At 47.8% G+C, this 55,731-nt stretch overlaps 3 protein-coding genes across 8 annotated transcripts; 2 read left to right on the top strand and 1 right to left on the bottom strand.

The window, feature by feature from the left end:
• Positions 1–861: 861 nt before the first annotated feature.
• LOC128405135 (ER membrane protein complex subunit 3-like) lies at positions 862–21,870 on the bottom strand. Of its 4 annotated transcripts, none has more exons than XM_053371388.1 (8): positions 21,602–21,869; positions 7,246–7,303; positions 6,180–6,273; positions 4,864–4,968; positions 3,099–3,180; positions 2,874–2,953; positions 2,310–2,395; positions 862–1,388 (listed from the first exon to the last, which is right to left on the bottom strand). In XM_053371388.1, the coding sequence occupies exons 1-8, from the start codon at positions 21,757–21,759 to the stop codon at positions 1,278–1,280; spliced, it is 774 nt and encodes a 257-aa protein (XP_053227363.1). In that variant the 5' UTR covers positions 21,760–21,869; the 3' UTR covers positions 862–1,277. The 4 variants fall into 4 exon arrangements, with proteins under 4 accessions (XP_053227363.1, XP_053227364.1, XP_053227366.1 ...); XM_053371389.1 differs by lacking the exon at positions 21,602–21,869 and adding an exon at positions 21,253–21,367 and having other exon boundaries at positions 7,246–7,299; XM_053371391.1 differs by lacking the exon at positions 21,602–21,869 and adding an exon at positions 21,253–21,364.
• A 490-nt stretch (positions 21,871–22,360) lies between these two features.
• On the top strand, positions 22,361–30,463 carry UXT (ubiquitously expressed prefoldin like chaperone). Of its 2 annotated transcripts, none has more exons than XM_053370835.1 (6): positions 22,361–22,381; positions 22,414–22,510; positions 22,631–22,712; positions 22,885–22,952; positions 28,764–28,871; positions 30,090–30,463. In XM_053370835.1, exons 2-6 carry the CDS (start codon positions 22,431–22,433, stop codon positions 30,190–30,192), a joined length of 441 nt encoding a protein of 146 aa, XP_053226810.1. In that variant the 5' UTR covers positions 22,361–22,381; positions 22,414–22,430; the 3' UTR covers positions 30,193–30,463. The 2 variants fall into 2 exon arrangements, with proteins under 2 accessions (XP_053226810.1, XP_053226809.1); XM_053370834.1 differs by lacking the exon at positions 22,361–22,381 and adding an exon at positions 29,446–29,509.
• Positions 30,464–33,378: 2,915 nt separating this feature from the next.
• ELK1 (ETS transcription factor ELK1) lies at positions 33,379–54,034 on the top strand. 2 transcript variants are annotated; one of them, XM_053370773.1, is made up of 6 exons: positions 33,379–33,505; positions 40,322–40,530; positions 42,197–42,622; positions 47,361–47,771; positions 49,008–49,109; positions 52,148–54,034. In XM_053370773.1, the coding sequence occupies exons 1-6, from the start codon at positions 33,460–33,462 to the stop codon at positions 52,244–52,246; spliced, it is 1,293 nt and encodes a 430-aa protein (XP_053226748.1). In that variant the 5' UTR covers positions 33,379–33,459; the 3' UTR covers positions 52,247–54,034. The 2 variants fall into 2 exon arrangements, with proteins under 2 accessions (XP_053226748.1, XP_053226749.1); XM_053370774.1 differs by lacking the exon at positions 33,379–33,505 and having other exon boundaries at positions 40,423–40,689.
• The last annotated feature ends 1,697 nt before the right edge of the window (positions 54,035–55,731 follow it).

The following is a 55,731-nucleotide window of genomic DNA, read 5'->3' as shown; positions in this document are numbered from 1 at the left end:
TATGCCCACGTGTGGGAACAGAGAGAATTCATGGTGCCACTCGTGGGGACTTCTCTTGCAAACGTTCCTGGCCATTGTAGCAAGCCATAAGAGAGCGGTAGACTTGCACTTCCTTCTGCTGCTTTTGCCATCTGCTCTGCAGAGGGATGGGTAAGGAAAACCAATGTCTGGTAGCGAGATGCCACACCAATGAATTCAAATCTGGTCAGCAGCAGCAGCAGGGAGGTGCACGCTTCCCTGGTAGCCTTCAAGCTGTTCCATGCTCTTTGGTGCTGGATAGCTTAGAAGTGGACTGACCTCTGGGAAGGAAGACAGTTGGCAAGCTTCAATGATACATTTACCCCTAAGTAGAGGAGGATCGTGTTCTCCAAACCATCGGTTTCTGCCAGCCTGGACAGAGGCAACCACAACATGACTCTTCCAACTTCTGGACAGCAACCTCCAATGTGGTGGCCAGCTTGCGCTGTGGAGGCCATGATTCTCTCTCGGAAGGAGAAAAGAACTCGACTGGATGGGCAGAGTACCATTGCAGGGTGGGATTCAACTTGGGTGCTTGGAGAGGCTGGAGGTGGAGGCCTTTGACAGTGCTAAGTAGCCTGTTCAACGTGGCAGAAGCATTACTGGAGTTCTCAGTTAATACATTGTGTGCCCCCCTGCTCAAAACTGGTGCCTTATATTTCAAGTTACACTGGCCCTGAGCTTCCACTCAGTCCTCCCTTTCCCTGCAAAGTTTAAGGAGGTGCTGCTTTTCTCGAAAACTCTTTCAAGGTGCAGCGTGGAAGAACCTAGGCAGTGTTTATGCACCAGCCACCAAGGGGCAGGCCAGGCATGGAGACTGCAAATAAGGAGAGTAAAGCAGGGTTTGTTGCAGCTACCTTGCTTTTAATAGCCAAACTTGTTGTACACACACTTGGGACTGGCATCCCATAAAGCTGTCTGCCACACTGGGCTTCTCTCTCTGCAAGCAGAACAAGAAAAGGAGCTTTTTGACATTAACCTGCTGGCTCCAGCTACGCCTGCAAGACTTCAGGCACCCAGAGCCAGTTCCACAGAGGCTATTTGCCCACTGCTCTGACTGACTGATGGGGGGGGCGGGTCATGCTACAGACTTCAAGCTCTCTTCTGCAACCTTCCTGCCTCTAAGATGAAAAGCCGTTCCACACTGATTATGCAGGGAGGGTCAGCCTCTTCCACCTCCCAAGGAGGTGAAAGGGTCTCTTGCACACACACATTTGTCCCATAGGACAGAAGTAGCCTGCAGCAGTCACAGGATGGGATCAATCAGGCCCAGGCAGCCCTGCCAGCTTGAGGTCCTGTGACATCAACTGCTCTTCCACATCCTGCAGAGCCCAGTGATGAGAAACCAACTCCAAAGCTTCCCACTCGGCCTGGATGGAGAAAAAGAGTCTGTCAGCCTTGAGCAGCGTATCGCTGCAGAAACTCACACATACAAGCTCTGCATCAAGCTGCAATCAAAGGGTGGGATCCAGCAGCACCAAGACCATCGTTCCGTCAGCGTAAGGACTTCTGGTTGTGCAACGGAATGTTCTCCCATGTGCCCCTTAAATCTGGTCCATATGGTTCCCCCAGCCCTCTGGGATACTTTGGGGGGGGGGGGAGAAGGAAGTCCCATTGCACAAACAGAAATTATTGTGCTGAACAGGATGTGTGTGGCTGTGTGTGCAAACACCAGTGCCATCAGAGATGTTTGCTAGGTGACAGCCCTGGCAAGCACAAAGCTCTAAGCTTCAAAATGAGCAGCGCTGACTGTTCCCGAGGTGTTTGTATGGCCCTTAACTTCCAAAGTGTTCCCATGCTCACTCACAGTACAGTTTTACAGTGATCCCGTAGGAAAGGTCAGCACTGTCTCCTTGTTGGGGGTGGGGGGAGGATAGCCGAGAGGGTTCTCCTAAGACCACCCAAGGAGGCCATGGCAATGATTTAAGGTAGGAGGGGAAACTGGCTCATCATCTCTGACCAACTGCCCTGCTGTCTGGGGCCCGATGGGAGTTGCGAGTTCAACCATATGTTGAGCCCCCCTCCTGTCATTTCTTTAAAAAGATATTGTCTAGCGCACATATTGGGCCACAGCACCAGCTCTTGGGATCTGCGGGGCTGCCTACACCCACAAGTCTCACTGTGGCACAGCAGAGACCCTGCACATGCACAGCAGCTGGAGTGGCACAGCTGTCGCCCTGCAGATAAGATGCCATCCAGCCAATTAGTCTTGCATCAAATGGACTGCATCTAATCTTACCAGCTACGTGCTCTCACCTAAGTGAAACCATTGAAACAAACTAGGGCAGTACCTTGAAAGCCTTGTTGGGATCAGGTGGGGTGGGGACAGCTGGGCTGAGGAACTGGTCCTGCAGGAGCAGCTGGTTCTGCTCTGCAGCTGTGGAGAGAACATCAGGGAAGCTTGTGAGGGAGGCATGTAAACATTGCAAGTTGACAACAAGGCAAGAGATAACTGTCAGCTATTAACAGTCTGGCTGCCTTTGATTAGGTGTAAACTCAGCAGAAATGGTTTTTTTTTTTACACTTGTTCCTCTGCATTGACCTATAGAGCAATAGTGGAGTTGCAAAGAGTAGTCCAAGTGCAGGAGTGAGTGGCTGTACAGAGCAAGTTCCAACATGTGACCGCTACAACCCTGAGAGGTTGGGCGCTGCCCCCCATGCTTTCAAACTGGTTCCCCAAAGTATCAGCACCACTTCATGCAGCCGTCAAAGTAGTCTCTAGTTCATGAAAGCACGTGCCGCAATAAGCCCTCAAACGTCCACCCTCCACGTTGCAATCTGAAGAGGTACATCCCACGTAAGACACCAACCCCACCTTTAAGCCCAACACTCCCTGTCCCCAAGCTGCCTCTCACCAGTCTCCTCTCCCAGGATGAGGCTGTACACTCGGCGGAGGCCAAAAACGTTGAGGAAGTACCAGGAGGCCGAACTCACCCTGGGAAGTGAAAACATCTGTCAGTGACTATCTCAGGGAGCCTTCCTGGCCCCCAGTCCCCCAGGGTGGGAACCCAGGCCAGAAGCCATCCCCACCCCAAACCCATGGAAGGGCTGGCTGGGCCTGGGGGCAGGCAGGTGCTTACCAAGAGGGGTCCAAGGAAGGAAGGCTAATTCCACGCTGCAGCATGGGCTTGAACCGCAGGGTCAGGGGGAAGGGAACCTTGGCTGGGAGGGAGGGAGTTTGGGAGGGAGAGGTGTTAGAGCTGGACCCGCCTACCCCAAGCTCTAGGGCTGCTGCCCCGCCACCCTCCTCCTCAGTGATTTACAGCTCCCAGCTGTCTTGTGCATAGTGCCACCCTCCGGATCAGCTCAGATCCCAAGCTAAAGCCCCCCCTTGCAAGCAAAGGAGCAACTTAAGGGGCCTACAATCCCTTCTTACCAAATCTTCTCATTCAGGTCACAGAATCCCAGTAAATTACTGGGCTGGGTGGGTGGCAGGCAGGCAGGGAGGGAAAGAGGTTGAGAAGGGTGATCCTAAGAGTTCAGGGCAGAGGGCAGATTTGGATGGGGGCCTTCCTGATTCATAACTACACCTAATTTAGCTAGAGGCAACCTGCCCTCAGCCCAAGTTCTCTGGTCTGGAATAAAAGGACGACTAGGGGGGGTGGTCTGCTTTACAGGCAAGCTGAGCCAAAGGCTATGAAACACACCGGATGCTAGAAGAGTGCATCTTGGCGGCATAGGCAAACTCCGGCCCTCCAGATGTTTGGGACTACAGTTCCCATCATCCATGACCACTGGTCCTGTTAGCTAGGGATGGTGGGAATTGTAGTTCCAAACATCTGGAGGGCTGGAGGTTGCCAATGCCTGCCTTAAATGATCTCTTTAAATATTGTTATTTTAAAATATTTCTATACTGCTCTTCCTGGCAAAACAAAAACAAAACAGCAGCAGATTTAGAAACAAAATACAGTGGTACCTAGGTTTACAAACTTAATCCATTCCGGAAGTCCGTTTTTAAACTGAAACTGTTCTTAAAACAAGGTGCACTTTCCCTAATGAGGCCTCCCTCCGCCGGTGCCCTTCCACCGTTCAGATTCCATTCTTACACCAAGGTAAAGTTCTCAAACCAAGACACTATTTCCGGTTTTGCGGAGTTTGTAAACCAAATCATTGTTAAATCGGACTGTTCTTAAACTGAGGTACCACTGTAATCAAATAGTACATACAGCAATACTTAAATTGTCCACCAGGGGGAGGGGCCCCCTGTTGCCCTGCAGGGGCTATTGGGCTCCCTGTTAGAATTCCTGCTCCAAGACTGCAGTCATGGGATTTTTGTCTATCACATGACGGTGTATGTTTTGACTGCACAGAGTGGGAAGTGACGGAGACAGGATGTTTGTGTTACTGTGTTCCGTGAAGTGGGACTATTGTCCTTTGTTCTTTTTCTCTTTGCTGTCTGATGCTAGAGAGAGAGGGAGCCATGTTGTAGTGCTCTGTGTGTGTTTATATGTAAATAAAGTAGATTAGCCAAAGTGCTGAGTTGCAAGCTGTGAAGACTCTGCAGATCCCTAAGTGTGCTGATGTCTGTTGGCATCAGTCGCTGTGATGTTCGGGCTGAAGAAAGCTTTTGAAGCTCCCAAACGATTGACCAGGAGGGAGGGAACATGCCAGTTGGGCATGTGTCTCTGCTAGGGTCCTACTCGAGTGTAGGACAAGCTCCTGACACTCCCAACTCCCATCAATCCTAGCCACTGTGGCCAACTGTGAGGGATGATGGGAACTGTAGTCCAGCAACCAGCTAGAGGGCCACCATTTCACTTCATCCTCTGCTGCACAAGGAATGGGTCTCCACGAGGGCACCGCCCTGCAGCTTCCAGGCCTGTGTTAAATCCCCGCATCACTCACTGGCCACAAAGCCAGAGAAGGCCCAATTGATCCAGCCTCCAACTAGGATCATGGGCAGGACATGGACCAAGTTGCCCTTCATCATCTCCATAACCAGGCTGGGATCTGCAAGAGAGAGAGAGGGAGAGAGAGAGGTGGGTGTCAAACAGGGTACTGTGCAGCCTGGGATTCCACAAGGACACATGGAAACCACAGAAGGAAGTGCCAGGAACAAAATTTGGTTTTATGTGAATATCAGCATCTTACAAAAACAAAAACAAAAGCAAGTTCTAGCTCCTTGGGGTTTGTGGGCGTGTGGGGACGTATGATAGCTGCAGAAATCTCAAACACAAGCAGAGGTCTACTCGAACAAAATGTCCAAAATAAGGGAAGGGTGCTTAAATAGCATAATTTATATACAGACCACAGAATCCAACCGCTCGTTTTCTTGCAGATTTTGCACCACGTTGGTCCAGAATAAACTTGAGCACAGAGCGCTCACAGCCCTGCCTTAAAAAACTGTTTTGTTTGTTAGATTGATATCCCGAGGCAGCCAATGTCTGTTAAATTGAGCTGGTGACTCTGGAGGGCAAATCAGGTTCTGTCCACAGGCACCAGCCCCAGGACACACAGAACCAGGCCCCCTCATGGTTGGCAGCTCATCTCCCCCCCCCCCTTATTCCACTGCTGCCGCCAAAGCCTCACCTGCCAATTGTAGGGTCCAAGGTGGTTTATACTGGAGAACAAAGTGCTTGGTCCCCGAGCCATTTAGGGTTTTTTACGCTAGTACTAACACCTTGAATTGGGCCCAGTGCAGGAGCACCTTCAGAACCAGTGCCACATGGTGCCCCCATTACCAGCCTAGCAGCCGCATTCTGCACTAGCTGCAGCCTCTGGGCCACCTTTGAGGGCTGTCTCACACATAGGCTGTGATGGTAGTCCAGATGGGCAGTCAGCTGAGGTGAGGCTATCATGGCCCAGGAGAGGCTGTAGCTGGCAGGTTGCCCAAAGCTGGGCTGAAGGCACATAGTCACAGAAGCCACCCGAGACTCCTGTGGCAAGTTGGAATCCCAGAGTATTCCCACAGTACAAAGCTGCTCCTTCAAGCGGAGTCCCACCACTCCAAGAAGAAGGCGGGACACAGAAGGAACCCACTCACAGGACCTCCACCTTATCAGCTTCAGCTTATTGGGCCCCATCAAGTCTATCACTGCTTCCAGGCAGCAGTTCCACGGTTGGACAGCAGCACTGATTGAGCAAGCGGGACGGGGGGGGGGGATGAGACTGCAGAACCCTTCCACTGCCCCTTGTACTCCCATGCCCGTTCCCATGGTTACCTGTCAGCAGGTTTCTGGGCTGCACTTTACGCTTCGTTTGGCGGAAGAAGCCACTTTCAGGGTTATTGAAGTGATGCTTACGCATGAGGAAGCCCTGGGGAAAGAGGAAGGGCCTCAGAAATCCAGATGAGCTGAAGGTGTTTTCAACAAGGAAGATTATCATTGCATTTGAGATGGTTTGAAGGGCTTCATATGCATGATCTTTGACAGCCTTACATCTTCAACCAGGGAAAAGGAACCTGTGGCCTCCAATGCTGGACTAACTCCTCTCATCCCTGACTGCTAGGACCCAAGGGAGCTGGGAGGGCGGCAGCATCTACAGGTTCCCCGATAGGACCTTAGAATGGCCTCATGTCACATACTAAATTCATGGAAAAGGAAAGATTTGAACCAGGGCAAGCAGTTTCTTATGTTAATGCTATGCATATGTGCCCAGAAGTTAAATAAATAAGTTAAATCTTCAGTGGGGCTTCCTTCCAGGTAAAAGCACACAGGTGTGAAGTCTTGGTCACCTGCCTTTTTGAGGGTGCCATTCCCTGCTTTGGAGCAGGATGGCTCAAGGCAGGGGACGTTCAAAGGCCTGCCCTTCAATATATTTACATTGCAAAGATATATTTTAAAAACCCCATTTGTTATAGCTATGATCTTAAGCAATGATACAGGCATTCTTGAGAATAGCCACATGGCAGGGATGCTCCGAACCCCTCCCCAAAGAAGCGCCCTTGTGCTCTTCCCCTCCTTTTCAAGAATGACAAGACAGAATTACAAAGGAAATTCAGAGAGGGGAATAAAGTTTCACTTCTGCTATTCAAACCCTCATATCAGTTCTTTTTAGGCCAGCAGCCTAAGTAAAACAAAAACCCCTCTGACTTGCATCAATCAAGTGGTTCCAGTATTAATCCAGAACCACTGTGGGGAATAGATCACATTTGGGTCACAAGCCAAAGGAGGTTGTGTGTGGACCATGAAATTTCCTAGCTTTATGTCTGTACCCTTGCTGAGGCCTCTCTCTGTGCAAGGAGGCAAGTGGCTTTTCAGGAGCAGCTGCACCCACACGCTCCCTTACCTGATGAGTTAGGAAGCGTCCATTTTCTCTCAGGAGGCGACTACGAGCCAGAATCTGCCTGAAGACAAAGAACACTCAACTCAGCTGTGGGTCCAACAGAATTTGCAAACAAAAGTAATGGGATCAGGTCATCAAACCAAATGCGGCAGTAAAAGACTGACCCGCTCACATCTGCTCATGAAATCCACATGACTACATACAAAGAGCTGCTTGGAGCAATATGTTCAGGGGTGCGAACAAAGCAGTTGTGCACTTCTGGAATTCCACACTTAAGAACACAGTATGATTTGGACACATTTCACAGGACCTGTCATCTATGCATCTGATTTCAATATTGTGAACCACGTTGAGAAATTGTATTCATTTATTGCATTCCTATCCCACCAGTTCTCCAAGGAGCTCCATGGTTCCGTTCCCCTCACTTAATCCCTACAACTACCCTGTGAGGTAGGCCTGGCCCAAGGTCACCCAATGAGCTTCATGGCTGAGCGAGGATTTAGAATCATAGAATCATAGAGTTGGAAGAGACCACAAGGGCCATCGAGTCCAACCCCCTGCCAAGCAGGAAACACCATCAGAGCACTCCTGACATATGGTTGTCAAGCCTCTGCTTAAAGACCTCCAAAGAAGGAGACTCCACCACACTCCTTGGCAGCAAATTCCACTGTCGAACAGCTCTTACTGTCAGGAAGTTCTTCCTAATGTTTAGGTGGAATCTTCTTTCTTGTAGTTTGGATCCATTGCTCCGTGTCCACTCCTCTGGAGCAGCAGAAAACAACCTTTCTCCCTCCTCTATGTGACATCCTTTTATATATTTGAACATGGCTATCATATCACCCCTTAACCTCCTCTTCTCCAGGCTAAACATGCCCAGCTCCCTTAGCCGTTCCTCATAAGGCATCGTTTCCAGGCCTTTGACCATTTTGGTTGCCCTCCTCTGGACACGTTCCAGTTTGTCAGTGTCCTTCTTGAACTGTGGTGCCCAGAACTGGACACAGTACTCCAGGTGAGGTCTGACTAGAGCAGAATACAGTGGCACTATTACTTCCCTTGATCTAGATGCTATACTCCTATTGATGCAGCCCAGAATTGCATTGGCTTTTTTTTTTTGCATTGGATTTGAGCCCTGTCTGCCAGGTTCTAGTCCGACACTCGAACCACTGCATCACACCAGCTCTCCTTATGGTTAAAGTTAAATACTGCAAGGAAGAAAACTGTTTTCAATGGATGATTTTGGTTTTTAAAGCCTTAAATGTGCTGGTCCAGGGCTCCATGCTCCTGGCATCCATCCTCTGAGGCCATCCTGTTGTTATAAGAATTCTAAGGTCTCAAAAATAAAATAAATGTTCATAAATGTACAAGGCAAACACATACATTAGAAACCACATGTCTGTAATAGTACAGGACAGCAATTCTGAAGCCATTTTGAGAATCCCAGTGACCTCAAATATTCCTCTGCAGTATGGGAGGAAAATGGGGAAAGCCATTGTCTTTTTGCTTACAAATCCTGTCTTAAGGGCATATTTGTGTATGAATAGGGTGAGCCTGTGACCTGGATTCGGGAACTAAAGTATTTACCATCACAAAAGAATGGCCAGGCTGCCCAGGTAATGCAATCATCAGGTATCCTGGCAAACAGGATTTCTGCTGTAGACCACCTCCACTGCTGCAGACAGCCTCCTTGGCGGGGCTACAGGGTGGGTACTTTCAAAAGTCTATATAAGGACTTGTGCACCATTGTTTTGGGTTCTCTCCTCCCTCCTGTGTGTGGGGAGTGGGGACCTGTTGCAACAGTACTTTTCTATTGCAATAAAGATCAGACTTACTAGTCGATTTGCTTCTCAATATACTCTGGTTGGCCTCCATTATTTTCTCCTACCGATAGGGAACCTACTTAAGGACTCTATATGGGCTCTTGGATACTGTATAAGGGGAATAGAGCAGGGTTTTTCCCTTTCTTATAACACTGTGTCATCTGTGATCAAGAAATATTAAAAACCTGCTTCTTTCCCTGTAGGAGGTACGCAAGAAGTCTGTATAGAGGTTGCTAGGCTCTCTATCAGTTGGAGAATGAACAGAGACCAACCTGAGATATGCTGAAGCAAAGCGGCAAGTAAGCCCAATCTTTATTGTCAGAAAAACAGACTGTTGCAACAGGGTCCTCACTCACACATGCAGAGAAACCCTGAACAAAAGGGCAAAACACACTTATATACAAAAATAATATTTTTTTAAAATTGTCCAAACTTAGACCAACTACCGTAAGTTTGTTCTGGTATAAGCAAAAGTCACCAGACCCTTATACCGTATTTTTTGCACCATAACACTCACTTTTTTCCTCCTAAAAAGTAAGGGGAAATGTCTGTGCGTGTTATGGAGGGAACGCCTACGGGTGGCATGCCTACGGATTTTCCTCCTCTAAAAACTACGTGCATGTTATGGTCAGGTGCGTGTTATAGAGCGAAAAATACGGTATATAGTGGGAGGGTGGGGTGGGGTTTTTCTCGGAAGGGTAGTAGAGATGGGTGATTGGCTCAATGTGTATGGTAAACCTGTTGACGACTGTTAACGACTGCAATTAGTCCTACAGGAAACAGCAAGGAATAGTATGCAGATGACCAAAAATAGCTATAGCATGTGCAATGAGACAAGAATCCAATATCTCTATTCAGACCAGGGCTCTGTAGGAATCAAGCCTTGTCAGAGGAATTGGCCACTCTCCAGGCACCCGGCTTGAGTTCCTTGTTGACCTCCCCGTCTGCGACTCCCGGCAAGATCAGGCGAGATCTCAATTGGCGATCCTCCTCTAACGTGAGAAGAACACACCACTCCTCCCCTGCCATCCCCAGGGAGGGGAGAGAGACAGACAGAAATGTATTTACATGCCTTTATTTCTGTCTTTCCAGCAGTACAGAGAAACGTGTCTGCACTCTCTTAACACCAACAGCAGAGAGAGAATAACTCCTCCACTGTACTTCCAGTACAGGTCAGATGACACTCTGAGCTAACATCCGGTGCTCAGTACAGTGAATAGACTGTTCCTTTGTTCCCACGCTACAGTCCCAAGCATCAACATCCTGTTTGGCTTTCCAGCCATCTGGAGCTCGCTGCTGCATTGCTCCTTTTTCGTAACATCCTCCCCCAAAAGAATCAATGCGTGTTGCGGCAAGCAAAGCGTGATCCAGAGAAGAAAACAAACAGTTGTTATACACATAACACTCCCCTGTTGTTACAGTTCCACCCTTGGAACTCCTCGCCACTGGTTTCCCCAGTGTACCTCTCTGGTTTTCTGGCTTCCAAGGAATGAGTGCATCTGCATTACCTTGGCTAGCAACTCTCTGTTGTGTCTTTGTCTCTGACTTAGACACAGCTCCAACCTGTCCTCGGTTGTGTACAACAGCAACACATGCAACAGCTAAGTTACCAAACTCTTTTGAGTACCTCTTGGGTGGTACACCCTTTGTAACTCTCTCAGACCTTCGTATGAGGTGCTGATTCTCTCTGCTCACTGGTTCAGTCTCAGGACTCTTTGGAGAACCAGTTCCAATGGTAAACAGTGGTTCATCCTTCACCTGTGAAGGTCTATCCATTGTGTGAGATTTCCTCTCAATGACTGTGTCAACTGAGCTCTTTGAGCTATCACTGTTGCTCTCAGTACCACTGTAATCTGTATAATCTTCATCATCATCTGAATTGTCCTCTGTGGGAAATGTGTGTACTATCACTCTCTCCTCTTCAGGAGCACTCTCTAGAAATTTTGGGAGAATCACCTGACCAGATTCAGACAAAATTACTCTGTAGAGACCCTTTTCATATCCCACAAAAATGCCTCTGGCATTCTTTACTCCACCTGGAGCTTCTGTCCTCACATGAGACCCCAAAACCTTGAAATGGGCAACAGAAGGTTTTCTATGGAACAGTTTCTCAAAAGGAGAACTTCCCAACTCTTTTGAAACCTTTCTCAACCACGTATAACAATACGACATTAGCGACTCCACCCAGTACTCATGTGGCAGATGTGAACTAAGCAATTGTGCATTCATCCCCTTTTGCAATTCTTTGTTCACCCTTACACAGACACCCCTGTTCCACGCTTCCGCTGAAACAGCAACCTTGTGTCTTATCCCTTTCTTCTGCAGGAACTCCTGAAAATCCTGTAAAAGAAAAATTTGCTTCTCATCTGTGAAAAGACAATCAATGTTAGCATCATGCATATTTTCAACCTTGTCACAAAACTCCTGAAACCTTTCCAAGGCTTCTTGTGGTTTCTCTAACACATAAATCCAGACAAAATTAGAGAAATGATCCACACACACAAGATAAAATCTTGCATTGCCTCTAGATGGTGCTAGAGGACCAATCACATCAGCATACACCCGCTGAAACGCTCTGTCGACCCTGGTCACCTTCTTGGTGTCCATTTTAGTCACACCTGCGAGAGAAATTAAGTTAGACTCAGATGAATTACATTTCATGTAATCACTTTGTTCATAAGTCAACAAATACAGTCCATCTTTCTCTCTAGCAGAAAGATACAACTCTCCATCTTTGAAGATCTTGCAGCTCTCAGCATCATAGGACAGTTTCAGTCCTTTCTTTGCAATCTGTGAAACACTCAGCAGATTGAACTTCAATTCAGGAACCAAGTAAACATTGTTTATAGTCAAGTTCAGACTCTCAAGATACACAGTCCCTATCCCGGTCGCTTCCAGCTCCTGACTGTTGGCCTGTTTCACAGCTAAGCTTTGCTTCTTAAACGTTGAAAATAGTCCTCTGTGTGGGGACATATGAACAGAGCACCCCGTGTCGATTACAAACGCGTTCTCAACATCTGGCGTGGTTCCTTTTGACATCAAAGCCTTTGCAGGTTTCACTGTAGACTTGGTATGACTTTTGCCTGATGCCTCAGGCTTTGCTGAGCGGCCCTTAGCTCCTTTTGGCTGGCGTGGCTTCTTACAGTTCCGCTGAAGATGCCCAGCCTCTCCACAATTGTAACATCGGACAACGTTCAAAGCTACAGTATTCTCTCCAGTAGCAACATCAGTGGGGGAATTAGAACTCCGTTCCTCCCTCCCCCTGTCCTTTACTTCCAGTGCAGCAAGCCGGTCGTGTTCATTCTGAACCACGGCACTCAGGGGAGGTGGATAAGGTAAACCTCCCCCCTTCTTGGCATCCATTCTGAATCCAAGTCTCAGCTCTCACTCTTGAGCCTGTAAAATCCAAAAGTCTTTTCTGGGTTGTTTACTGCCTACTCTGGCAGGCAAACTGCAAGCTGTCTCAAAGTCCTTGCACAGCTGCGAAGATAGCCAAAACAATTCCACTTCCCAGGCTCTCACTGAGCCAGCCCCATTTGTCAGTAGCTTTCCACTTTACTGACAGTCGTTGCCTAGCAACTGTGCATACCTCTCTTCGAACAGGAAATCTTATCAACCACAAGAATTCCTGGTATGCAAGCCTTTGCTTTCAGAGCTGTTTTTCCAAACGCAGCTCCCGTGAACCAGAAAATGAATCAATCTGCGTTCACACTTTTAGCCCGAAATTCAGCATACCTTTTGGGGCTCCGTTGCTTGGAAAACACCCCCTCTCGGTGTCCAGCCGTCTGTTCAGCTTCTGGCTGCACGCAGACGTTATCTTATTTCCTTTAGTGCAGAGGATGACAAACGATCCATCAACCTCTCATGCTGATTCCCGTGGATCTTGAGAACCATCGGCTTCTGCTACCAGATGTAGGAATCAAGCCTTGTCAGAGGAATTGGCCACTCTCCAGGCACCCGGCTTGAGTTCCTTGTTGACCTCCCCGTCTGCGACTCCCGGCAAGATCAGGCGAGATCTCAATCGGCGATCCTCCTCTAACGTGAGAAGAACACACCACTCCTCCCCTGCCATCCCCAGGGAGGGGAGAGAGACAGACAGAAATGTATTTACATGCCTTTATTTCTGTCTTTCCAGCAGTACAAAGAAACATGTCTGCGCTCTCTTAACACCAACAGCAGAGAGAGAATAACTCCTCCCCTGTACTTCCAGTACAGGTCAGATGACACTCTGAGCTAACATCCGGTGCTCAGTACAGTGAATAGACTGTTCCTTTGTTCCCATGCTACAGTCCCAAGCATCAACATCCTGTTTGGCTTTCCAGCCATCTGGAGCTCGCTGCTGCATTGCTCCCCATAGTTTTCAGTTTGGCTTCAAGTCTATTTCTGAAATTCTTTTGGAATAAGACAGCTGCTTTGAGATCTCGTATTGAATGTCCTACTGGTTTTTTCTGTCTTGTGATTCCTGATGTCAGATTTATGTCCATTTATCCTTTGGCGTAGGGTTTGGCCTGTTTGTCCAATATAGAGAGCTGAAGGGTACTGCTGGCATTTGATGGCATACACAATGTTAGAAGATGAGCAATTAAATAGGCCTGAGATGGTATGTTTGATGTTGTTGGGACCAGTAATGGTGTTGTCTGGGCAGCAAAGTTGGCATCTGGGTTTACTGCAGTCTCTGGTACCAGTGTCCATGTTAAGTCTGGTTGTTGTATTATTGTGGGTGAGGAGTTGTTTAAGATTGGGTGGCTGTCTGTAGGCAATGAAAGGTCTTCCTCCCAGAGCTTGAGAAAGTGAACTGTCATTGTCTAGGAGAGGTTGTAAATATCTGATGATGTGCTGAAGTGTTTTAACTTGGGAGCTGTATGTGATTACTAGTGGTGTTCTGTTATTTTTTGGGTCTGTCTTGCAGCAACTTCTCTCTGGGCATCAGTCTGGCTTTGTTGATCTGTTGTTTAACTTCATCGGACAGATATTCTAGTTCCAAAAAGGTTTGCTATAGATCTCTTAGGTAAGAATCCCTGTCTGTAGAGTTGGAACAGATGCGGTTGTAATGTGTTGCTGTTGTTGTTCAGTCGTTTAGTTGTGTCCAACTCTTTGTGACCCCATGGACCAGAGCACGCCAGGCACTCCTGTCTTCCACTGCCTCCCGCCTCCCTCCTACAGCTGTAATGTAGAGCCTGGCTATATATACTTATATAAAGTTTCATTTCAAGTCAAGTGGAGTCGCTGGTTCCCACGCCTCGGGATATGCGAGGAGGAAGGAAAAACACATATTGGGGAGATTACAGGTAAGTGTTTGTTAGACAAAAGCAGCTTGCTAGAATGTTGACGTTTTGGTGATAGTACAATAGTATGAGCACATATGTAGATGTCTGAGTGTTTGAGAGTCCCATATTGCCCACCCTGGTGCTAAGGATCACTCTTTTGTTTGATTGCAGGGACGGGGACGCTGGGGGTAATGCTTGGTGGGCAAAAGGATTCTGAGGTTATCGATAAAGATCGGGGGTTCCCAGATCCTGCCGTTAACAATTGACAGCTATTGTTCAAGGGGAAAGGAAGGATTTGTGAATGGGCTATTGACATTTCTGAATGGTGTATCCGCTTTTTATGAATGACCCATTCAATAAAGAGTGTTTTAGTTTATGGATTCATGTGGTTCTTTGTAGACCCAGAAGGTGGCACTGAGGACCTGTCAAAGTCGTCAAGGCAGTTAGACAGAGTGTGTTCATTTGACAATCCTAGGTACCAACATTATTATTTTACTTAAGTTACGTTTTATCATTCAAGGATATAGCAAAAGTAAAGGTACCCCTGACCATTAGGTCCAGTTGCAGACGACTCTGGGGTTGCGGCGCTCATCTCGCTTTACTAGCCGAGGGAGCTGGCGTTTGTCTGCAGACAGTTTTTCCAGGTCATGTGGCCAGCATGACTAAGCCGCTTCTGGCAAGCCAGAGCAGTGCACGGAAACGCAGTTTACCTTCCCGCTGGAGCGGTACCTATTTATCTACTTGCACTTGACGTGCTTTTGAACTGCTAGGTGGGCAGGAGCTAGGACCAAACAACGGGAGCTCACCCCATCGCAGGGATTCGAACTGACGACCTTCCGATCGGCAAGCCCTAGGCTCTGTGGTTTAGACCACAGCGCCACCCGCGTCATAGAATCGTAGAATCATAGAGTTGGAAGAGACCACAAGGGCCATCGAGTCCAACCCCCTGCCAAGCAGGAAACACCATCAGAGCACTCCTGACATATGGTTGTCAAGCCTCTGCTTAAAGACCTCCAAAGAAGGAGACTCCACCACACTCCTTGGCAGCAAATTCCACTGTCGAACAGCTCTTACTGTCAGGAAGTTCTTCCTAATGTTTAGGTGGAATCTTCTTTCTTGTAGTTTGGATCCATTGCTCCGTGTCCGCTTCTCTGGAGCAGCAGAAAACAACCTTTCTCCCTCCTCTATGTGACATCCTTTTATATATTTGAACATGGCTATCATATCACCCCTTAACCTCCTCTTCTCCAGGCTAAACATGCCCAGCTCCCTTAGCCGTTCCTCATAAGGCATCGTTTCCAGGCCTTTGACCATTTTGGTTGCCCTCCTCTGGACACGTTCCAGTTTGTCAATGTCCTTCTTGAACTGTGGTGCCCAGAACTGGACACAGTACTCCAGGTGAGGTCTGACCAGAGCAGAATACAGTGGCACTATTACTTCCCTTGATCTAGATGCTATACTCCTATTGATGCAGCCCAGAATTGCATTGGCTTTTTTAGCTGCTGTGTCACACTGTTGGCTCATGTCAAGTTTGTGGTCAACCAAGACTCCTAGATCCTTTTCACATGTAGTGCTCTCAAGCCAGGTGTCACCCATCATGTATTTGTGCCTCTCATTTTTTTTGCCCAAGTGCAATACTTTACATTTCTCCCTGTTAAAATTCATCTTGTTTGTTTTGGCCCAGTTCTCTAATCTGTCAAGGTCGTTTTGAAGTGTGATCCTCTCCTCTGGGGTGTTAGCCACCCCTCCCAGTTTGGTGTCATCTGCAAATTTGATCAGGATGCCCTTGAGTCCATCATCCAAGTCGTTGATAAAGATGTTGAATAAGACCGGGCCCAAGACAGAACCCTGTGGCACCCCACTAGTCACTCTTCTCCAGGATGAAGAGGAACCATTGATGAGCACCCTTTGGGTTCGGTCAGTCAGCCAGTTACAAATCCACTGAGTGGTAGCATAGTCAAGACCGCATTTTACCAGCTTCTTTACAAGAATATCATGGGGCACCTTGTCAAATGCCTTGCTGAAATCAAGGTAGGCTACATCCACTGCGTTCCCTTCATCTACCAGGCTTGTAATTCTGTCAAAAAACGAGATCAGGTTAGTCTGACATGACTTATTTTTCAGAAATCCATGCTGACTATTGGTGATCACAGCATTCCTTTCTAGGTGCTCACAGACTGTTTGCTTAATGATCTGCTCCAGAATCTTCCCTGGTATTGATGTCAGACTGACTGGGCGGTAATTATTTGGGTCCTCTCTTTTCCCCTTTTTGAAAATAGGGACAACATTTGCCCTCCTCCAGTCTGCCGGGACTTCGCCTGTTCTCCAGGAATTCTCAAAGATGACTGCCAGTGGTTCTGAGATCACATCTGCCAGTTCTTTTAATACTCTTGGATGCAGTTCATCTGGCCCTGGAGACTTGAATACATCTAGACTAGCCAAGTATTCTTGTACTATCTCCTTAGTTATTCTGGGCTGTGTTTCCTCTGCTGAATCATTTGCTCCAAATTCTTCAGGTCGGGCATTGTTTTCTTTATCGGAGAAGACTGAGGCAAAGAAGGCATTGAGGAGTTCAGCCCTTTCTGTGTCCCCTGTTTGCATTTCACCATCTTCTCCTCTGAGTGACCCCACTGTTTCTTTGTTCTTCCTTTTGCTACGAACATACCCATAAAAGCCTTTTTTGTTGCTTTTAACCTCTCTAGCAAGCCTGAGTTCATTCTGTGCTTTAGCTTTTCTGACTTTGTGTCTACACGTACTGGCTATTTGTTTGAATTCCTCTTTGGTGGTTTCCCCCCTTTTCCATTTTTTGTACACATCCTTTTTTAATCTTAACTCAGTTAAAAGTTCTTTAGATAGCCACCCTGGCTTCTTTAGGCACCTTCCATGTTTCCGTCTCATTGGTATTGCCTGAAGTTGTGCTTTTACTATCTCCCTCTTAACAAACTCCCAACCATCATGAACTCCCTTTCCTTTTAGTATTACTGTCCATGGGATCTCACCCAGCACTTCCCTAAGTTTTATGAAGTCGGCTTTCTTAAAGTCGAGAAATTGAGTCCTAGTATGCTTGGCTGCTCCTTTCCGCTGTATAGTAAACTTCAGAAGAGCATGATCACTCGCGCCTAATGATCCTTCCACTTCTACCCCACTAACCAGGTCATCAACATTGGTTAGGACCAGATCTAACATGGCTGTTCCTCTTGTTGCTTCTCCCACTTTCTGGACAATGAAGTTGTCTGCAAGGCCAGTGAGGAATCTGTTTGACCTTATGCTCTTGGCTGAGTTTGACATCCAACAAATATCTGGGTAATTGAAGTCCCCCATTACTACTATCTCCCTTCCTTTTGCATGCTTGGCCATCTGTTCCAGGAAGGCATCATCTATGTCCTCCGTTTGGCTTGGGGATCTATAGTAAACTCCCACAATGAGGTCACTGTTATTCTTCTCTCCCTTAATTTTGACCCAAATGCTCTCACTTTGGCTTTGAGGTTCTAAATCTTGGATCTCTTCACAGGTATACACATCCCTGACATATAACGCCACTCCTCCTCCTTTCTTGTCTGGTCTGTTTCTCTGAAATAGATTGTATCCCTCCATTATTACATTCCAATCGTGGGACTTATCCCACCAGGTTTCAGTGATTCCTATTATGTCATATTTAGTTTGCTGTACCAAGAGCTCAAGCTCATCTTGTTTATTTCCCATACTTTGCGCATTAGTGTACAGACATTGAAGTCCATTAATCATTCCCCCGTGTCTCTTATTTAAGGATTTTTTCCTCCCACCACTAGGTCTGCATGCTGTTTGCTCCATTCGGTCTATGACATTTGGATGATCATCTTCATCAATTGATAGACTCCTACCTTCAGGAGCACTGTCTCCCTCCCCCACATTAGTCAGTTTAAAGCCCTCCTGATGAGGTTTCTGAGATTTTTTGCAAAAACATTCCTCCCAACCGTTGTGAGGTGCAGCCCATCGCTTGCCAGAAGTCCATCTTCAAGAAACTGCATTCCGTGATCTAAGAATCCAAACCGTTCCTGTTTACACCATTTGCGAAGCCAGTTGTTCACTTCCACTATTTTTCCCTCTCTCCCTGGGCCACGTCGTTCAACTGGGAGGACAGATGAGATGACAATTTGTGCATTTAATTGCTTCAATTTCCTGCCCAGAGCCTCGTAATCTCTTTTGATCTTCTGGAGGCTATTGCTTGCGGTGTCATTGGTTCCCACATGAACCAAGAGGAAGGGGTATTTGTCAGTGGGTTTTATGATTCCTTGCAGTCGTTCAGTTACATCTTGGATCTTAGCCCCGGGGAGACAGCACACTTCCCGAGACATCTTGTCAGGCCCACAGATCACTGCTTCTGTTCCCCTCAGTAGGGAATCCCCTATCACCACTACACGCCTCCTCTTAGGTCTGGTCGGGGTTCTTCCGTGAGCTGTCCGTTCCAAGGTCGCATGCACATTCCCTGAGGACTGCCTTTGCTGCTCGTCTTCATATACCTGATCGACTGTAATGAGGGAGAGATCCTCAAATGGAGTCTGCTCTTCGTCTTCCATGCTAGGGGAAAGGACCTCAAAGCGATTGCGTATTTCTAAACAATCAGAGCAAACCCTGGGCCTCTTACTTCTTTGAGTCACGTTTCTCCATATATCTGGCTCCTGTGTTGGTGAACTAGCCTCCTCAGGGGAGTCCCCTGTCTCCTCCTTGGTGGAGACGGTGTGCTCTGTTGCTTCCAAGAAGAGCTCCAGCTCTCTAATTCTTTGGAGCGTAGCTACACGTTCCTCCAGTTGCTGGACTTTGTCTTTTAAGAGGGCAATCAACATGCAATTGCTGCAGGTAAAGCTGCCTGCAACCTTTGGCAAGATGGCAAACATTGCGCAGGAACCACAGGCGACTGCAGCTGTTCCCTCACCCTCCATCTTGAGAAGGTGTCGTTGGGGGTGACTACAGCGGTCCTCCATCATAAAAAGTGTGAAGACAGGACAAATAAATCCCCCCAAATAAACCTATATCTCCCCCAACAAACGTTTGAGACTAGCTCCCCTAAATCTAAAAGATGGATCAAACTGCTAATCCCCTACCTCAACAGAAGCCCTGCCCCCTCTGACCTTTGCACAGAGAAAGCAGCTAATCAGCCACAAGAAACTCACACAAGAAAACCCTTTTTGTTCCTTCTTCAGCTGCTGCCCTACAAGCTCTGACAAGCTCCTCCCACAGCTAATCACCTACCTCAACAGAAGCCCTGCCCCCTCTGACCTTTGCACAGAGAAAGCAGCTAATCAGCCACAAGAAACTCACACAAGAAAACCCTTTTTGTTCCTTCTTCAGCTGCTGCCCTACAAGCTCTGACAAGCTCCTCCCACAGCTAATCACCTACCTCAACAGAAGCCCTGCCCCCTCTGACCTTTGCACAGAGAAAGCAGCTAATCAGCCACAAGAAACTCACACAAGAAAACCCTTTTTGTTCCTTCTTCAGCTGCTGCCCTACAAGCTCTGACAAGCTCCTCCCACAGCTAATCACCTACCTCAACAGAAGCCCTGCCCCCTCTGACCTTTGCACAGAGAAAGCAGCTAATCAGCCACAAGAAACTCACACAAGAAAACCCTTTTTGTTCCTTCTTCAGCTGCTGCCCTACAAGCGTCCCTTAAGGATATAGTAGTAGTAGCATATAGTTACATGGAGTGGAGACATGCACAAATGAGAGATATAGTATTAATTTCCCTTTTCCTGTTCCATTCTACATCATCTGCTTCTCCTTGGGGGTTAGTGGCCAGCAGGTATTTGCAGCAGTCCTGGTACACCTCCACAACAAAGCCTGTCTAGCGGCCTCTTTCCTCTTCGTCAGAAAACCTAAGGCCCATGGGCCACAAGCGGCATAAGGGGGTCATTTAACCGGCCCACAAACCGCCCCGAACCAAGCCACCCGCTTGGGGAGTCCCCGCACTGCGCTAAATCGGTGCAGCGCGGTGTAGGGACTTACGTCCACGGTGCCAGAAATCACGTCTGCACAAACGCAGATGCTGGAAATTGCGGGTGCACGCACTCACACGTGCACGCAATTCGGCCCGCAGAGGGATCTCCGATGGAGTGAACTGGACCAGGCGAGGTAAACTTTGCCAACCCCTGGGTTAAAGCATCCCTGCTCCAGATTGCTTTTGGAGGGAGGCAGGGTTTCAATATTTTAAGCAGCTGTGCTTTTTCATTATTTGGCACCTTGTTCTCACAACCTTCTGGAAGCCTGCGAGCTGGACATGAACACACAGTACTCTGTCCACCTGTGATCGGGGTGGAGGAAGGGGGGTGCGGTGGGGGCAAACCGTCCTGGGTGTCTTCGCTGAGGGAGGGGACATTTGGCAGTTGTGGGTGGGCAGTGCGCCCAATGTCCGCCATCGGCGGCTCGCTCCGCCCCAGGCAGCAAGGCGCGTGTGCAACTCCATGCACCTGAGTGGCCAACCCATGCCCAGAAGGGCACCCGCTCCACCACGCCCCCCCCGGGAGCGTGCCTGCCCTGGGCAGCATGGGCATATGCTCTGCCGCTGCCTGCAATTCCCAGCAAGTGGTGTTCAGAGGTGTGATGCCTCTGACAATGGAAGGAGAATGTAGCCCTTGTGGCTACGAGACATGGAGCAGCAGCTACGAGACAGCTACGAGACAGCAGCACAACGGGTCAGGGTGTCTGGGTGTTAACTGGAAGGGGCGGTTGTGGGCAGGACTCCTGCACTGCAAGGGGCTGGCTTAGATGACCCTTGATGTCCCTTCCAACTCTACAATTCTATGATTCTATTACTGGAGGAAGATGGCATATGGAAGGTTGTCATTTATTATGGTGGTTTGTGCTTTTTTATTCCAAGTGTGCATATTTTTCTGGATTGTCAGCAAGGTGCTGTTATACTTGATTGTAGCAGAAACACTATTTTAAACTTACCAATACATAAAGAAAACAAACACGCAGGCTGCAAAGTGTCACAGGACTCTTGGTCATGTGTAGCTTAAGGTTACCAGACGTCCCGATCCCGGGGACAGTCCCCGGACTTACAAATCAGTCCATCTATTTAGTTGAAAAGTGTCCAGATTCGTTGAAAGAAATCTGGTAACCTTAAGTGTAGCTCAGACTTCTGTGAAACTTAAAAGCTTGCGAAGACGTGCGCGCGCGCCCAGAAACCCCCATCCCGGGAAACAGGAAGGCGTCCCTTTCGCGTCCTCTTCCCTGACTCCACCTCCAGGGGCCTGGCATGTGGGCGTGGCCTCCCGCAGCCCCGCCCCCCGCCGCTCACGTGTCCTGCCGTTGTTCGAGCCAGCCCAGCGCGCGCTCGCCGCGCAGCAGGCCCGCTATGCGCAGGCGCAGAACCCCTATGGCGAGCGCGATCCAAGCCACGGGCAGCAGAACCCAGAAGCGGATGGAGCCGTCCAGGCGCAGCTCCGGAGCCGCCATGGCGTCTGAGAGAAGAGGCTCCTGGGGCCGGAAACGCACAAATAGGGCGCCGGAAGTGGCGCTATTGACTCAACGCCGACTTCCGGCCGCCTTTCTCTCGCGCCCGCCACGGTTTCCAGCTTTGTGGCGAGATGGAGATGCGTCTCTATATCAGGAGAAAGGGGGTCGGAGGTTGACCCTGCGGAAACAACGTCATTTCCTGCACCGTATTTGCGGGCTCAGAACACACTTTTGTTTACCAAAAGAAACGTCTCTTGTATTACGTCGACGGGCGAGCAGTTTCTAACGAGAGGAATCCTTTTTTGGGCCTAAAAGAGGCACGTTTTCTTTCAGTTACGAGATTCCCCCTCTGAAGGGAACCCGGATGTAGCAGCCGGAAGTCGCCTTCCGTACCTGCGCAGTCTGCGCCCTGCCTGCGAGCGCGCGTGGGCCATAGAGTCTGCCGAGCAGAGCGCCCCCGCGCCTGGCCTTCCCTCGGGTCCCGGCCATGAGCTGAGAGACGCGCCGGGCGAGGGGCGGGGCCGGGTGGCGGAGCGCCCCGCGTCTCCTGGTTTCCGCGGGAGGAAGGCGGGCGGGCGGGCGGGCGCAGAGTTGCCGCGCTTGGCGGAGGCGCCGATCTCCCCCCCCCCCGCAGGCTGTGGCGTCGAAGCTCCCGCGGGCAGCTGGCCGGGATGCCGGGCGAGCGGCAGGTGCAGGAGAAGGTGCTTCAGTACGAGGCCTTCGTCAGCGAGGTTCTGCAGAGGGACCTCCGGTGAGTGTCTCCTTCCCGGGCGCCTCTCACGCCACCCCCGGCTGTGAGATAGAGCCCCTCGGTTTCTTTTGCTCCGCTTTCTGCTCGTGCTTCCAGACCGTTGTTGGTGTTTCTCCCCAGGAAGGTTCTGGAGCAGCGGGATCAGGTCTATGAAAAGATGGCTCAGTACCTGCAGCTCAAGAATATTATTGAGCGGTTGCAGGTAACTAAAAACTTCTTTAAGTTGTTTACAGCACTTTACACTGAAAGATCTGCAGCAGTGTTCTGCGGGGGTTTAGATGTCGGAGACAGCAGGGTATTGCGTGTTACTTACTATAACAGCTGTTTTACTCCAGAGAGTAGAGATCGGTAAACGTTTCTTCCTTTTCTCCCAGGAGACAGGAAGCCAGGAGCTGACAACTCAAGTGGATCTAGGCTGCAATTTCTATGTCAATGCAGAAGTGTGAGTAGCACAAAGACAGAGCTCATCTGTATCCATTTTCACATGTATTCTTGCCCCTTGACTTCCTGTCTGCTCCAGTGACAGGAGAGACCTGTCTTTGATATAAAAAGTAAGGATTATGCCTAGGGCTGGGTGATATATAAATATATTGTCCAAAACTGGTTTGAAATCCATATTGTGATGACTGTTTCATAACTTTTGACCTGGCAATATATCGTGAAGCCAGCCAGTGCTTCTCTTGATTCCTGCAGCCCCTGTTAACTCTTAACGGCTCAGCTCTCCCCTGCCTCCTGCATTGGGCGGTGAATCACAAGAACAGGCGTGGGCAAAAATCACAATGTGGGAAAATCCCTGAAGTCAGGCAGTTCCTCTACATAACTCCATCCTTGTTTCAGATATCATGATATATTGCTGATATATAATGATGCTGAAAACCAGATACTGCCTGGCCCTATTTATGGCAGGGATGGGGAGCCGCAGTGCCAAACGGATTTTCCAGGCCTCTTTGTTTATTGCATTTGTATACCTCCCTTCATCCGTCGCTCTCAGAACAGTTCACAACATAAAAACACAATATACATAATAAAAACAAGAACAAAACAAACCAATAACTCCCCTTCCCTCATCCCCTCCCACAATGTATTTAAATGGGTATTGGATGTTAAATCAGGCAAGGCCTGGTTGAAGAGGAATGTTTTCACCTGGCTCCTAAAGGTGCATAATGAAGATATCAGCTGAACCTCCCTGGGGAGAGCATTCCACAAATGGGGAGCCACTGCAGAAAAGGCCCCTTCTCATGTTGTCACCCCCTGGACCTCACGTGGAGGAGGAAAACAAAGAAGGGCCTCAGAAGATGATCTCAGGGTCTATCTGTCCTAAGGATTCTCCCCAGACCACACCCATCACCTGACCTTCTTCACACTGTCCTCAAGTGCTTTTGCCATGTGAAATATTTATTTCAGTTGTGCAACTACAGTATAAACTACTACAGAGAGAAGAATTGCATCTAATGTTTTGCCTATGGAATCACCCACGGTTGGCATTTGCCCCACAAGGGAATGTACCGTATTTCTTGCTCTATAAGACGCACCCGACCATAAGATGCACCTAGTTTTAGGGGAGGAGAACAAGAAAAAAAAATTCTCTCCTTCTCTGCTCAGCACCTCTCCAGCAAAGCGGGAGGAGAAATGGAAGGGGCTCCTTTTCTCTTGCTGCTTCACTGAATGGGCGCTGCGCAGCTTTCCCTCTCTGTGCAGCGCCCCTTCAGCGAAGCGGCAGGAGAAGCAGAGCCCCTTCCACTTCTCCCCCCGCTTCGCTGAAGGGGCGCTGACCAGAGAGGAAAGCTGTGCAGCACCTCTCAAGCGATGCAAAGCCAGGAGAGCAAGAGAGATCGATCCCTCTTGCTCTCCTGGCTTCAGCGCAAGCAATGCGAAGCCTCCTGAGCTCAGTGTGCACCGATCCCTCTTGCTCTCCTGGCTTCAGCGCAAGCAATGCGAAGCCTCCTGAGCTCAGTGTGTACCGATCCATCTTGCTCTCCTGGCTTCAGCAAAAGCTGCGCAGCCTGCATTTGCTCCATAAGTCGCACACACATTTCCCCTTACTTTTTAGGAAGGGAAAAGGGTGTCTTACAGAGCGAAAACTACGGTAGTTCTCCATTGAAAAAGGTTCTGCACATCTCCTTCATGGCATCCTTGCGTGTAAGGAAAGTGTGACACTAGGATCCTAAAAGTTGAGAAAGGGCAGAAGGCCAGTTAATCCAACTCCCTCTAACAAAGCAGGCATCTCTGGATAATCCTACTCAATCCAGATTATGTGCCACAATCAGAAAGCAGATGTGTTGTGTATGTGTATGATGTTTTTCAAGCTTCAGATGCCTCAGGCAGGCAGACAAATTGTGCTTCTTGCTGAGGGAAGCTGAGGAATCTACTATGGAGAGGGAAGTAGATAGCTTTCCTCATTATTGGAACATCTGTCAGTCATTGAAGGCATATTTTACATTTGCCACAAGCTAACCAGGTAACCCAGCATCTCTCAGTCTCAGTCTCCCATCAGCAGCATGGGGATAGTAACACGGCCTGCTTTTCAGAGTTATTGTAAGATTTAGTGGAACAAGCTGTGTGAAATACTTTGGACACTTTCACTGCTCTATAAATGTTATTCATGAGAATGTGAGTAGCAGTTTAAGGAGGATTTCAGCTAACTGAATCAGGCCGGGCTAACTGGATCAGGCAGTGGTGTGTGGTACCAAACAGTGAAAAAGTTCCTGAAGTCCTGTAAATGCCATCTTGGTAGTCAAGATAACAACAGGATTAATAGTTGGACTACGCAGAATTAGATAAATTAACAGGAAGGATTTGAAACCTGCGGGACCAGAAATTCTCAGAAGACTGAAGCCAACAGTGTGATGCGGCAGCTAAAAAAGCCAATGCAATTCTGGGCTGCATCAATAGGAGTATAGCATCTAGATCAAGGGAAGTAATAGTGCCACTGTATTCTGCTCTAGTCAGACCTCACCTGGAGTACTGTGTCCAGTTCTGGGCACCACAGTTCAAGAAGGACACTGACAAACTAGAACGTGTCCAGAGGAGGGCAACCAAAATGGTCAAAGGCCTGGAAACGATGCCTTATGAGGAACGGCTAAGGGAGCTGGGCATGTTTAGCCTGGAGAAGAGGAGGTTAAGGGGTGATATGATAGCCATGTTCAAATATATAAAAGGATGTCACATAGAGGAGGGAGAAAGGTTGTTTTCTGCTGCTCCAGAGAAGCGGACACGGAGCAATGGATCCAAACTACAAGAAAGAAGATTCCACCTAAACATTAGGAAGAACTTCCTGACAGTAAGAGCTGTTTGACAGTGGAATTTGCTGCCAAGGAGTGTGGTGGAGTCTCCTTCTTTGGAGGTCTTTAAGCAGAGGCTTGACAACCATATGTCAGGAGTGCTCTGATGGTGTTTCCTGCTTGGCAGGGGGTTGGACTCGATGGCCCTAGTGGTCTCTTCCAACTCTATGATTCTATGATTCTAAATTTACGAACTATTTGAAAAGCAGTTGTGATGAACAGATTATGCTAGTAGGTTTGCAAGAAGTTTTGTAAGGGGAATTATTTGAAATATTGCAAAAAGACAATGGGGAGAAATATTAGTTAAGGATAATTAAAGGTAATATGAAATTAAATGCATAATAAGTGATTAAAACGGAAAATAATCAGAGGTGTTGATGGAAGTCTAAAAATATTGTATTTTGATTTAGCTAGTCAGGAGACTGGCTGCCTGCCTGTCCGCTACTTCCTTTTCTGAGAGATGGGTGAGAGTTGAGAAGGGGCCTCTGAATTAGGGGTGAGTTAATTGGGCTGTTGAGGCCAACTAACGTAGCTTGCATTTTGTATATTAGCCTCTTGCGGACAAATTATGAGGAGGGCTTGCCATTTTCACTTTTTTCTAATAAAGCACTAGAATTGATCACTCTAGCATTTTTGGTGGCCCTGCATCAAACCACTCACACAAAGACTCCTTTGGGCTTGTGGATCAGGACAAGTGGAAAAGGGAGATGGGCTCAATCTGTGCAGAAGAAACTAGGAAGTTAAAAGTCAGGTCTTTCAGGGAGGAATGGCAGGATAGCTGCTGTAGCTCAGGCTCAACCTTTGCAAGGCCAAACACCCAGCTGGTATAAGTATTTTAGAATCATAGAATCATAGATAGATAGATAGATAGATAGATAGATAGATAATACTTTATTCGGCTATAAGCCCACAAGGTAAAACCAATCAATAAATAAAATAGCATTTTACATTCTAAAATATCAACTAAAATATTTCAACGCATAATCTCCTTCACGTTACATACAATCTCTAGATGTACCATATTGTGGCCTTGAATATAAAGATGGTGGATAGAGTTTACTAGATTCTTAATAGTCTTGCAGCATTCCATGAAGTCTTTTATATGAAAGAACTGAATTCAGGAATCTGGCAACCTGTAATGTTCTATAAGAGTCAATGTCCTGGAGTAGATAGGCTAGATGTAATTCAGGTGGTTTAGCAACAGTTTCCAAAATGATTGAACTCAGAATCCTTGATCGGGGAACAATATATAAAGGACAATTAAACAATATATGATAAAGGGATTCTATTGATTTGTTGTCACATGCGCATAAAACAGAGGTTTTACCGTTAGAAAATCTATTGCTCAGCACATTTGAGGGGAACACATTAAATCTGGCTCTAACAAAAGCGAATCTATGTGACGCAACCAATAAGGTAGACAGATATCGAGGTATCTGGGACATAAATGTAATGCCCTGATTTATCGGGGAACATGTACCTCCACCTGTAGTAAGATTTTGTTGCAAATCAACCTCCTCCAATCTTTGTTTGATGACCTTTTTTGCTGTAATTAGATCTAAATTTAGTATATCGGAAGGCGAGATTCCATAAGACAACAGTTTGGAATGGATTTTTGTTGCCCATGGGCTGGTAAATTCATCTCTCCAAAGGCACTGAATAAGATGGTAATTGGGCAATTTATGCCAAAGGGACAGCCAGTAATTAAAGGCATGTCTCCACATCAGGATCTCTAAGGAGGGGGTCTTAAGTTCTAAGTGAATAGCCGAGTTGCTTACACAGGAGGGTAGTTTCAAAAGGTGTCTGAGAAAAAGATTTTGCAATGTCACCAGAGGCATGAGGTTTACAAAAGCGCCCCATAAAGGGACCGCATAGGCCATAGTTGCAACCACTTTTGCACTATAAACTTTTAAGGCAGATGGAACATGCATAGCCCCCTCTGTAAAGAAAAAGCGTAATAGAGCGTAGATAAGGGCTTTGCCCTTATTTTGTAAGTATGTGATATGCGCTTTCCATCCCATATTATGCTGGAAGTAAATTCCTAGATATTGAAATTTGTAGACTTGTTCAATTGGCTTCTCCTCGAGTTCCCACCTATACAATTTACGACTCCTGGAAAAAATTAGGACTTTAGATTTGGAATGGTTAATAGTAAGTAAATTTGTTTGGCAATATAACGCGAAGATCTTAAAGGCCCTCCTCAAACCGATTCTTGAATATGAGAGGATCACCGCATCGTCAGCGTACAATAGTAAGGGGCAGTGATAGTCTGCAAGCCTGGGTGCGTGAATGGTGGTTTTGGCCTCAACTAGGGGAGTTCTCATGTCACTAATATAGAGGTTAAAGAGATAGGGGGCAAGGATGCACCCTTGTCGTACCCCCTTATTTATTGGTACAGAGTTTGTGAGATCGCCCTCAGGTGTTAACCTCACCCTAGCGGCCGTCCCTTCATGTAATTTGATCATAAGCCACAACAGCCTTTTATCTAGGCCCCACTTTGCCAATTTTCCCCATAGCAGCTCTCTAGAGATACTGTCAAAAGCCGATAGAATCATAGAATCACTCCTGACATATGGCTGTCAAGCCTCTGCTTAAAGACCTCCAAAGAAGGAGACTCCACCACACTCCTTGGCAGCAAATTCCACTGTCGAACAGCTCTTACTGTCAGGAAGTTCTTCCTAATGTTTAGGTGGAATCTTCTTTCTTGTAGTTTGGATCCATTGCTCCGTGTCTGCTTCTCTGGAGCAGCAGAAAACAACCTTTCTCCCTCCTCTATGTGACATCCTTTTGCCCTTGGGAAAACAGTTGTTTTCTCTTTCAAGAAAAAAATAACATTTATTAAACATATTCGTTAATTTCACCATGCACCCAATATCCCATTTTTTTTGTAATCCATTCTTCCAAAGTAAGTGTTCCCATTTATACTCAGTGGTATAAATTCATGCCATTTTAAACACCTTTTCTTCCTGCAGGCCTGATGCCTCCACCATATTTGTAGCACTGGGTTATGGGTTCTTTGTGGAGTTGACTCTTCCTGAGGCGCTTGCCTTCATTGAGAAGAAGAACAAGCTACTAACAGAGTGAGTAGAAGGAATTCAGTTGTCCCACTGTGCCCCCCATGCTATCCAAGGAATCTTAGTTGGCAGGCCTCACAAGAGCACTCTTCAATAGCTTAGGGTGATGATCTCTTGCAACCAATTGTCTGCTAATGCAAGCAGACTATGCTTTGGGAATGCAGATGGCAGGAGCCCCCCAAAGCAATGAGAAGAGCCAGAAAAGCACAGGTGAGATCTCTTAGATGGAAACAAGCAAACTCTGCCCTCTCTCTCCTTGTGCCACTTAGTCTGGAGCATGTTTGTTTGAAAGTAAAGTTCCACTGTGTTCAGTGGGCTCAGGCAAATTCCTCCCGGTATAGCATGTTGCCCTAATTTGTGAATGGTCCAAGAGTCTTTAGATCAGGCTTCTTCAACCTCGGCCCTCCAGATGTTTTGAGACTACAATTCCCATCATCCCGACCACTGGTCCTGCTAGCTAAGGATCATGGGAGTTGTAGGCCAAAAACATATGGAGGGCTGAGGTTGAGAAAGCCTGCTTTAGAGTTTCAGGCTGCATCCACCCTCCTTCCTTACCCACAATTTCTTCTGTCTCCAACAGACTCAGTGAAGCCCTTACCAAAGACTCTGCCAAGATCAAAGCCAATATTCGGATGGTTTTAGAGGTAATGATGGGTGTTCCTTGCTCCAAGCAGACAGATTCCTATTGGGCAGGAATCCAGCAGGGGAAGGAGGAAAGCAGCAGAAAGTTGTGGCCTGCTTTTCCTTGGAGTGCTGCCTATGGTGTGGGAAGCATGTTTACTTCTGGTGCGTAGGACTGGCTGGTGGCGCTGGGATCTAAACCACTGAGCCACTTGGGCTTGCTGATCAGAAGGTCGGCAGTTCGAATCTGTGCGACAGGGTGAGCTCCCTTTGCTCTCCCAGCTCCTGCCAACCTAGCAGTTTGAAAGCATACCAGCATGAGTAGATAAATGGGTACCGCTGCTGTGGGTAGGTAAAAGGCATTTCCATGTGCTCTGGCACTTGCTGTGGTGTTCTATTGTGCCAGAAGCAGTTAGTCATGCTAGCCACATGGCTTGGAAAGCTGTCTGTGGGCAAATGCCAGCTCCCTCAGCCTGAAAAGCAAGATGTGCTGCACCCCATAGCACTTAACTTATGGTGCAGTATGAAAGAGATGCTCTAGGAAATCAGTAGACCATCCTAGGCTCAGACTGTCTTTCTCCCACTCCCAACTCCTCTCTGCAGGGCTTGCATGAACTCCAAGGTCTCCAAGATTTGCCTGAGGAGACCAGAAGGGACATCTTCCTTTAGGCACCAGCCCTTCCTAGAGGGGACGTTTTCAATGTGATATGCTGGAAGAAGAGTTAGTCTCTTGGGCATTTTGGTGGTGGCAGCAGGAACTTCGTTTGTAACTGAGGAAACCCTTATGAGTTGGGTAGGGTGAATGTACTTACAGGGACAGCAGATTGGAGAGTTTGAGAGAGAACAGTTTCTCTTGGGGTGGTTGATTTCACTGCTCCAAATATTCAAGCCTTCTCTGCCTCTGTTTCCCCAGGAACTGTGTCTTAGTATAAGTTCATCTCAATTTGCAAAAGTAACAAATAAAGATGATTATTCCAGTTGGTTGTCTTTTTGCCCCATTCTTCCACCCACCTTCCCATTGGTTCGCGTCTCTGCTCCTCCACATGCAGCTGCTGGGTGACCTTGGGCCAATCACACTTCTCTGAAGTCTCTCAGCCCCACTTACTTCACAGAGTGTTTGTTGTGGAGGAAGGGAAAGGAGAATGTTAGCCGCTTTGAGACTTCTTCGGGTAGCGATAAAGCGGGATATCAAATCCAAACCCTTCTTCTGTCTTGTAGTCTTAGAGAACATTGGCCCATATTTGTTTTTACCTTGCTGAGTATTAAACCACCGAAAGGCAATTGTGAGGAGAAAGTGGGTATACTCAGGGAGATTGTCCACTGACAGGAGGCCCCACCTCAATAAATTAGTTTCCAAACAAGGATAGCTTTCACTTTTCTATTATCCTGTTCAAAAACTGATACCTTTTCATGTTGGCAGAAATTTTCAGCATTGCAGAAATTCTGCTTTGTAAGTGACATTTTCCTTAGAAGCCAAGTCAAATGGATTGAAGCTCTGTGCAGTTTTTTCCTCACTAGTGGAGGAAATGTGTCCTCCTCCCTGCATGGATCCAGCTGGTTTACAATTTAATTGACAAGCTATTGTAAACAATTCTATCCCTTGTTTTGAGATTTCAGCAGCATTATAGCCATTACATTTCTGAGCTTTTCCATACTACAGTATAAGTAAATTCAAAAATCATTACTGTTATTTGCCTTGTTTTGAACTTTGTAGATGGTACTGTTTTTTTGTGAAAGTTAAAAAAATAAAAAGCAGTGGACAATCTAGGGTACTAAGACTTGCAAATGTCTGACCCCTTGAATTAGCAGTACACTTGATGCCCCCAAGCCACTTGACAACCACAGTGCTGACGGAAAGTCCAAATGGCATTCCAACGCTAAGCATCTGATATGAGAAAATATATGTTCATTTGGACTGTGTCCCTGAGTTACCACTAGAGGTTCAGGTTTGTGGCTCTACGCTTAAAGAAAACCAAATCAAAGATTATTATGTTTTATCCCGAACAGACAGGCAACCTTTTAGTGTGTGCTTATTTTATACTGGACATTTAACTAGCTGCCATCTTCCTTCCTTCCTGTATTTTTATGGTTTTGTTTGGTAAGCCACTCTGAAAGCAATGGCTGAAGAGTAGCTAATAAAAGGTTTTGCATACACATTTAATGCCAGCATGGTGCATATAATAAGACTGCTATAATTTAGAACCTAATCATTGGGGAGGGGTTGAAGTTGGGATGGATACCAAAACTTGCCACCATTGGCATAAACTAAAACATGGTAAGAAGCAAGTAAATAATATTTCTAAGCTTACTTCCCAGGTTGTTGTGTGATTATTAAGCGGAGTAAGAAAGGGAGCCAGCTTACTTCATAGCTGGATTTCCTCTAAATGAGGTTTTACAGCCTAATTCCTATGCTTTAAATTTGACTGCCTAGGATTGGATTTTGAAACTTTGTTCATCCCCGCGATGGGGTGAGCACCCGTTGCTTGGTCCCTGCTCTTCCCAACCTAGCAGTTTGAAAGCACGAAGTGCAAGTAGATAAATAGGCACCATTCCGGCGGGTGCACTGCTCTGGTTCGCCAGAAGCGGCTTAGTTATGCTGGCCACATGACCTGGGAAAACGCCGGCTCCCTCAGCCAGCAAAGCGAGAGGAGTGCCGCAACCCCAGAGTTGTCTGCGACTGGACCTAATGGGTCCTTTTACCTTTATATCCTGTCCTACCCATTAAAACCTGTCCTACACCAACAACATGCTGACAACCTCTGTCCTAAACCCTGATGTGTGTGGACTCTAGCTTTTCAGTGGTTAAAGAAATATCCTTTGCAATTGCTGTGGGCCACTCATCTCTCTGTCTTCATGGGAAACAGATCGATTGTGCATGTCTATTCAGAAGTAAAGACTTCCACTTGGGTGTAGATATGATTGCAGCCTAAGCCCTAAATCTGAGCACTTGACACACATGAGCTTGGTTATCCTGACAAGAAGTCTGCCAGGTAGGCGGCTGTTTCTTGGATGGAGCAGCTTGCCAGCACCACCGAGTCTGGCCAGGATGCACAGGTCTCCCTGCCATCTCAGCCTGGTTTCCATAGCGATCGAGGCCCTGGGCGACCTTGGGCGGCGGAGCCCCCGGCAGAGGCAGAGAGGTTCCCATGGCAGCAACCTCCTTCACTTCCTCTCGACGCCCCGCACCCCGCGCGCGCCTCCGCCTGCATCCCCTCCCTCCGTTGCCGCGGCAACCGCGGGGGCGCGCAAGCATGGCGAGGGGGCGAGCGGGTGGTGGGCTGGCAGTTGTGCCAGGCAGCCCCCTCGCAACGTGGGGGCAGGAGGAGGCCAAGGGGCGGCCCCGCACTGGCAGGACCAGCCCCCGCCCGCCCCCCGCGCCCTGCTCAGACCCGGCTGGCCCCGGGGCCCCGCGCCTCTCTCTCCTCCTCGGTCCTGGCGCAGAGACCCAGGAGCAGTTGGCCCGGATCCCTCTCGGCTGGCAGAAGAGGACCCAGGAGTCCTGGCGCTCGCTCCCCCCCTCCAGTCCCCTCCCCGGGTCCAGATCTTTCCCTGCTGAACTGGGAGAGGACCCAGGAGTCCCGGCGCCCTCGCTTAACTCCTCCCCCTCCCCAGTTAGTACCGAGCGGACCCGGGAGATCTGGCACCTCCGGCTCCCGCCAGAGGAGCGAGAGGAGGGCCCAGGAGTCCGGCCGGAACCTCTCTCCCCTCCCCCGCCCCGCGCCGCCGGGAAAGGACCCAGGCGTCCGGGCGCCAGCTCCGCCTCCGTGCTTTGCATGTGACGGCGCCGTCAACGCTGCCTCCCCGACGAGGGACCCGGCCTGCGCGGCTCGGTCGGAGGCAGGAAGAAGAAGAAGAAGAGCGGGGCCGCCGCCTCCCCCCAGCCCCCCGGGGAGAGAGGGACCCGCGCGTCCCGCGGGGCCAGAAGCAACTTGGAGCCCGCCGGCAGCCTCGCCCGGGACGCGCCGCGCAGCCCATGGAGCCTCCCGGGTCGGGCGCGGCGGCTGCCGCCTTGCTGACGGGTGAGTAGCTGGGGATGGAGGGCGACCCCGCCCGGACGACGCTGCCTCCTTTCTGCCTGGGGGGCACCGGGGGGCAGAGGCCTTTGGCCCCGCCAGGCCGCCTGCCCGGGGACCCCAGCACCGCCTTCGCCCCATGGGCAGGTGGGTGTCCCCGGGCAGCAGCGGAGTCTCCCTCGGACGGAGTTGCAGCCCCTTCTGGCGAGGAGCGCGCTCGGGCTCTCCTGCCAAAAGCCGCTCCGCTGCTGGTCTGCCCACTTCGCTCTTCAGGTCTCCTGCGCTGCGAATGCCGAGAGACTCTTCCCAGCCTCTGCCTGCCCTCGAGATCACCACCTGCCCCCCCATCTCTCCGCCCCCTGCCGCCTCCGCACTCGGCATCAACTGCCGGATTACGGAGTGTTTGATGGGGTTTTGTATTAAACCCAGCACCAGAAAATCCTTTCTTTAGGCCAAATCCAAAGATTGGGGGGGGGGGGATGGAGCAGCAGGAGAGGAGCCAAATCAGCCTTCTTTGCCTGTCCATCCCTGCAGCTCCTCTTCCTGATCCGGTGCAGGCCCTTCTTTCCCCAGAGTCAGATGGGGGGGGGGGTTGCCTCCTAGGAGGGAAGGTAAACCAGAGGCTAACAGAGGACCCTTCCCTGTGGCAATTCGGGGGTTGTCAGCTGAAGCAAGGGAGGGGTGGGTCTGGCGCTGATGGGGATGCAAAGGGGAGCTAAGAGAGGAAGGAGGCCCATCCCAGGCGGGGTCCAGGATTCAGGCTTGGACTTAGCCAGGCCACAGCAAGACTGCTGTCCAGAGTGTGTGATTCTGAGCATGTGCAGAGTTACCTTTCATTTAACACTGAATAACCACAACTGCTCCTCACATATCTAGTAGTGGGATGTGACCAAAAAATAATAATACCTCACCACCATTTGCTTCCATTTTAGAAATTAATCACTCTTTGAGGGCCACCAATAGGATATGAGGCAAGGACAGCTGGAGATTAAAGTCTAGGGGACACAAGTGAATAGTCCCTTCCATTTTCTGATTACTGTCTGGTGGTTGTGCACTCTGTATTCTGCCAAAGGAAGTTGTTATTCCAGCTTCTCCCTCCCGTGCAAGGATCCTGCCTCTAGTGCATGTCCTGGGCATGTATCAATCCCAGCCATGAAGGAGAGTGTCCTTCCCTTGCACTTGGAACAGATCCGTCTGTCTCTTGTTATACTGGGCTCTGGCACAGCCTGCAAATGTCACTTGCACAGCTTCCTAGAGCCCCTCTGCCCACAGCTCCTCATGCATGCACATGTAAAAGGTAAAGGACCCCTGGACAGTTAAATCTAGTCAGACTTGACTATGGGGTGCAGCGCTCATCTTGCTTCAGACCGAGAGAGCCGGCTTTTGTCCACAGACAGCTTTCCAGGTCATGTGGCCAGCATGACTAAACCGCTTCTGGCGCAACGGAACACCGTGACAGAAACTAAAGCGCACGGAAACACCATTTACCTTCCCGCCTAACCTATTTATCTACTTGCACTGGTGTGCTTTCGAACTGCTAGGTTGGCAGGAGCTGGGACAGAGCAACGGGAACTCACTCAATTGCGGGGATTCGAACCACCAAACTTGTGGGTGGCGCTGTGGTTTAGACCACACCTCAGTACTGATTCCTTTTGGATGTATATAGAGAAATGGGAACTGCCATAGTTAAATGTCTCTGCCCTTTACTCTCTTGCTGCCCTTATTCCTGGAAGTCCCTCCAAGGAATGCCTATATAGGCCATACTATATATATATACTGCTGTCCATGGAGGCACAGGTCCATTCTGTGTCCAGGGCAGCTGTCTACCAGCTCCATCTGGTACACCGGCTGAGACACTCCCTGCCTCTGCCTTGTCTCGCCAAAGTGGTACATGCTCTGGTTATCTCCCGCTTACTGCAATGTGCCCTACGTAGGGCTACCTTTGAAGATGACTTGGAAACTACAACTAATTCAGAATGCGGCAGCTAGACTGGTGACGGGAACAGCTGCTGGGACCATATAGCACCAGTCCTAAACTGGCCCCCACTACATTTCCAAGCCCAATTCAAAGTGTTGGTGCTGACCATTAAAGCCCTGAACAGTGTTGGCCCTGTAGACCTGAAGGAGCGTCTCCACCCCCATCCCTCAGCTGGGACACTGAGGTCCTCCTCCGAGGGCCTTCTGGCGGTTCCCTCACTGCAAGAAGCAAAGTTACAGGGAACCAGCCAGAGGGCCTTCTCAGCAGTGGTGCCCACCCTGTGGAACGCCCTCCCATCAGATGTCAAGGAGATAACTACACAACTTTTAGAAAACACTTGAAGGGGAGCTTTTAATGTTTGATGTTTTAATGTTTTTATATATGCTGGATGCCGCCCAGAGTGGCTGGGGCAACCCAGTAAGATGGATGGGGTACTTATGTATATTAGACTTATGTATATATGACAAGCTTGGAGAATGACAACCTCCTGTATTGTATTTCATAGGTCTGCTGGCACACATGCATCAAGTTTTGCTTCAGGGCAGTTTGAACAACTCCTGGGGCTGATATCAAGAGGGGACATGTACAAGTTGCAGTGAATTTACTGGCACACTTTATTTCCAAGGCTAGTTTGTAAATGCTCTTGTTTTGTGTCTGTGCATGTGTGTGAAAGAGAGAAGTATTTAAAGATCTATTATAGTAGCTGTTTTAGCAGTTGGGGTGTTTAGGTGCAAGGGCTGGAGCTGAGAGGTAGAACAGATGCTTTGCAAAACATCCAAGGTTAAGTCCCTGGCATCTCCAGGTGGGATCATGGACTCGGAAGAGCTGCTTTTAGTCAGCGTCAACAATACTGATGATCTGCTTTGGTCGCAGGCAGCTTTCTGTGTTCCTGTGCATTGTATACCAGAATGATGTCTGCTCTGTTGCAATCTATTGTTTTGGTATAACAGGTTTATCCCAGAACAAGGTGTAATCATTATTCTCAAGAAGTGGGCTGGAACTAAATTTGGAGCAAGAACTGATAAGTTTTTACTGCATACTCAGTTGGCAGCAGTGCTTTTTTTCTGGGGGAACGGGGTATACATACCCCTAAACATTTTGTGAATCTAAGTTTGGCCTCATTGAGGGGCAATATTTCAATATGAGTGGGAAAAAGAGAAAACCCCTAAACATTTTTTTTAGAAAAAAAGCACTGGTTGGTGGCAAATGATTTTTGCAAATTGTTTTGTGCCTGGATAAGGCAGAGCAGTCAGCGATTATGTTTTCTTTTCTTTTTTTAAAGATATTTATTGAAATTTTCCACTTTAATACAAAAAAAATCAGAAAACAAAAAACAAAAAAGTTAAAAACACATAAAGTTTACAATCCTTATTTTTCTATAACATATTTCCCTGACTTCCCCACACCTCCCCTTCTTATATTCCAATTCAAATTTGTTAGTTCAACAAGTTCTTATCCCCAATTTTTAACCTTTTTCTGTTTAGTTCATTTTAAAAAAGCCAATTTTACCTTATAAACATCAATATTTATACATCAATTCTCCTTCTTAAAACTTATTTCTAAAGTCGACCCAAATTCACTTCCACGACTTCCCCAATTTTCATACAAATAGCAAAACAAAATAAAAGCAAAAACAGATTGTAATTATGCACTCTTTGGATCCCCAAACTCCACCCCCCCTTTCCCGGTTTCAATCCCCAACAAATGTCCATCAGTCTTGATCTACTATCAGCCTGGAGATCTCACGTCCGAGGCTCTTAATTCTCTCTCAATTCCTCTCTGCCAGTTTTTTTGATAGTCCTTAATATTAAACACCAAATCTCGGAGAAGCTCTAGCCGAATGGGATCCATGTTTCTTCCAGCCAGACCTCCATACTTAAAAGTGGAGCCCGAATCTTGTTTCTTACTCCTTTCAAGTCCAAATGTCCCCAAAGCTCCAACTTCCACCTTAATCAGATTTGTAATCCTTGGATCTTCAGATCTCCACATAAGGAGATCTCTCCATTCTTCAATCTCCAATTCAAACCAGATTTTCAACATCAAGTTCTTATTTTCCTTTGTAACCATCATGTCAGGCCTCTGGCTCTCCTTTGTCATCTACAGCATTACAGCCCCTCCTTCCTTTTCCTCAGGAACAACATATATCTCTTTCTCCACACTCTCAAAGTTCTCAAGTTTCTCTTCTTGTCCAGCTGCATAAACTTCCTGAGTCAAGTCCTTATCAAATTCAATGAATTTATTTACTGTTAAGTCCAGAGTTGCAACATTTGTAGCCAAAACATCAATTTGGCCTTGTAATTTTCCCAAGAGAACAAAAACTCTGTCCAATTTAGCTTGTATTTTCCCTCCTTCAGCCATTCTTGTAATGTCCCAAAAACCCCTCTAGAGGGATTTTGGTTACTTAATATTCCTTCCAGTTCAAATCCAAAAGTCAAATTAGTTTGTATCAGTTCTTCCTTATTTTCAACAAATTATAACCAAATTGTAACAAATATAACCAGCAGAGACAACAGAAACAAAGTTCTCTTTTTCAGCTTTGACAGCTAATTTGACAGCTGTCAAACTCTTCAATACCTCTTCAACAGGCTCTCTCGTGGATCACTCCCGGGTCCGGGGGGGTGGCACTTCAGCTCCCAAAATTAGCTCTTATCCTCCAGTAAAATTACTTATACTGCCAAATCGTGAAATTAATGTCTTTTATCCAATAAACAAGAAAAAATTATCTCGACCTTAGTTAGCTGATCCTTGCTTAAGATTATTTACAAGACGGGGAGACGGACTTCCTGTTTGCACCTTCCCCGATCGTGCCTAATTAAAAAAAAAAAAATTTTCTTTGTAAATCCAATTTCCGTACTACTCACGGGTTACTTTTAAAGTCCAATTGTTCACAAGAAGAAGTCAGCGCTCTCCGACCATGGCATGCGGCTTCACTCCGCAGGAGAAGCAGTCGACTCTCAGCACCGCGCCGCTCACCCCGTCCCCCGTTCCGAAGCCTTTAAAAAGGTTCCTTCGCGGGTCGGGGGTGCAAATGGTGCCCGCCGAGTCACCAAGTTCACAGGCTTCAGCGCCTGTGATTTCTGAGGGTCCCCGCGTCGCTGCCGCAGCAGGACCCAACTCCTGCGGAGCCGATTCCCTCCGGAGCTCGGAGGGAATCCACCATTAGCCGATGGCACTAACCCGGAAGTCCGATTATGTTTTCAACTGTTATCTTTTCATCTTCTACAAGTGTATGTAGAATATTATTAGGAACAGTTATGGGCAAATGATCACTGCACATCTTCCAGTGGCAAGCAAATTGCCTGAGACATACAATCAATTACCACCATAGAACTTGTGACATAAACTTAACCCTGTAAGGAAGAAGCACATGCACAACTTGGCAGCCGGTGTTTCCAACTGTCACTAGTGGTAACTTGACTGCTGTGTAGTGAGTTTCTTGCAGCCTCCCTAATTTGCTGGTCCCAAAAGGATACAGTCAACAAAATGATGGAAAAGGTACCACTGCACCTGCTTTCTTGCTGCATCTGTTGTGTTTTGTGCTGTGCTTGTACAGTAGGTTGAATTGTCATTAAATGGTCCCCTGGAAGACTGTAGATCAACAGGTGATCTGCAAAGGTGGAGTGTAACTCTGAGTGGCCCAGGCAAGTGACAGGAACGTGTGTAGAATCAGGCCCACACAGCTGCCTGCTCCTCAGCACAGTAAAGCTGAGGCAACATCAAGCAACACATAAAGGGACTTTTTAAGGCTGGATCACTTCAGGATCCGAATGAGGGAATGACATCATTGCTCCCCAAGGAGGAAAGGGAGGCACCTCCTTGCATACAGAATTCTAGCATGTAAAGCAGCATTTAGCCTGACCTTTCCCCTGATATGCTGCTTTTCTGTGAAGGGAATTGTTCCCTCCTGGACCCAGGAGCATTTACCGTATTTTTTGCTCTATAACACGCACCTGACCATAACACGCACATAGTTTTTAGAGGAGGAAAACAAGAAAAAAATATTCTAAACAAAACAGTGGATGTATGATTTTTGTGGTTCATGCTGTGGCCAGAGACATGTGATCTGACGGTGAGTTTGGGGTAGCCCAATGAAAAAATCCTGAGGATCCATGTGGATCCGTGCTTTGTAACCACGTTTTAAGTGGGGAGGGAAGGAAAAGCACTCAAGGGACAAGGAACACGCGCGGGGTGGGTGGAGAAGGATGCTGTTAATAATGAAGAAGAGGGGTATAAGAGGAGAAGGCTCCTCTCCTCTTCCGCTTTGCTCCTTTAAAGCAAGCAGGCTGTGCTTCTCTCCCTCCTCCCCGGCTTAGCGAGCTGAAAAACTTTGCTGCTATTTAGCCAGCTGAGTGGGGAGGAGAGAGGGACAGAGAGCCTGCTTGCTTTAAAGGAGCCAACCGGACAGGAGCCGCTTACACTCGTGTAAGCGGCTCCTCTCCTCTCCCGCTTTGCTCCTTTAAAGCAAGCAGGCTCTCTGTCCCTCTCCTTCCCCCCACTCAGCGGCTCTTCTCCCGCTTTGCTGTTTCAAAGCGAGCCACGGAGGAGGGAAGGAAGGGGAACCATGGATCCTCTGCTCACGACTGCAGCAGATCCCCCCGCCATCCGTAGGCATTCGCTCCATAACACGCACAGACATTTCCCCTTACTTTCTAGGAGGAAGAAAGTGAGTGTTATGGTGCAAAAAATACGGTAGATAGGTGCTTTCCTAACCTGTCATTCAGGAAAAGCTGTACTGCTTGATTCTCCTGACGGTATAAACTGCCCCGACCCCCAAGGGAACAGGAAGACATCATAAACAGCACCCTTGACCTGGCTGCCTCTCTGTCTCCCTTTGTCCCCTCTAGTCATGGATCCCTCCGTCACCCTGTGGCAATTCCTCCTGCAGCTGCTGGAGCAGCAGAGCAACGGACATCTCATCGCATGGACATCCAATGACGGAGAGTTCAAGTTAGTTGATGCTGAGGAAGTCGCACGGCTCTGGGGGCTGCGGAAGAACAAGACCAACATGAACTACGACAAGCTGAGTCGGGCCCTGCGCTACTACTATGACAAGGTGGGAGTCTGCAGTCTGGCTTCCCAGCATCTCCCTTGCAGAAGACCAAGGACTCCTAGATTAACCCTGCCTTGCTTTCCCCTTCAGATCAGCCTTTTCAGGATCAGTTACCTGTGAAGGAGAATGCACTGGAAAGTAAAAAAGGGTATTTGGGGTGAGGTGTGTGTGCAGTCTTTGCATATTTACCAAAAGAGAAGGATTGGTGGGCAGGACCATCAAAAGTAGAGTTCAGCATTATGAGAATCTCACATTCAACCCCCGCCCCCCACCCCATCACTCCCTCTCTCTTTAAAGCACATGCCTAGCCCTTATTTGTGCAATGAGAAGAAGCTTGAGAGTGTGTGAAATCTCGGAAGGCTGAGTGTTGGCTGTGTAAGGGTGAAGACAGAGGCAGAGCAGCAGGGCTGATCTGCAAGCACCCTGGCTATGGTCCATACAAATGCTCCCCACTTCCCCAAGTGGCAAGAAGTTCCAGGGACAGCACACCACCACACAGGGTATTTTACCTTTGGAAGAGACAGCACTGGAAACCTATGACATTTGTGTAATATTTGTTTTTGTTTTTGTTTACAAATGTATAGATGAATCATTAGTGGAGGCCAAGAGCACCCAGTTAATCCACCTCCTGATATCAGATCTCCAGAGAGATCTCCCATTAGTCGTCTTCCGCTTCTCTGCTTCTATCTCTGCCCTTGGATTAAGCCCCACGGAATACAGTGGGACTTTGCTCTTACGTGAACTTGCACAGGATTTCTTTGTGGGTGTCTCAGAACTACTGTTTCTTTATACCCACACATACACCTGTAACCAAGTCTGATGACTTTTACTTTCAAGCAAGATCAAAACCATATCTCTGTGACTAACTCCCTTAAAGGGACATCTAGGGACTCTTAGCTTTCATCAGGTGGATTGCTGGTTGTCTGTTGACCATAACTGTATTTCTTACCTACCCAGGGCTGGGGGTTGTGGGTGTTTGTGCGTGTGTGACTCTGTTTCTGCAAAGCAGCCGGGACATCATCTACACAGCTCTACTCACAGGAGTCGTTCTGCAATGTAAAAAAAATAAATCCATTTTTCTCTTTAAATAAAATGAAGAAATCTACAAAGGTATGCTGTTGCCAGGGGTGAAGAACCTGCTGTGAATTCTCTTCAAATATCTATCTTCACTTTTAAAACAACAACAGTGAGGGAGGGGGCAGAGCTTGTTTCTCTCCACAAAATAATAAATCATGCCATACAAGAAAATATTTACAAATGACATAATTAATGCTGGTCAGAGTATTAATCTTTTCTTGGTGCAGAATTTGAGTTTTATTGTGGCATGTAATTTTCATGTACAAAGCATACAGTATGCCTGGTCTTGGCTGTGTGGTTTCAGCAGCAAGCAGAGGCAGCTCAGGTGCCAGCCTGGCATCCATGTATGCCCCAAGTCAGGGGTGGCCACTGCTGTGTTTTCCAGATGCGGTTGGACTCCAACTCTCATCAGCTCCCATGAGCATTGGGAAAGTTCAGGGTTGATGGAAATTGTAGCCTAGCAAGTCTAGAACACACCAGACTCCCTTTCTGGAAGATACCATTGACGGAGCCTCTGTGAGATGCATGGCAGATGTAGTTTGATCACTGTACCCTGTGCTGTGCTAATTTTGCCACCCTCTGTTCCTTCCAGAATATCATCCGTAAAGTCAGTGGGCAGAAATTCGTCTACAAATTTGTCTCTTACCCGGAGCTTTCAAGCATGGAGGGAGTAAAGGATGAGGGAGGAGCCAAAAGGCCTGAGCAGGTGCAGAGTGAAGCAAAAGGGGGCGAGGGGTCTTTTGGGGCCCCCAAAGCCCTGCGTGGAGCTGGGGGTGCCCCACGCAGCAGCCGGAATGAGTATATGCGCTCTGGGCTCTACTCCACTTTCACCATTCAGTCGCTGCAGGCTCCTTCGCCCGCTGGACGGGTCTCCCGCCAGGAGACAGAGCTCTTGCCCACAGTGCCACCCCCTGCTGCTGCCCCTGAACCACCACCCCCCTCCTTGGCCACAGTGGACAATCCGCCTCAGCTGCACATCAGGATTGAGGAGCCAGAGGAGTCTCAGGAGCCCCTGCAGGTAAGTCACAAAAGTGGTGGAAGGTTTTGCTTTTTCAGAGCCGCAAGCGACTCCAGGTAGTGCATTCCACTTTGCTGGAAGGACAGGACTTTGGTTCCAAAGGGATAGATGGCTGGAGGTTCTATATATTTCAAAATAAGGCCTGTTCTTTGAGTTTTCCTCCTGATTTGTTTGCAGGCAGAGTAGTTGGCAAAAGAATGAGCATTCTTTTGGGTTTATTTGCTAGAAGTTAGGTGACGCTGTGTCAAAGCAAGTATTATCCCACACTTTGCAGTGCCTTTCCGCCATTCACTTTCCTCATAGCAAAAAGGCCAAGCTTTATTGTGTAAGACCTCCCAATCCATTATAACTGTGCAGAATTATTTGACGGTACAGTATGTGATTGAATCCCACCAGAAAACAGCAACTGACTGGAAGCAGGCTGACGATAAGTGAACAAGACTGGAGAAGGCTTTTGGCGGCCCTGCAGCAAGATGCCCTGATTGGACGCACCTCCTCCTTCCCGTGGTCACAGCTGTCCATCTCCTTGCTCTCTCCCCCTGGGCCCAATTTGGGCCTGGAGGTAGAAGCTCTTGCTGTCACTGCTCTTGAACTCAGACAGGGATGTTGAACAGGCAGCAGTAGCAGCAGCAGCAGCAGCAGCAATAAAGAAGGCCGGTGGTGGCTCACATAGCTGGCCCTGAGAAGAGGAGGTGCACAGAAGGCACACCCATTCACCATGTCCTTCCTGCTGGAAGTTCTGCCCATCCTCATGTCTCTTTTTCATCCTTGGTAGACATTATTAGAGGTGCCAGCGCCATTTGCTAGTCTTGCATCTTAGCAGCAGCCTGACATAAAACAAGTGAAGCTTTTCACATCAAGCCTGGGAAGCTTCCCCATCCCCTCTTATGCTTGTCAGTCTGCATCTGAAAGCATAAATCCCGCCATTCTCCACAAATTTGCGTTTGGGTTGGTTTTTATTTTTTTGTAAAGGCTGTGGTTCCAGAACCCCACACACTTGGCAGTAGATTTTGTGCTGTGCACACTTGGGATGGGAACACCTTGACTTTGTGCCTTTTTATATATCATGCTGGTTGGAGCTTAGTTTGCAGGTGCATGAAGTTTCTGATATGAAGATGAACTGATATGCAGTTAATTATTATTATTATTTATTGAATTTATAGACCACCCTATACCCAGAGGTCTCAGGATGGTTCACAGAAAAGTGAAGCCCCCATTAAGCAATGTGTTATATATATATATATTTTAAAGATATTTATTGGAATTTTCAAAAAATAAAGAAAAAACATAAAAAAACCAATTAAAAACACATAAAATTTACATTTCTTACTGTCAATGACCAATTTCCTTGACTTCCCGACACCTCCCCTTCTTGTATTCCAGTTCCAATTTTTAGCTCAGCAAGTTCTTGTCCCCAAACTTTACCTTATTTTCTCTAATTCATTTTAGTTAACCAATTTTAACTTATAAATCTCTATCTTTATACATCAATACTTATTCTTAAAAATCTTTTTCTAAGGTCGGCCCCATCATTTTAGTTAACCAATTTTAACTTATAAACCTCAATCTTTATACGTCAATACTTATTCTTTAAGGTCTTTTTCTAAGGTCGGCCCCAATTCCCTTCCCCGAAATCCCCATTTTTATGTTAGTGGCAAAACCAAATTAAATGAAACAGAATATAGTTATACACCCTTTGGATTCCCAAAGCCCCACCACCCCCTTTCCCGGTTTCGAACCCCAACAAAAGTCCATCAGTCCATCTGCAGTCACCCTGGCGACCTCACGTCCGAGGCTCTCAATTCTCTCTCAATTCCTCTCTGCCGGTTTTTTTGATAGTCCTTTATATTAAACTCCAAATCTCGAAGGAGCTCTGTCCCAGTAAGGTCCATGTTTCTTCCAGCCAGGCCTCCATATTTAAAAATGGAGCCAAAATCTTGTTTCTTACTTCTCTTAAGTCCAAATGTCCCAAAAGCTCCAGTTTCCACTTTAGCCAGGTTTGTATTCCATAGGTCTTCAGATCTCCACATAGGGAGATCTCTCCATTCTCCATTCTTCAATTCAAACCAAATATTCATCATCCTGATCTTATTTTCCTTTATATCCATCTTAACCGGCCTCTGGCTCTCCTCAATCATCTGTGGCATTATAGCCCCTCCTTCTTTTTCCTTCAAATCATCATGTTCCTCTTTCATCACATTCTCAGATTTCTCAAATTTCTTTTCTTGTTCAGCTGCAAAAATTTTTAAGTCAACTGCAAAACTTTCCTGTTCAGCTGCAAAAACTTGAGTCAAGTCCCTCCCAGGCTCAGCAACTTTATTTACTGTTCCATTCAGTATTGTAACATTTGTGGCCAAAACATCACTCTGTTCCTGCAACTTTCCCAAGAGAAAAAAAGTCCTCTCCAGTTCAGCCAGTGTTTTTCCACTTACAGCCATTTTTGTAATGTCCTAAACCCCCTCTAGAGGGATTCTAGTTTCTTAGTATCTTCCAGTTCCAACCCAAAAGCCAAGTTAGCCTTTTCTTCTTTATTTTTAACAATTTGTTACCAAATTGTAACGAATATAACCAGCAAAGACAGCAGAAACAAAGTTCTCCTTTTTCCCCAACTTTGACAGCTAGTTTGACAGCTGTCAAAGTCTTTATGTCTCTTCCGCAGGCTCTCTCACCGATCGCTCCCGGGTCTTGGGGGAGGGGTGAATTCCGTTCTCAATGTTAGCTCTTATCCTCCAGCACAATCACTTAAATTGCCAAAACGTGGAGTTAATTGCTTTTATCCACAAAGAAGAAAGGTATTCTCACAACCTTAGTTATAAAATCCTTGCTTTACGATGTTTACAAGGCAGGTAGGCAGACTTCCTCTTTACACCTTACCCGGTCGTGCCTAATTCCCAAAGAAAATTTCCCTTTTAAGTCCAATTTCCGTATTACTCACGGGTTGTTGCTTTTAATCCAAATGTTCAGAGAAAGAAGTCAGCGCTCTCCGACCATGGCATGCGGCTTCACTCAGTAGGGGAAGCAGTCGACTCACAGCACCGCACCGCTCTCCGTCCCCCGTTCCGGAGCCTTTAAAAGGCTCCTTCGCGGGTCGGGGGGCTCTAACCCGGAAGTCCCAGTGTGTTATAATTTACTCTTCATTAACATACCACCCACAATTTCTGTGGCTTTCATTTCACAGTGCCAAAGTGCATTGAGGTACAGTGAGTGGAATGCATTACAAAAAGCAAAAAAACCTGTCAGCAAGTGGAAGTATTTCTTTTGTGAAACGCTGTACTTAAGGCAGCAGCGGAGCAAGCCGATTAGGCGCCTGGGGCGGCGTGTGTGCCTTGTGCCCAGGGGTGGGACCAGCTGCCTGCAGGGCAGGGCGAGCTGGGGCAGGCCTCCAAGGAGTCTGCCGGGCTCCTCCCACTCAGCCGCCCTACAACTGAGGGGGAGGCAGTGGGCGGACTGTTTGGGGCAGTGCAGAGCCTGCGGGCACCCAAGACACTGCATCACTCCCAGGAGAGATGTGTGGCTCGGGCAGGCTGCAGGCCCCATGGTGAGTGTTGCCTGGCATTTTGTCACCCCCCTCTGGTGACACCCAGGGTGGACCGCCCCCACCCCCTTCCTCCGCCCCTGACTTGAGAACTTGCTGGGACGGGAGTGGGAGCTGGGGAGCTTTGTGTCGGCAAGAGCAGGAGAACATAAAGCAGAAACCAGGGATCAGGTGAGCAGGTGTGACTCAGCAGCATAGACTGGGGGCCACAATGCATTCAGGAAACAGCAAATGGATGGAATAGAAGAGGTCTCAAACAGGCATCCGCAGGGATACCGGCAGAGCATGAGGCACAGTAAAGGAAGTATTAGGAAAAAAAGTTGGTAACAGCCATATATGTTTGGTGGTTGTTGTTGTTTAGTCATTTAGTCGTGTCCGACTCTTCGTGACCCCACGGACCAGAGCACGCCAGGCACTCCTGTCTTCCACTGCCTCCCGCAGTTTGGTCAGACTCATGTTTGTAGCTTTGAGAGCACTGTCCAACCATCTCGTCCTCTGTCCCCTTCTCCTTGTGCCCTCCATCTTTCCCAACATCAGGGTCTTTTCCAGGGAGTCTGTTTGGTAGGATTCCTTTTTCTGAGACCATCTGTTTCTGAATGTTGGGTGTATTGCTGGGGATGCCCTTCATTTTCCTGCCCTTCTTGTTAGTATCCAACAGGCCTTTGTGAAGGAAAGAGAATGTGAGATTGGTCAGGCCTTTAGATCTGACCTCCCCAAGACAGCTCTTGTGAGGCCTGAAGTCCAGGGGTTGTGGTCAACGTAGACTTAAGATGAACATTCCATCAGGGCCAGTGTTCTCCTTGTGTAGCAGAATGCTCTCCCCTCTCCTCTCCCTAAATATGTTCTGGGGTTTCTCCCAATCCCTCTGGAGCAGATTTGGGGATGGCACAGGTTGAGGCTGGGGGCGGGGAATCCCGCTAATGCTTTTGCTGGGGCAAGAATTTGGTTGAACGCCAACAAGGAGAGCAGAGTAAATGAATGGGTCCCAGGTGAGCAAAGCTGAAAAGCAGAGCAGGATTGAGGAAGGATTCCTGAAACAAGGTTGGGGGTCAAGTGAAGCTGGGGAGGGCACTAGCAAATTCATAATTTATTTCATAAAATGTACATATTGCTTGATAGGGGGGGGACCCCAACCCTCTCTTTGCATGAGAGACTACTTGACTGATTCTTCCCTTCCCTCTATTTATTTTTCCTGTCATCCAGGTCATAGTGGAGCCCAGCCCATTGGATCCTCCCCCCCTTGATGAGAAGGTTCTGGTGAAGGTGGAAGAGAACCTTGACCTTGATGGGGAAGCAGCTGCTCTGCTGGTCTTAATGGAGGCTGGAGTCAAGGAGGAGACCTTGCCTTCAGAGAAGGCCTCTTTGGAGAAGGTGTCCTTGGAGGCTGAGCTGCCAGAGGAGGGGGGTGGTCTGCTGAAAGAGGAAGCTCAGTCCCCCAGACCAGCAGCCGTGTCTCTTGAGGGACAGCCCCAAAAGGGCAAGAAGCCCAAAGTCCTGGAGCTACCTTCACTGCCAACCCAGGAGAAAGTGAATGCCACTGTGAACAGTCTCTTGGCACCTGGAGGGGCAGGGAGTACGCTGACCCCAACCACGGTCATTTCTTCTCATGCACTGGTGAGACCATGTTTCTCAGTTGGCCCCATTGGGACCGGACTTCATTCGTTTCCCAGAAAACTGGGGGGTAGAACTAGGGTATCTTTTCCAAAATTGTTTTTGTCAGGGAGGATGTGCCTGATTTGAATGGGATGCTTAACATTCCGCCTGGATGGCAAATGTGACTTCTGCTTTGTACAACCAACCGACCAACCAACCAACCAACCAACAGCTATGGACATGGCTCAGTCAGGCAGGAATTGGCAAGTGGGGCTCCAGAGCCCAAATCTGGCCCATCAAGTGGCACTTTGGTTACCAACCCAGAGAGACTGTTTTGTGCAGCAAAGGGATTTGCTGGCAGTTTGTTTTATGGCATTGGGGAAGGGTGTTCTCACCCACCACCCACTGTCCCAACCTCAAGTTGTGAACTGCGCCAGTTGGATCATCAGGTTCAAAGGAGGTTGCCTTTTCGCTTCACACAACAAGCTAACTCTGCCAAAATTGTCTCTTCTGAGTGGCAGTCAAAGGTGCAGGTCAGGAGCCCTTTGCCACTGGTAGCGTTAAGTACAAATAGCTCCAAAGAGCAACACATATGAAGAAGAATGGCCTCATAAAATTGCACCCACTTCCTATAGCCAACTAGCCTCGTTGTCCTCAGCTACTACCTAGAACCCTGTGCTGCAGGAGAAGGCAGAATGTGCTCTCTTGTCTTTAAATGGCAATAATAATAATAATAATAATAATAATAATAATAATAATAATTTATTTATACCCCACCCATCTAGCTGAGTTTCCCCAGCCACTCTGGGCGGCTCCCAATCAAGTGCTAAAAACAATACAGTATTAAATATTAAAAACTTCCCTTCAGATTTCTTTTAAAATAGGATAGCTGCTTATTTCCTTGACATCTGATGGGAGGGCATTCCACAGGGCAGGTGCCACCACCGAGAAGGCCCTCTGCTTAGTTCCCTGTAACCTCACTTCTTGCAATGAGGGAACCACCAGAAGGCCCTCGGCGCTGCAGAATGATGGGGGTGGAGACAGCTCCTTCAGACGCTCCTGCCTCTTACCTTTCGCTGTGCCAAAATCTAATCCCTTAGTCCTGCCCTCGGCCTTCTCAGAGCCAGACACAGAAAACAGAGCCAGACACAGAAAACAGGCCAATGGAGCTGGACTAGGATTCTTAAAGGAGTGCTGTTTTCTCTCTGCCACCAACCATTTCGTGTTCTGGTTGTGACGTCCTGATTTTCTTTGCAGACCCCAGTGCTGCTCACTCCGAGTTCCTTGCCACCCACCATCCATTTCTGGAGCACACTCAGCCCCATCGCACCCCGCAGCCCAGCCAAGCTCTCCTTCCAGGTATGATGTAAGATCCTAGGTCTTACAGAAGGACTGAGGTGGGGGGTGAGGGTGGAAGATTATGGGTAGAGCCAGAGAGACAATCGGGTTTGTTTGGGGAGTCTGGTGCTTGGTTACAAAGGGAATATAACAAGCGGTGTGTTTTCTTGCACATCTGGAATCCTCCTGTGCAAGTGTAAATTCTGGTATCCACGTGCACTTGACCACTTGTGTGTATATGCTCCTTCCTTCCTTCCTTCCTTCCTTCCTTCCTTCCTTCCTTCCTTCCTTCCTTCCTTCCTTCCTTCCCTGTAATCCTCATAGTTGGGACAAAATTTGAAATGTGCAAGTAGTGTCTGAAGACCAAATGGCTCACCTGAGTGCTAATGTGCAATATGTGGTTCCCAAGCATTGCAGAAGATCATTGGTTTTCCGGAGGGATAGCTTTGCCATGCAGATTTGACCCACTCCACCTCCCTTAACTAGAGCACCTGCTGCTGTTGCTGCTGGGGAACTTCAACTGGCCACCAGTTTCCCTGTAAAGTGTGCCACATCCCACCTGCTCTCCTGCTGCCATTGCTGCTACTTGGGGGGGGGGGAGAAGGTCCCTCTTCCCTTCCCTCTTCCCAAGGTTCCCTTAGTGTCAAGGAGCTGTCAGTGAGTCAGATCAACCACAGGGCAGGCACACACATGGAAGGCATGAAATGCAATTAGCTCTATATTAACAGAAAGTAATGCCACAGAAAATAATGCCACAGCAGAGTCTTTGGTTCGCCTGACTCCAGAGCTGAAACTGACCCCACCCTTCCCTCTCTAGCCTCGTACTCTGGTTCCCTCCTAAGCAGACAAAGGCTGTGTCAAGGGGGAGAGCTCAGGGTCTCGGCAACGTGCAGGACTCTTCTCGAGCCGGGTGTCAGAGGGGGAGGAGAGGCAGCAGGACTGGGATTGTCCCATTGCTGTGTGGCAAGGGCAGCCTCTGACTCCCCTCTGTCTGAGTCTGTGCTCCCACTGTGACTGACCCCCTTTCATCGCTCAGCCCCCTTGCTTCTGGCACCTCCCAGCTTGTCCCTTCCACAGGCTGCCCTTCAGTGTCCGGGATCTAAGTCATCGTCTTCTGTGCCCTCCCTGGGGGCTCTTGGGTGGGTGGCTCCCACCACTCTTCCTCATCCAGCCAGTCCTGACTGATGGGTATTGACATAAGAACAGGGTGAAACTTTATACCACCTCTGGGGATTTACAACTGGCTGTGCTCTGCTTTGATTCATCCCCACTCCCATAAATATTGTGCCTCATTCAGTAGGTAGAAGCTTTTGTGATTGGTCTGGGCAGAAATAATGTGCTGTCCTTGGTCCTGTCCTTCATCTTTCATTAAAAAATAGCCTACTTGTTCATTTATTTTGGTTAGGGTGAAATGCTGTTGCAGTCATTCATATGGGTGCCGTGGTGCACATTTAGAATTTAAGGGAGAAAACAAAAAGGCAAAAGTTTGTAAGGGCCCCACAGTGTGTGGAGATGACCTTTCTTTGAGGCTTTTATACAGCTTAATTGCTGAAGGGTTGGGCGGGTTCTGAAAAGTGGAAGTCTGAGGCTATGCACACATTGCCAACTTAAAAGGCAGCAAGGGCAGGTTTTCTGCTTTGTTTCAAAACATGTTTGCACCCCATTGCAGGTGTCAGGGTGGTTGGATACATTCCAAAATCGCCCACTGTCCACACTATAGTAAAGGTCAACCCATACGGTTAACGGTTAACCCATACGGGCCAGTCGTGTCCGACTCTGGGGTTGTGCGCCCATCTCACTTAAGAGGCCGGGGGCCAGTGCTGTCCAGAGACACTTCCGGGTCACGTGGCCAGCGTGACGAAGCTGCTCTGGCGAACCGGCACCAGCGCAGCGCACGGAAACGCCGTTTACCTTCCCGCTATAAAGCGGTCCCTATTTATCTACTTGCACTTAAGGGTGCTTTCGAACTGCTAGGTGGGCAGGAGCTGGGACCGAAGGATGGGAGCTCACCCCGCCACGGGGATTCGAACCGCCGACCATACGATCGGCAAGTCCTAGGCACCGAGGTTTTACCCACAGCACCACCCACGTCCACACTATAGACATTTTCAAATCTGAAGTTCCTTTGGGGGGCAGTGCATCAAAATGCAGTGTTTCTCAAGAAATTACAGGATAGATGTGAATTGTGGCTAACATGGTATCTACGGTACATGGCTTCACAAAAAAAATAACCGAATGTTTAATTTGGGGGATGCATGTGAAATATGCCCTAGCATTGGGCAAGAATTGAGGGACATGGGGGAGACGGATGTGGCATCTGAGGGACAGTGCACGAAACCTGATGTGTCTCTGCTGTGGTGCATAGAATGAAAGCTTCCAGTGGGGGGGCGGGGAGGATATCTCATCTCGCCAGTTCTTTGCTCCAGGTAAGCTCTGCATGCACATGCAGCCACTTGCTTCTGGTGGAGCTTCAATAGGGATTGATGGGTGAAACTGTCAATTTCGGTTGCTCATTTTTCCACATTTCCACATCAGTCTGTGATTTTGTATTAAAATTTATTAAAATTCATCAACATTTCAGTGTGAATTTCTTCTAATATACAGCTGTTTGTAGGAAATTTTGCTAAATGCACACATTTTTGCAAAGTAGTGTTCCCTAATACAAAGCATTTTTGTATGTTATTTTCACTATTATACACATTTTCATAACACTTTACCCTAGTGTATCTGTTGTTGCACACATTACAAGGCTGCAGAATGGCCTTGCAAAATTTGGAGAGGTGTAAATTTCAAAGGATGGTTGTGTTTCATTTTGTGTGCAAATTAGGTAGATTCACCTGTAAAAGTGAACTGAATTGAATTTTTACCCCATTTCCAGGCATCTGGAGCTCTGTGTGTGGGGGGGTTTTTGGGGGGGGGCGAGATTTGGAGCAGAGGAGAGTTGCACTTCTCTGCTTTTGTGGTCAAAATTGTCCCCCCCCTCAAAGCCCAGGAAAAGCTGTTTTTGACTTTTGTTATAAATGTATGCAGATCTTAATTCCCTCCCCTTCTCTCTTCAGTTTCCCAGCAATTCCAGCTCCCAAGTTCACATCCCCTCTCTCAGCGTGGATGGACTCTCCACCCCTGTAGTCCTCTCTCCCGGACCCCAGAAGCCATAGCTTTTCTGCTCAGCATCGCTGTGTCCTGTACTCCTGCCAAAGAGCTGGTTTGAGTTTCTTTCCAAGCAGTTGGGATTACTTCTCTGGATGGACAACTGTGTGTCTCTTCACTGGCCGGAGGATCCCTTTGGTGAGCCAAGGACTAATGAGCTGCTTGAAGGATGGAAATGGTGTAGCAAACAGATCTCATCCAATTGCCTCGAATAGGCCAGGATGTTCCTCTGAAACTAAACGGTGTCTCCCTAACACCAAGAAGTTGTTGTGCTGCACCTACCTGCTTCTGAAAAGCTTCATGTGACCCTCAAATACCTCTCTGGGGGCAAAGAGGTTATAACCTCAGTTATTTGCCGCCCGCCGCCCCAGTTAAGGGGTTGCCCATATCTACCTTTAGTATAGCAGCTTGGGCTGTCCTTCGTATTCTCTTTCTTGCTATTCAGTCTCATAATGGAGATGAGTTGAGGTGATGGTCCAAGTTCCAGAAGGCGACCTATCTCCTGACATCCTACAAGGTAAATCAACTATCTCATCTCATCAGCTCCCTCTCTCCTTGTTCAGGAGAGCCTTGGTTCAAAGGTAGAAAGGTACAGACCCTGCCAGCAATGTTTGTTTTGGTTGTATGCAGGGGGGCAGAAGCAGCACCAACCATATTTGTGTTGATTGTGTGTTGATTTCAACTATGGATGATCAGGGTGTTGGTGTGCAAGCTATTTTTGGGCCAAAAGAATTTCAGCCATGTTTGTGGCTGGATGCAAGTAAGGATGTCAAGGTTAACCACATCTGTTGTGGCTGAAAGGAGAAGAGGAAGCACAGTTGGTCATGTTTCTTCAGACTACACGAAAGATGGTTTTGGCACAGAGTGTTCTTTAATTGGCTTGGCATGGCAAAGGAAAATGCATTGGATGTGTTTGCTGGTCAGCACCGGAAGAGGAGGCACTGCTAGTCATGTTCAGTTTTGCCAGAAAAGGTAGCAGTGTCAGCCATGATAGTTCTGGCTAAACAATGTTGTCCATGAGTCCTTTGGCTCAGTGAGGTGGGAGATGTTTCTGGTGTTTCTTTTGGATATGTTAGACATTCCATTTGACATCACAACTGCAGCTGAGGAAGCCCTGTTTTTGTTTTATTCTACATGCACCTCAGTACTGATGCACCTAAAGGTCAAAGGTCACCAGTTCGTCAATGTGGAGACCAGAGAATGGAAGTCCCACCGACTTTACAGAATGGTTTCCTTAATTTATTTGCTGACGACAAAGGTCACCACAGAAAAGACCGAGTGAGAAGTCTTAATCCTTTCAACTTGGGAGTCGGTCTTAATGGCTTCATTTCTTTCTTCAGTGGAGAAATATCAGATGTTGACCATCTTCTGGGGAAGTTTAACTTGCTGACTGGTCACTAAAGAGAAAGTCCTCACATACCTCCTCACTTACTTCCAGCTCTCAAGTCACCCTGGAAGCCGCAGTGACAAATTCCCACCTTAGAGGGTATCCTGGTCATTTCCTGCAACCCAAACAAGGGGGCAGGGGAGGGGGAGGCTTTCTATGGAAACAGTGAAAAGGAAGTTAAGCCTCTTTCTGCAGCTTCCCACTTCCTTCCAGTTACATCAAAAGGGAATTTGTGACTCTTTACAAAAGGGCTGTGTCTTTTCATAAGGTGAGTTTTTAACTTGGGTCCTCAGATCGTGAAAACTCCATCCCTTCTGCTTTGAGGTTTTTGTGGGGATTCCTCAGAACTATTTGTTAATGAAGCAGAAAATATGGTGTTTCAGAAATATCATATGATTCCTAATCAGAACTCCTGGCGCCTTCTATTTTTTCACAGAGTATATATCACAGTTTTATCTATTATCAAAAAAGTCATACTGAGAGAATAGTAGATGGTTTAAAGCTATATTTATCTTTTTATCTGTCCATTTTTTATATCTATTTTTTAAGGTGGGGGTGGGAGATCAAGATTTATTTTAAAGCAAGTGGGAAAGAGAAGTGCTTGGCTCTCCAGTTGTGTTTGGTTTTTAAGTGGACAGAAGACTATGGGACATGTTTTCAGGGCCATGGTTTTCAGATTGTTCCCAGAACGTTCCCTCAGTTAGAAGTTCAGAAACGATGGATAGGCTGCTCTGTGAGACAACATGTCTACCATTACTGAGATTCCCCCAACTTCAGCAACAGGGAAACATTGAGCATTGATTTAGGGGAGCCCAGGGAGGCTGTCCAGAGCCCTGGATGCATGCATTCAGGGACTTGGTAGCAGATGCTCAGCAGCTCCTCCGCGACAAGGCCTCCCTCCTTGTGGGAAGGGTTCACTGAATGGAGAGGATAGTTGACTGTGCCAAGCTGTACACCTGGGTCACACAGGATGTGGGGATGAAGAGTGACTTCATTGAAATCTCTCTCTCTCTCTGGTATCTGAGGGCCAAACTAGAGCAACGGCATGAAATCCATGGGGAAGAATTCTGTGTCACGCTCTTCTGATAGTTCTGTCAGTGCCAGCATTTCTGCTTGCCAGATGGAATAGCCCCTCCTCTCCTCCCCCTGGGGGTGTTCTGGGGGTTCTCCTGATCCTCCAGAGCACATTTGGGGAAGGCTGGGTGTGGGGGGGAGGTAGAAGGCCCCTTTGCACTAGCGGGAGCCCTTGCACTGGCTTTTGCTATGGTGACAGGTTAGTTGACTACAGGCCCATGTATTTAAACATGGAAATGACCCCATGCTACCTTGAAACTGGGGCTGGGGAGGAGCTGACAAAGGGAGAAGGTCTTCTGCATGAGGCACATGAAACCCTCCCTGACCCACAGCTTACCACCCCACAGTTTGTTCTGCATGGTTTTTCCACCAGCAGGGATCCCATATGGAAAGTGAGTTTAGCTGCGAGAAAACTATGGAAAGGGTGGGGTAAGAGGTTATCGCCCCCACCCATCTGCCCCTCTTGCAGTTTGAAAACACACACCTGCTGCATTTGTGTCCAGTTTGGCCCTGATTCACTTACACCCAGTTGTAACTTTAGAAGTAATTAAGATGCATAGGCTTCATTCCTTTGGCTCTTTTGTGGCCGATGATGCTAAATGCGCTCTTGCTACCACAAGTTATGAAGCCAGAGGAAGCCAAGAGGGAGTAGAGATTGGATGAGACAAGAGGTGGCCGAAGAGCATTTTAAGTGGCACATTTTCTGTGCTTTAAAAGAAATATGTGGTTAATTTTAATCATCCCTTTGTGTAGCATTTAATAGTAATAATGATTATACTTTTTTGCACTTCCATATTGCCTCCCATTGGGAGAAATCTTAAGTGCTTTACAAGGGGTGGTTTACAGATTTATTTAATAAATTAGGCACTTTGTGTAAACAGCAATCTGCAACTCAATCAGGTACAAACCATGAGTGTTAACTATTAACAAATCATGTGTGATTTGTATATAAAGTAAGGTGTGCTTTAGCGCAAACTGTGAGTACACCATCATAAGCCATGAGTTACACGATAGCAAAACAGATGTGAACGA

This window comes from Podarcis raffonei, chromosome 17, assembly GCF_027172205.1.
Source record: "Podarcis raffonei isolate rPodRaf1 chromosome 17, rPodRaf1.pri, whole genome shotgun sequence".
Classification (NCBI taxonomy): domain Eukaryota; kingdom Metazoa; phylum Chordata; class Lepidosauria; order Squamata; family Lacertidae; genus Podarcis; species Podarcis raffonei.
The sequence above is the reverse complement of the archived record's forward strand: the minus strand, read 5'-3'. Positions and strand labels throughout refer to the sequence as shown.

Coding starts and splice junctions, on each gene's coding strand:
- LOC128405135 (XM_053371388.1), bottom strand. CDS start 21,759: ATGGCGGCTCCGGAGCTGCGCCTGGACGGCTCCATCCGCTTCTGGGTT. Junction 3,181..4,863: donor CTTCTCTGGCTTTGTGGCCA/GTGAGTGATGCG, acceptor CCTCCCTCCCAG/CCAAGGTTCCCTTCCCCCTG. Junction 2,954..3,098: donor CCTTCCTTGGACCCCTCTTG/GTAAGCACCTGC, acceptor TTCACTTCCCAG/GGTGAGTTCGGCCTCCTGGT.
- UXT (XM_053370834.1), top strand. CDS start 22,431: ATGCCGGGCGAGCGGCAGGTGCAGGAGAAGGTGCTTCAGTACGAGGCC. Junction 22,511..22,630: donor GTTCTGCAGAGGGACCTCCG/GTGAGTGTCTCC, acceptor GTTTCTCCCCAG/GAAGGTTCTGGAGCAGCGGG. Junction 22,953..28,763: donor TTCTATGTCAATGCAGAAGT/GTGAGTAGCACA, acceptor TTCTTCCTGCAG/GCCTGATGCCTCCACCATAT.
- ELK1 (XM_053370773.1), top strand. CDS start 33,460: ATGGAGCCTCCCGGGTCGGGCGCGGCGGCTGCCGCCTTGCTGACGG. Junction 40,531..42,196: donor TGCGCTACTACTATGACAAG/GTGGGAGTCTGC, acceptor TGTTCCTTCCAG/AATATCATCCGTAAAGTCAG. Junction 47,772..49,007: donor TCATTTCTTCTCATGCACTG/GTGAGACCATGT, acceptor TTTTCTTTGCAG/ACCCCAGTGCTGCTCACTCC.